General features: G+C 46.4%; 4 protein-coding genes across 7 annotated transcripts; 2 read left to right on the top strand and 2 right to left on the bottom strand.

Annotated features, from left to right (window-relative positions):
- Window positions 1-238: 238 nt before the first annotated feature.
- Lurap1 (leucine rich adaptor protein 1) lies at window positions 239-8847 on the bottom strand. The gene is made up of 2 exons (XM_027402534.2): window positions 8400-8847; window positions 239-1371 (listed from the first exon to the last, which is right to left on the bottom strand). Exons 1-2 carry the CDS (start codon window positions 8820-8822, stop codon window positions 850-852), a joined length of 945 nt encoding a protein of 314 aa, XP_027258335.1. The 5' UTR covers window positions 8823-8847; the 3' UTR covers window positions 239-849.
- A 6180-nt stretch (window positions 8848-15027) lies between these two features.
- Pomgnt1 (protein O-linked mannose N-acetylglucosaminyltransferase 1 (beta 1,2-)) lies at window positions 15028-26191 on the top strand. 4 transcript variants are annotated; one of them, XM_027402531.2, is made up of 22 exons: window positions 15028-15137; window positions 15610-15779; window positions 16367-16481; window positions 16614-16729; window positions 17432-17497; window positions 17586-17699; window positions 18606-18723; window positions 18914-19012; window positions 19165-19292; window positions 19610-19680; window positions 19893-19968; window positions 20113-20196; window positions 20279-20320; window positions 20513-20571; window positions 20841-20913; window positions 20997-21125; window positions 21207-21332; window positions 23897-23961; window positions 24163-24207; window positions 24790-24925; window positions 25328-25437; window positions 25524-26191. In XM_027402531.2, the coding sequence occupies exons 2-22, from the start codon at window positions 15660-15662 to the stop codon at window positions 25609-25611; spliced, it is 1980 nt and encodes a 659-aa protein (XP_027258332.1). In that variant the 5' UTR covers window positions 15028-15137; window positions 15610-15659; the 3' UTR covers window positions 25612-26191. The 4 variants fall into 4 exon arrangements, with proteins under 4 accessions (XP_027258332.1, XP_027258333.1, XP_035295589.1 ...); XM_027402532.2 differs by having other exon boundaries at window positions 15037-15151; XM_035439698.1 differs by lacking the exon at window positions 15028-15137 and adding an exon at window positions 15164-15182.
- Window positions 26192-28296: 2105 nt separating this feature from the next.
- On the bottom strand, window positions 28297-34794 carry Tspan1 (tetraspanin 1). Its single transcript, XM_027402536.2, has 8 exons — window positions 34612-34794; window positions 34161-34225; window positions 31040-31246; window positions 30776-30850; window positions 30562-30660; window positions 30324-30479; window positions 29965-30048; window positions 28297-29552 (listed from the first exon to the last, which is right to left on the bottom strand). The coding sequence occupies exons 2-8, from the start codon at window positions 34215-34217 to the stop codon at window positions 29505-29507; spliced, it is 726 nt and encodes a 241-aa protein (XP_027258337.1). The 5' UTR covers window positions 34218-34225; window positions 34612-34794; the 3' UTR covers window positions 28297-29504.
- A 6910-nt stretch (window positions 34795-41704) lies between these two features.
- P3r3urf (PIK3R3 upstream reading frame) lies at window positions 41705-42522 on the top strand. Its single transcript, XM_027402550.1, has 2 exons — window positions 41705-41936; window positions 42479-42522. The coding sequence occupies exons 1-2, from the start codon at window positions 41705-41707 to the stop codon at window positions 42520-42522; spliced, it is 276 nt and encodes a 91-aa protein (XP_027258351.1).
- The last annotated feature ends 18426 nt before the right edge of the window (window positions 42523-60948 follow it).

Here is a 60948-nt window from a genome sequence, read left to right as displayed (position 1 = left end):
AATGAAAACACCATGTTTGAAAAGCAAGAACTTGAGAAAAGCGGCACAGACATCTGCAGGAAGAGCAATGTGTTCCCTTTCTTAAGAAACAATGGGCCGGGTGTTGGTGGTGCATGCCTGCCTTTAATCCCAGCACTGGGGAGGCAGAGGCAGGCAGATCTCTGTGAGTTCGAGGCCAGCTTGGTCTACAAGGGCTAGTTCCAGGATAGGTTTCAAAGCTACACAGAGAAACCCTGTCTCGAAAAAACAAAAAAATAAAATAAAAAAAAGAAACAATGGCAGGACAACAGGAACTAGAATACCCTCCATACAGACTATCACACACCAACCAGACTGCTATAGAGGAAGCACTCTTCATGTGTCATGAAAGGAAATGACATCACTCAGCAGGCAGGAAAGGGTTGGTCTCCCAACTCAAAAGGCATCTAGGAAGGCCAATCCATGGAGGTTTGCCCCTGAATGCCCCTCCTCAGTGCTCCATTTTGTAAGGGGCATCCCAGGCTCCTGGGCTTTGGATGAGGTAATTATTTCCCCATCTCTTCTTCAGTGATGCCCTAGAGGCTCTACGTTTCATAAAACTTCACCTCGCTAGGGAAGGGTATGGAGATACCCTTACATCAGGAGCTACAGGCTAGGTCTCTAAAGCCAATATCTCTATGGAAATAGCTCTAGGGACCCAATAATTGAGGAATAAATGCAGAGACTCCCCAGAGACCAGAGAGAGAAGCCAGCCAGGTTTCTGTGGTAAGTGATTTCAGTATAGTTTCTGTCTAGTTGGAGGTTGAGGGAAAATTGTTGGAGACTTGGGCCAAAAGTTGAAAGAGCCACAAAGCACAAATAGGAAAGTTTTTACAAGAAGGTCACATCATCCTGGCACTGTCCCCAGTACCAGTGAGCCTCAAAGCCCTGCTTAGCATTGTCATCCTCGGATATCTCAGGTGGTCCACCTTGAAGCCTGTCCCCTGGGAGCTTCCATGTAGCTGTTAAGCTCCCTAGCTTAGTGGATGTCATGTCCACCTCAGTCCTGGACCTGTCTTCACTGGGTATAACCTTTGCCCAGTCAATCTCAGGACAGGAAGACCCAGGGGGTCCTTGTTCATCCAGCTCTCTGGGGGCCACAGTGTCCAAGAAACTGCCAATAGAGACACTGTCCAGCCGGTCAGTTGAGCTGGTATCTGGCAGGCTGTCCCAACTGCCCCGCCTTGAGCGGCCTGGGCTTCCACCTGTCAGGCTATATTGGCTGCTGGTGAGACTGCTGCAGTGGCTGGTCAGTGTCCCCCGCTCCTCCAACAGCCAACGAACTGCCTCAATACCCTCGTTCAAGGTCACCAGCTGCTGCAGGATCTTCACATCAATAGCTCGAAGGTAAGCCTGAAGAAATGAGAAAAGAAATTAGTTCTAGGTTCTAGGCTATGAGTTCCCTGGGTGTTTCCCTAACCTTGTGGTCCAGTAGCTATGCTTCACTTTAAAAAAAAAAAAAAAAAAAAAAAACATGAACAGCCAGGTGGAGGTGGCACACGCCTTTAATCCCATCACTTGGGAGACAGGCAGACAGACCATTATGAGTTTGAGGCCAGACTGGCCTACAGGGTGAGTTCCAGGACAGCCAAGCCAGGCTACCCAAAGAAATGCTGTAACAGACAGACAAAATCATCATTCACTTCACAGCATGGGACAAAGGATTTTCAAATGCTGTTGGGTGTGCATTTTCTATAGTGGTGTCTTAGTAGATGTTAAATATTAAAATATGAGGCTACAGGGCTGCAGATATGGCTCAGTGGGAAGAAGACTTTCGTAGCAGGCACTAAGCCCTGGGTTTGCTAGCACCTGATGAAACAGGTGTGTGATGCACATTTGCAATCCAGGTACTCAGGAGACGAAGCAGGAGGATCAGAAGTCCAAGGTCATTCACAGCTATGTCAGCAGTTCAGGACCAGCCTGGGCTTCATGAGATCCTGTTTCAAAATTAATGAAATAAAATAAAATAACACTGTTTGTGATGGCTTATGCCTATAACTCTAGCATTTAAGAGGCTGAGGAAACACTTGGAAAGCAAAGGCAGGCAGATCTCTGAGTTCAAGGCCAGCCTGTTCTACAGAGTGAGTTCCAGGACATCCAGGGCTATACAGTGAAACCCAGTCTCAAAAAAACAAAACAAAACAAAAATCAAAGAAGTAGACAAAAAAAGAGGCTGAGGTAGGAGGAACAAGAGTTTGAGGCCAGGGACTAGAGAGATGGCTCATCAGTCAAGTGTTTGCTGTTCTTGCAGAGAACTGGAGTTTGGTTCCACTGTCCATATGATGTGGCTCACAACCTCTAATAAACTGCAGCTCAAAAAAATCCAATCCCAGGGGCTGGAGAGATGGCTCAGGGGTTAAGAGCACTGGCTGTTCTTTCAGAGGACCCGAGTTCAATCCCCAGCACCCACATGGCAGCTTACAATTGTCTGTAACTAAAGTTCCAGGGGGATCTGGAATCCACACACAGACGGACACGCAGGCAAAACACCAATGCACATAAAATAAAAATAAATTGTTTAAAAAAAAACCCAATCCCCTCTTCTGACCTTGATAGGCACAAGCATACATATACACATAAATAAAAATAATAAAGATTTTCAAAACTTTAAAGAAGTTTGAGGCGAGTGTGAGATCTCTTTTTAAAAAACTAACAAATCCAGAGTTAGGGTTAATGCAGAATACCTGCTTAGCATGTCCAGTCCCCAGTGCACCCACTCGAGCACGCACGCACACACACACACACACACACACACACACACACACACACACACACACACACACACGCACACACGCACACACGCACACAAGCACATAAATCCAAAATCCATTCTGACTGGACTTCAAACTTGCAATTCAAAGTAAATTGTTGGGGAATACTCTATTACACTGTGAACCCTGAATGTGCATTTGTATTGATTAAATAAAACTAACCTTGGGTCAGGAGACTGAGTTAGCAACTAGTTTACAGAAAGTAATCACGGAGCATCAGAGGGCATCCAGGAGAGAGACAAAGAGAGTCAGGGGAATTAGTTCAGAGGGATTTGGAGTGGCACAGTTCTTTGTAGTTTGGTGAAATAGAAACTCGGGTCAGATGCCAGCAAGGAAAGAGGGTTAGCTAGTTGTGACCTAGCCTCTCTGAGCTAGCAGGTTTTCACCCCAGCCTTTGAATCTTGAGTTTATAAGTTATATTTATAAGTAGAATGATAGAGATTTAGTTAAGGTTACCTTTAATGTCAGTAACAGAACTGGTGCCTGCAGGAACAGAATTCCCACCAGGCTGTGTCCTTAGCGGCCAGACCGCTGCCAGAGAAAGAGGCCAGTCAGTAATTGCAGAGTTGCAGTTGCCGGCTGAAATAGCAGTAGATTAAAGTGCAGCCACTGACTGTGCCGAAGTTAAAACAACAGTAAACTATTAAATCAATCCAGACTCACCAGTATAACTTAGAAGCAAAAAGCTAGCTAGTAAGGTGTTAGTTGGGAAACAGTTTGGGCCAAAAAGAGATGGGAGCTGAGGAATCAAGAGGGTGCTATTGGTTCCCTATTCCCTAAGGGACTGGTGACAAGGCTCAAGGGAAGAAGGTAGAGCTCAGGATCAGAATCCCAATGGCTGGGGATTTGGGGCCTTTAGTCTTCAGGAAGTAGATGAGACCTACAGTGTAATCTCCAGGGGTCCTTCCCAGCTCAAGTGTACTGAGTTAACCCGTCTCAAGCACAAGTCTGAACCTGCCCCTATGCTTTGTAATTCTCAGAGAGAACATACAGGCAGCTGCATTCAAAAGCCTGTTAAGACCCTTGTCCATCTCTCTAGCTTCAAGTCTAGATACTTCTTTGTAAATCAAGATCTTGCCACAACTTTTGTTGTTATTGTCTTTGTTTTGTTTTGTTTTTGAGACAGGTCTCACCGTGTACCCCTGGCTAGCCTGAAACTATGTATGCCAGGCTGGGCTCAAACTCAACAGGGATCTGTTTGCCCTTGCTTCCTGAGTCCTGGGATTAAAGGAGTGTGCCACCATACCCAGTACATTATTTCTTTTAAGTTTAGATTTATTAAGTTTAACTTTTAACCAAATGAATGCATTCATATAGAAATGGGCCTGGTGGCACAAGTTTGTAATCCCACCTACTGGAGAGGTGAAGGCAGGATTGCAAATCCAAGGACATCCTGGACAAGTGTTTGACTAACAGTTGTCTTAAAATAAAAAAATATTTTTAAAAAGGACTTGGAGGGCCAGCAAGATGGCTTAGCGAGTAAGGGCACCTGCCTCTGCCTCTGCCTCCCTGGTGCTAGGATTAAAGGCTTGTGCCACAATGTATGTCATTACTTCTTCTTGAAGAAGACTAGGATTCGGTTCCCAGCACCTACAGGGTATCTCATAACAATCCTTAATTCCAGTTCCAGGGGATATGAAACCCTCTTATGACCTTTACAGGTATCAGTCATACATATGGTCCACACATATACATAAACAGGCAAAACACTCAAACATAAAAAAAGTAATAAATTTACAACTTTTAAAAATTTTTCATGTGACAAACTATAGAGAAATCAACTGCTACAGAGAATTGTGAGTGTCCAGAAGGCCATAACCCAAACCTAGATGAGAGGCATGAGCTAAGACTGGTTAGGCTGGACTTGACTAGTGGGGAGAAGCATTCCAACCAGAGGATGTCCTGTCCTCCAACTCTAAATGGTGAACACCTGACACCACATCACTCCAGGTCAGCTCTTCTGGAAGGCAGGGCCTTGTTCCAGCATTTTTTTTTTCTTGAACTTCTGATCCTGCTGCCTCACTTCTAGAGAGCTGGGATTACAGCCATGCCATGCCACACCCAGTTTTATGTAGTACTCAGGATTCAACTCAGGGCTTTCTGCAAGCGAGGCAAGCAAACACTGTCCATCAGATCACATCCCTAGCCCCCCACCACATTTCTCTTCCTGTACAAGCCCCAGCCTGTCTCCTTCCCTGCCCCAGGTCATCAGCTCCCTGAGAGCAGTTCCTTCCAACTCCAGGTTTTCTGCCTAAGATTGCACAGAGCATCTTTCATTCAGTTCCATGATTCTCAAGAGGCTGAATTGTACTGTGTTGCTTAGGAAACCAACCCGAGTACCAAATTCTTTAATCCTGTGACAGTGGGATTCCCTGACTGTGACAGCATCATTCCCTGAGAATAGAAGCAAAAGGCTTTCTCACCAGAAAAAAAAAAAAAAAAACAAAAAAAAAACACTCATTTCATGCCATCTCTTTGGAAACAGAGCAGAAGATAAATAGAGGCCACCCAATGTTTTCCCCTGGAGGCTCCCATCCATTCCCCATATGTAGATCAGATTCTGCCCAGCCCAGGTGTCCTAGACAGGGCTCCCTCTTTGCTCAACCCAAATCAGGCTCAGGTTAAGCCTGAAGACCAGGAGGAGGGATGGGGGTGAGGGGAGGGAGAGGGAGAAGGGACTTACATGTGAAACAAGCTTGTTCCCTAACTAGAACTAATAAAAAAAACTGTATATATAGACAAACACTTGTCTATATATACACAAACAGGAAGAAAAAAAAAAAAAGCCTGAAGACCAGTTTCTAGATCCCTGGTAACTGACTGTTGGGATTAACTATTGTCACTAAATTAACAGTTGTCTAGTTCCACGATCATGCCCTCATTTCCTCCATCAAAGGACAAAAAAACTCTAAGGGCAAGGAAGAGACAGGACCCTCCTTAAGTCCACAAAATACATCAGGAGACAAAATTTGAACTCATGCCTTTCCCCCATTCCTTGCCTATTGTGCTCCCATAAACTGCTCTGTGGAGGTGGCTGCTCATAGCAACAGCTCTTTGGGTGGACGCTGCCACTGCCATCCCCACACATCTCAGAGTCTGGCTTGTCGCTCAACTTCAGACTAGGGAAACAAAGCAAGAGCAGAAAGCCAAAAACCCGGTTGACCTTGGCCTGGAGGGCCAGCCTCCCCTTCTGCAGGAGGAAAGTAGAGAGGGACAACTGAAGGACAATCCTTAGAGAGTCAGTTCTGCCTTCGAGGACTCCAATCTCCTGCCCTGCCCTTCTGTGTCAGTAAACCAGCAGTTAGAGCAGAGTACAAGAAGAAATCAATGCTATCTTGGCCTGAGGAGGGAGGAAGGAGCCTGACATGGATCTTCTCCTTCTTCTGGTCTCCAAAACACTGTTTGTGGGAAGCTTCAGACCCCAGGTCAGACAGGCCAAAAGTTAAAGAGTTAAAACCAGAAGCTAAATTTACTCCCCTAAAGTTTATAAGGAACAAGAGTCAGAGGTTAGGCCTGCCTCCAGATTTCCTGTATGAGAAGCAAGCCCACAGACATTTGAAACGTATTTCAATGACATGAGATGTCCTTAAAGTGTCTGCCACAAAGCATGTTTTCATGATCAGTGTGGTCAAATAATCTGGGCTCAAATCCTGACTTCACTTTTTGAGTGACTGTGGGCAGCTGCTTAAGTTCCTGTATAACATTAGCTACCTGAGTGTGAAGGGGACAGCATGTAGGAGCAGTGGTACAGCTCAACTGCAGAGCATTCACCTTGTGTGTGCAGAGCCCTAGGTTCAGTACAAGGGAGAAAAAAATGGCACTGGAGAGATAGCTTAACAGTCACGAGCACTTGTTCTTGCAGAGGATCCAGGTTAGGTTCCCAGCACCCACACAGTGGCTCACAACCACCCACAACTCCAGTTGCAAGCAATCTGATGCTCTCTCTAACCCCCGGGCAACAGGCATGCATGTGGTACAGACACATTCACACAGGCAAAATGTTCCCACACAAAGATTCCTAAAATTCTTTGTTTTTTATTTTATTTATTTTTGGTTTTTGGAGGCAGGGTTTTCTCTGTAGCTTTGGAGGCTGTCCTGAAACTTGCTCTGTAGACCAGGCTGGCCTGGAACTCAGAGATCCGCCTGTCTCTGCCTCCCGAGTACTAGGAATAAAGGTGTGTGTCACCAACGCCTGGCTCGGCTTAAAATTCTTAAAAAAGAAAAATATCATGTATCATGCTGGACATTGATACATGCCTTATATTCCCAGTATACTTTAGTTTCCAGCTGGGTATGGTGGCACATGCTCATAGTCCCAGTACTCAAGGGGCTGAGACAAGAGGAATATGTGTTGGGGGGCCAGCCTGAGCTACATAGTGAACCCATATCTCAAAATGCCAAAACAAAACAACTTAATTTGCAAAGGATAAACTAGGTAGGCTCTATGTCTTGAGCAGTTTGTACATGAGGCAAACAAGGCTTCTTTCAGAGGTGAATACAGTCACAGGCCTGCTCTGGAGAATTTGGCATTCAACTACAACCTCCAAGGCCAAACACACACTTGACATTCATATCCTGTCCCCAGGGATCAGATGAATACTCTCTGACCACTCATCCCAGGAGGCTTCTTAGCCTAAAATGAGAGCCCTGGGCTGGCTTGGAGGTCCCATGTCCTTCCTTCCACCCTTCCTGATCTGCTTGACATAATGCAGAGCACACAGTGGGGCCCCAAGAAGACTTATTAACTGGCTCAGTCACTGTGGGCTTCTGGTTCTTAGCCCATGAGTAGCTGGCAATTCCTCAGTTCTCCAGAACTGGCTGCAAAGTGGTGGCAGGTGTAATTCATCTGTTTCACCGGAACCAGGGCCCTGGGGGAGCCGCTGGGGCCCATCTGCCCTTTTTGGCTCAGAATCTAGACCAACAGCTCCAGGGAAGGCTAGGTGATACTGTTTCCTTCCCTTGTCCCCAAGAAGGTACAGGTGAGACCCTGGGAGTCTGAAAGGAGACTGAATTCCAGGTGAAGAGCCAACTGTGTCACTACTGTCTCTGTTAAGGTCTTAGAATATTTAATACCACGATGGTGGGATGCTTAGGGAAAAGGACGTTTTTAGTGTGCCCCTAATGCAGGCAGTTTCAGCAAGTATTAATTACCTCATCAAATCTTTTTTGCCTGATTTGAACACCTTGGGGCCTTAGGAAAGAAACCTTTCCCCAGTTTGTTGGAGGAGTGGGTAAAGAAAACAGTTGCCTTATAATGGGGTATGAGGAAATTGGTGGCCTTGGATGCCGATGGTAAGAATTTGCGCTGAACTAAGTTTTTTGTACCGCTTAGCCCTCGCCTCCCTCCTCCCGATTATTGGGCAGGGGAAAGTTCCAAGAGCTGTGCCTACTGCTCCCAGTTCTCAGGATCTACCAACCCTTCACTCACCCTTGGGAGTGAGAGGTCATGAAGTAATGAGACGTCACTTCTCTCCACTTTCAACCCCGGGTTTATGGATTGATCTAGGAGGGACCCTCCTCGGCAGCCTAACTCCTGGAACCTGCGCCTTTCCCTACAAACGACCTTATGCTGAGGACCCCGTGCCCGTGGCCTGTAGCACCCACGCTCACCAGCTCCATCCTCAGCTCCATGATCTTGTCCCCCAGGCCGTGGCCGGTGCTGGGTGCCGCTGGGAGCAGTAGGTCCCCAGAGGATCCCAGCTCCCACTCGCCTCGAAGCCCGCGGAGCAGCCCTTCGGGGGTCTTCCTGCCCACCTTGCCCTCCACATCTCGCAAGTCAGGCGTCTGGGACTCCGCAGTCCCCTCCATGTGGGCCCAAGCCAAAACAGGGCTGGGCGACCAGACGCGGAGGTCCAGGTCCCTAGGGTCCTCCCTTCTCCGCTGCGAACACGGAGCCGGAGCGAAACCGGTGGGTCCCCGCCTGCGCGGCGCTTGGGGGCAGGAGGAGGGCGCCGTAACGCTCAGAAAAGCCGCGCAGTTGGGTAGAGAAAGATACCGAGTGTTGCGCACACAACTTCTAGCCTCGGATGGCATGCGACTGAATTTGGAACTGAAGACCTCAATGGGTGCTCAGTGCTTTCTCCCTTTGTTGACGCCAGCTAAACGCACAACAGGCAGCTAATACATATTTGCTAAACAAAAAGACAACTTCAGTACGCACTAACACGACTGCAGAGAGTTTGGAAGTCTTTCTGCTAAAAGCTGTGTCTGTTACAGATACTAGAATATAGCTGCTCAGCTCACAGATACCTCCCAGCACCTAGAAATCAGACTGAAGATGTAATAGGAGGTCAATCAATCCCTCTGGCCAGTGAGAAAAAAAAAAACATTAAAATTGAAGGAATCCACAGGGTCTTGATCTTAGGCTTACAAAAGAAGTGCTTCCTCAACCTAAATATGGTTCATCTGAAAACCTTGTGAAGTTAGGGCATTGCCTTTTGTGGGGGGTTGTGGGGTCCCCACAGAGGGTCTCACTGTGTGGTTCTGTCTGGCCTGGAACCTGCTTTGTAAAGTGGGCTGGCTGGCTTTGAAACTCACAGAGATCCACCTGCCACTTCCTCAACAGTACAAGGATTAAAGTCCTTTCAAAAGATTTATTTTCTATTTTAATTACCTGTTCATGTTCAGGTGAGTTGAGGGTTTGTACACATAAGTTCAGGTGCCTGGAGGCCACAGAAGAGCATCAGGTCCCTGGAAGCTGGATTTAACAGTTCTGAGCTGTGCTGGGTACTGAACCCAGGTTCTCTGTGAGAGCAGTGTGTGTCATTATTGCGTGCTGAGCCATCTCCAGCCCTGGGAGTCTGCACTCCTAAGAAGCTACAGGGGTGGCCATGCTTCTGGTCTGTGGACACAGTAACAATATATTTCTAAGCATTTGGACTTAATTCTACTTCCAGTTCACTATTACAGAAAGATTTACAATGAGAAAGTACCTCTTCCCTCTACTCTTTCACACCTCTGGGCTCACTTCCCAAAGGCAACCTACTTTCAGCTTGTTATTGTTCTGTAGTTTGTTTTTGTTTTATTTATTAATTTGCTCTCTCTCTCTCTATCTATCTATCTATCTATATATATATATATATTAATTTACTACATGTATGTGTCTCTGTATGGAAATATTCACATAAGTACAGGTTCCCCCAGAGGTCAGAAGAGGGCCTTGGATCCCCTGGAGTTAGAGTTACTGGCAATTGTGAGCCGTCTGATACAGGTGTTGGGAACTGAACTCAGGTCCTACTGTAAGAGCAATATGTGCTCTATAACTGCCAAGCCATCTCTCCAATCCAACCATCCAAATCTTCTACCACTCATTCTAAATTTATTTTTTATTATTATTCTGGGTTTTTTTCAGTTTTACTTTATGTGCATTAGTGTTTTGTGTTGTTGGGAGTTTTGGGTTTTTTTTGTTTGTTTGTATGTTTTGTTTTTCAAGACAGGTTTTCTCTGTGTAGCTTTGGAGCCTATCCTGGCACTGGCTCTGTAGACCAGGCTGGCCTCGAACTCACAGAGATCTGCCTGCCTCTGCCTCCCGAGTGCTGCGATTAAAGGCATGTGTCACCAACGCCCATCTTGCATTAGTGTTTTGCCATGGGTTTTGCCACTGGAGTTACAGTTATGAGCTACCATGTGGGTGTTCTGGAAGAGCAGTCAGTGCTCTTAACTGCTGAGCCATCTCTCCAGCCCCAGTTTTGGTTTTTCAAGACAGGGTTTCTCTGTGTATTCCTGGCTGTCCTGCAACTCATTTTGTAGACCCGACTGGCCTCAAACTCACATATCTGCCTGACTCTGCTTCCCAAGTGCTGAGATTAAAGGCATTTGTGCCACCATGCCTGGCTAAATTTAAATATTGTATACTGACTTCCTATGAACTTTTTTTTTCCAGTCAGGGTTTCTCAGTGAAACAACCTTGGCTGCCCTGTAATTCTTTCTGAGGACTAGGCTGGCCTCAAACTCACAGAGTTCTGCCTGCCTCTGCCTCCCTAGTGCTGGGACTAAAGGCTTGCGCTGCCACCACCCAGCTGGATGAGTTTTTTCTTGTGGCAAGGTCTCCTGATGGCCTTGAACTCAGTGATCCATCTGCTATGCCTCCCTAGTGCTCAGATTAAAGGCTCAAATATATGGATTATTTTATTATTTTTTTTTAATTTGAGACACAGTCTCATATAGCCCAGGTTGGCTTCAGTTGTGCAGCTGAGGAGGACCTTGAAAATGATCCTGCCTGTGGCTCCCAAGTGATGGATCACAGGTATGCACCGTCATCCCTTACCTCTACTTAGCATTACCTGACCTATGGTTTTTGTGGTAGTTTGAATGTGAATGGCCCCCATAGGCTCATATATTTGAAATCTTGGTTCTCAATTAGTGGAAGTATTTGGGAAGGATTAGGAGGTGTGGCCTTGTTGGAAGTGGTGAGTCACTGTGGGTGGGCCTGGGGGTTTCAAAATGCTCAAGCTGTTCCCAGTTAGTTCTCTCTGCTTTGTGCTTGTAGATGGAGATGGTATTTGAGCTCTCGGCTACTGGTCCAGCACAATGCCTACCTGCTTGCCTGTTGCCATGCCCCACTACCAATGTAAATGCTTTCTCTTATAAGTTGCCATAATCATGGTACTTTATCACAGCAATTGAAAAGTAACTTAAGTTTTTAACCAGAGATTGATAAAATCTCTGCCTTTTTGAAAAATTATTCTCTCGACTTTTGTTTTTTTCTTTTTTCTTTTCAAGACAGAGTTTCTCTTGTGTAGCTATGGCTGTCCTGGATTTCACTCTGTAAACCAGGCTGGTCTTAAGCTCAGACATCTGCTTGCCTCTACCTCCCAAGAGCTGGGATTAAAAACATGTACCAACTATGTCCAGCCTTACACTGGACTTTTCAAGGATAAGGAAGATTGGGGAAGCAAAACTCTGAGTCAAGGAGACTAGCTAGAAAACAAACAACAACAACAACAACAAATTGGCTGGAGAGATGGCTCAGAAGTTAAGAGCACTGACTGCTCTTCCAGAGATCCTGCGTTCAATTCCCAGCAACCACATGGTAGCTCAAAACCATCTGTTATGAGATCTGGTGCCCTCTTCTGGTTTTCAGTTATACAGGAAGCAGAATGTTGTATACATAATAAAATCTTTAAGAAAAAGAACAAAAACTGGAAGTACCTCGACTGGCTTGTTAGACTTTGATCACAACAGGCACAAGTGAAAGAACTAGGCAACTGATTAATTCATTCATTTCAAATGTTACTCAATATTGTTCAAAAAAGCAAATTATTTCAATTATCATAACTGTTGATTTCAACTAACATCACTGGAAAAAGACAAGTCCCATCGATACTGCCTGATGCAATTTACCAAACAAGTGAACCTAAAAGAGATCTGAGAGCAAGTGAAGATGATGCCAGTAGCTGTGGAATTGTGGGTCCAGTGGAGAGATGCAGCAGGCAGTTAGATATAGGAGAGCCTGAAGCTCAGGAGAGAAATGAGGACTACACACATGAGTTTGAGAATCCAGACAATGTAGGCAGAATTTTTTGTTGGGACCGCTGGCTCCCAAATAACCACAGACTTACTATTAATTATAAAATCTTGACCTATAGATTAGGCTTGTATCACTAGCTCTTATAACTTAAATTCATCCATTTTAAAAATTATTTTCTGCCTCATGGCTTTATTACCTTTATTCTGCCTGTATTGCTTTCCTGCTTTCTCTATTTCTGGCTATTGACTCCCGAGATTTGGCCCTTCTTTCCAGCATCCTCATAGCTTTGCTTTCCTGACTATCCTCTTCCTGCCAGGCTATCGGCCAGTCAGCCTTTTATTTGTTTGTTTGTTTACTTGAGACAGAGTTTCTCTGTGTAACAGTTCTGACTGTCCTGGATCTCACTTTGTAGACCATGCTGGCCTTGAACTCACTGAGGCCCACCTGCCTCTGCCTCTCTAGTGCTGGGACTAAAGGTGTGTGCCACCACCGTCCTGCAAGTCAGCCTTTTACTAAACCTATCAGAAGGTGCCTTGACAAAGACAATCTTCACAATGTACAAAAAGGTCATTTCATAACAGGACAATAATAGAGATCATGAGTGGATAAGATCTCCTATGGAGAATAAACTCGAGAACAGAAGAGGGTCAGAGACTAATATAAGAATGTCTGCAGCCGGGCATTGGTGGCGCACCTGTCTTTAATCCCAGCACTCGGGAGGCAGAAGCAGGCGGATCTCTGTGAGTTGCAGGCCAGCCTGGTCTCCAGAGCAAGTGCCAGGATAGGCTCCAAAGCTACACAGAGAAACCTTGAAAAAAAAAAAAAAAAAAAAGAATGTCTGCTGGTTTGCTTTTAAATAAGAAAAACTTCATTATAAAGAATTTGCAAAAAACAAAACAAAAAACCCACAAGCAAAACAAACTTATTTTGTTTCTGAGAGCAGGTTTCACTTTATAATCTTGACTGTCCTGGAACTCACTTGTAGACCAAATTGGCCTTGAATCTATGGTAATACCCCTGCCTCAGCCTCCTAAATGCTGGAGTGCAGAAGAGAACAACCACGGTGAGCTCTTAGCATCTTGCCATGAAAACCAACTTGACTCAAACTGAAGATTCTTCTTCCCTCACCTCTGTAGGAGTGGAGAAACAACATCATGGCAACTGGACAAGCACTCTCACCATGTTGAAAATACCATTCCTCCATTCAGGAGGCAGGTGGAATTTGGAGACCTCAAAAAAAAAAAAAAAAAAAAAAAAAAAAAGTCAAGTGTTGCTGGAGAGCAGAGGCAGGTGTATAAGGAGTCTTTCTCTGTCTTGACAGCCAGCTCCCAAATACAACACAGAGACTTATTATTAACTATTAAAGCTTGGCCTTAGCTTAGTTCCTAACTAGTTCTTATATCTTTTAAATTAACCTATATTTTTAAAACTTATTTTGTTTTGGTTTTGGTTCAGGATTTCTCTGTATAGTAACTTTGGCTGTCCTTGAACTCACGGGGATCCCCTGCCTCTGCCTCCTGAGTGCCTCCCAGAGTGTGCCACCACTGCCTGGCTTAATCTATGTGTTTTGTTTTGTTTTTTAATGTAGGAAGTTTATTGGGGAAAAGAGACGAGAGAGGAGGGAGAAAGAAGAGAGAAAGAGAAATGGAGATAAAGAGAGAAAAGAGAGTAATCTATGTTCTTTTATGTGGCAGTTACCTTAACTCTGAACTGCCCATCCTACTTCCTCTGCATCTGGCTGCCATCTCCACCTGTCTTCCTCTCCCAGAGTCCTCTCTGTCCCCAGAAGTCTAACCTCCTCCTGCCTAGCTAATGGCCATTCAGCTCTTTATTAAACCAATCACAGTGACACAACTTCACACAGTATAAAGGAATATTTTGCTACACAGGTAGATTTATGTGAGCTCAAGTCCAGCCTGATCTACATAGGGAGTTCCAGAACTGCCAAGGCTGTATGGAGAGACCCTGTCTCAGCCTCCTGCCCCCTCAAAAAAAAGGACTAATCAGGAGTTGGAGATGGCTCTATAGTTAAGCACACCGCGGCTCTTCCTGAAGTGCAGTTAGGTTCACAACACTTCCACAGCCAAGCTCAGAACTTCCTTTAACGCCTGCTTCAGGGGTATCAGATCTAAGCTCTGGTCTCCACAAGGACCACCGTCACTACCTGTACATGCACACACATGCACATAATTAAAAATTATTTTTAGGGTTTTTTTTATTAAAGAATCGGATAATCACCGGGACGGTGGTAGTGGCACACACCTTTAATCCCAGCACTCAGGAGGATCAGGAGTTTAAGGCCATCCTGATCTACAGAGTGAGTTCCAGGCCAGCCAGAGCTACACAGACAAACCCTGTCTCGAAAAACAAAATCAAAATCGGTCAATCACAGCACCTGTCAATCATGGTTTATGGAATAGAGGTAACATAAACGCTCAGAAACCTAGTGGAGCAGATTTTTAATCCTCTCCTCAGCATGGAAGCACTTTAGCGGGGCTGGGCCATGCAGGCATCATGCTGCAGCCCTCTGATCCTGGAGTATCCAAGGAACTGGCCCGGCGTCCCGGGAACCCGCTTGCTCCCGGCTCCGCGGAGCGAGGATCTGCGCTCTCGGGAGGCGCATGTGCTGCGACCCTGCTGGATAAGCTGTGCTGGCAAGCTCTCCTCGCACGCACGCTGCAGACGCCAGCCGTGACCGCCGCCCTAAGCGCCGCCCGACGCCCTCTCACCCGCGGCGGCGGCAGCGGAAGCGGCGGGGCGGGCCGGCTGGGCTGGGGCGGGGCGGGGCGCAAGCGGCATGGAGGAGGCGGAGGCCGCGGAGGCCGCGGCGCGCGGGGCCGAGCTGTGCGGGCCCGAGCGGGGCCCGGGGCCCCTGAGCCGTGAGTGCCTGTCGGTGCGGGTCCCAGAGGGCTGACGTGGGCTGGGTGGGTCTTCCGAACCTTCCGGCGTCCCTGAGCCCTGGGAGAAGAGGAGCTGACCCAGATGGGATGGGGTAGGGTGGAGGATTAGGGTTCGATAGGTCGCTATTAACTGGTCCACCCTGGGACTGGAAAGGACTGGGATTTGCACCTTGTAGGGACTGATGAATCGTGAGAGTTGAGTTTTGGCCTTCCCCTCTGAGGCCCTGAGCCTGGTCTTAGTTCCTCCAGCCCTAGGGAATTTTCAGGTGATCCAATTCCTCTAAAGATTTTCTGGTCTGACCCAGAGAAGTTGAGCCACGTTGCTTAGGTCACACAGCTAGCTCAGCAGTTTGCTGAGAGAAGTGTTGCTAAGAAGTCCTCATCTCTCCGGAAGGCATTATTAGGCTTTGGGCAAAGCATCTTACTCCATGTGACTCTATGGTCCCCTCAGATTCCTGAAGTCATGGACTGGCCGGGACAGGGGTGACTCCCTAATCCAGTATGGATGACTGGAAGCCTAGTCCCCTCATCAAGCCCTTTGGGGCTAGAAAGAAACGGAGCTGGTATCTTACTTGGAAGTATAAACTGACAAACCAGCGGGCCCTGCGGAGATTCTGTCAGGTAAATGAGGTGCCACATGTCGGGAAAGCTGGCCTCCTAACTTTACCCTAGCATAGACTGTGAACTAACTACCTTGGCCACCAGGAAGAGACATCAGATTCCCGGAGGGGAAATCTCTTGTGTGTCCTGTCCTTCTCAGGCAGTGGTAAGACCCAGGATTCTAGAATCAGAACCCAAGTCTGACCTCCTAGGTATCTAACAAAAACCAAAGTCTGTCAGGAAGGCTTTGCCCCTGACACACAATTCTCAGTCAGTGTGACCTAGGTTCTGTGTCTTCTGATTCCCCACTGCGGTTCTTGGGTCCTAAATCCATCTCTAGGAACTAGTTATGGAGGGGACCAAGGAAGCCAAGGACTCAAATGGAAAAATACAAGAGATCTGGGTAAGAAGGGCCTGATGGAGATAGACCTGTCAGGGGAGGTCTCCACGAGATGGCTACAAACCTGTGTCCTGATTGAAAACCAGAAGGAGGAGAGACAGGTCCCAGGCTCTTTCTCCCTGTGTCCCCTACAGCCAGGGTCAAACTTTCATACAGCCTCTACGACCTGGAGGAGATGTGCCTCAGTCATCCCCGTCTTTCCACTCAGACAGGGGCCGTGCTTTTCCTGCTGGTGACTGTCATTGTCAATATCAAGTTGATCCTAGACACTCGGAGAGCAATCAATGAAGCCAATGAAGACCCAGAACCAGAGCAAGACTATGGTGGGGATCTAAGATGGGATGGGGGTGGGGGTCCCGGGATCTCATGGCAGAGGGGCCTGCAGATCCTGTCACAGGGTGGAGACTCTGCTAGTGAGACATTATCCATGCCTGTCACAACAACCCCCTCTCCAGATGAGGCCCTAGGACGCTTGGAGTCGCCTCGTCGAAGAGGCAGCAGTCGACGTGTTCTGGATGTGGAAGTGTACTCAAGCAGAAGCAAAGTGTATGTGGCCGTGGATGGCACCACAGTGAGTGAACCAACACCTGCAGTCCATTCAGGACTGGGAACTGAAGCCCTGTTCATATGACTAATGGTTTCTACTTGTTAGGATTAAGTGAAAGGTATAGGAAATGTCTTGTGGCAAAGTCTCAAGTGATCAGGAGCATTAGCAGGCCACTGACTTCCTGATTTACTTATTACATAACCATTTTGTAGTACCTTTAGCTTCAGCCTTGGCCCAGGCACTGGGGTCCTGGAGGTAACTTGCTCTTCCTAGAGAGGCTTACTAGTAGAGGATTATGGGAGCTTCAGAGTTAAGCAGGCAGGCGGTGATGACACATGCCTTTAGTCCCAGCACTCAGGAGGCAGAGGCAGGCAGATCTCTGTGAGTTCGAGACAAGCCTGGTCTACAAGAGCTAGTTCAGGACAGCCTCCAAAGCCACAGAGAAACCATGTCTCGAAACCCCTCCCCCCAAAAAAAAAACCCAAACCAAAAAAAAAAACATAGTTAAGCAGAGACAGCCCAGAGTTCTAGGTGCTGTGAAAATGTTAAAAGGTAGATTGTAGAGAAATGTGGTCTTTTTCTGATGAGGGTACCATGGGAGCTTTCTGGGAGAGACGGCCTTCAGTCTGAGTTAGAACTATAAACAGGGACAATGCAGGCAGGCTGGTTTGTTTCATGCTTGTAGGACAGGGTGAATAGCTAGATTTTGTTTCTGTCACTGTGTAGGTGCTAGAGGATGAGGCCCGAGAGCAGGGACGAGGCATCCATGTCATTGTCCTCAACCAGGCCACGGTAAGCTTAAGGATGGGAGACCCAGAGGGCTGAAGCTGGACTCTTCGTTACTGGTAACACTATCTCATAAGAGGTTTGCTCCTGCCAGGGTCATGTGATGGCAAAGCGTGTATTTGACACGTACTCCCCTCATGAAGATGAGGCCATGGTGCTGTTCCTCAACATGGTGGCACCCGGCCGTGTGTTGATCTGCACCGTTAAGGTCAGTGAGTCTCCCTGGTTCTGTTCTCCATGCCCCTAGCTCTGATTTTGCTCAAGGGAGTTGGAAGAACTTCTGGAGAAGGGCAACTCAAGTTCCAGTCTGAGCCTTGGTTGTTGTTTTGTTTTGTGTTTTGAGGGGGGGAGGTTGTTGTTGTTTGTCTTTTAATCAGTTCATCAGTTACTGAGCACCTGCTGTATGCCAGGTACTGTACTGGTTGCTGGAGATATAATAGGAAGCAAGACAGAATTCCTACCTTCCTGGAGCTCATATCCCAGTGGTAGCAATAAAACAGCCAACCCAGCCTACAATGTCAAGAAATGAAAAGAGAAGGAGAAAATAAAGGGGCAGAATGTCATGGCCACATTTTAGGAAGGGGACACCTCTATTGGGAAGTAGTATGTGCGCAGAGAATGGGAGGAAGAGAGAAATAAGCCAAGTAGTTGTCTGGAGGAAGAACACCCTAGGTAGAAACTTCTAGAATAATCTACGGAAAAGACCCTGAAGTGGGGAGATGCCTGGCAAGCTTGCAGGACAGCGGGGATGCCATTGGAGCTGGAAAAGAAAAAGGGAAATGAAGACAGTGTTGAGGAAAGAGTGTGGGAAGGTGACAGGGGCACAGGCGCTGGCTAAAGGGTTTAGTATCTGAGTGACCTTAAATGAGTCTCAACATTGTTGGTTGTGAGCCTAGCCTTTAGCCATCTCTCCAGCCCAGAGTCTCAGACTCTTAAGCCTTCAATACTTTTTTGTCTGTGAAGACAGTAACCAAAGAGTATTGTTGGAGTCACTTGATGAGCCAACTTAAGTCAAAGGTTTCTGTGTAGTGCTTGAGACATAGCTAGTACTGCAGAAGACCAGGTCTCCTGGACCTGCACAAGTCATGGTGACTGTCTTTTTTCGGCCCTCCAGGATGAGGGCTCCTTCCACCTCAAAGATACAGCGAAGGCTCTCCTGAGGAGCCTGGGAAGCCAGGCAGGCCCTGCCCTTGGCTGGAGGGACACTTGGGCCTTCGTGGGACAAAAAGGAGGTTCGTGCACCAAAGGCAGTCCACTCTGTGGTATCAAGGGAGGAGAAGAAGAATAAGAGATGCAGTGGTGTGGCATGGGGATATATAGGAGTCAGTCGTAATACTTTTGGTCAAAGTGGGCAAGGAGTTGGGAAGAAGCCTCATACTCAAGTCTGGACCTTCATTTTTCCTCATTCCTGCCTTTGGCCAGGTCCTGTTCTTGGCGAGAAACATTCTAAGTCTCCTGCTCTCTCCTCCTGGGGTGACCCGGTCCTGCTGAAGACAGATGTACCATTGAGCTCTGCTGAAGGTGGGGTCAGTGGGGACTGGGCTCTGGGGCAATGCTTGAGCAGAGAATGGGTATTTGGATCCTTTGTGAGGTTATTTTTCCTTGTGTGCCTGGGGCTTCCTTAACCTACCTGGCCTGACACCTTCATCCTGTTAATTTCCTCCCTCCCTTAGAGGCCGAGTGTCACTGGGCAGACACGGAACTGAACCGCCGCCGCAGGCGCTTCTGCAGCAAAGTTGAGGGCTATGGGAGTGTTTGCAGCTGCAAGGACCCAACACCTATTGAGTTCAGCCCTGACCCAGTAAGTAAGGTCTAAGCAGCAAGGCTTGGACTCCTTCACAACTTAGCAAAGGGCCTTAGGAGCAATTCACAGCTTAGGTTTTCTTTACCTTGACCTGATAGGAGCTCAGGACATATGTGTACTGAACTCTGAAGTCAGGTTGGGGGTGGGTCAGGCCATGTTACCAGAGTAAGTTGGACTGAGTGAGGGACAAGGAAGGCCCTTGACCCTTCCCTGTCTGCTCCCGAGGCTCTTCACTGCACTGAGAATTCGTCCCTAAATGGAGATCCCAGTTGGAAGGGGGAATAAAGGGAAGCTAAAAGCTATTTCTCACACAGCTTCCAGACAATAAGGTCCTCAATGTGCCTGTGGCTGTCATTGCAGGGAACCGGCCCAATTACTTGTACAGGTGAGCGGGAAGTGGGCTGTACCCAGCACTGAACAAGGGTGCTCAGGAAGTGGGTGGGTGCTTAGTTTGCCTTCCTGTACAAGGAACTCTTACAGGAGGCAGAAAGGTAGCAGGTGCCAGGTAGACACGGGACACATGAGCCCATTTATAAACATGGGAGTTGTGAGTTGAGAGGACCAAGAAGCCCTAATCTACTTTCCTGGGCTCCCCAGGATGCTGCGCTCTCTGCTGTCAGCCCAAGGGGTATCTCCACAGATGATAACTGTCTTCATTGATGGCTACTATGAGGTGAGTAGGGTTGGGGCCTCAGGCAGAGCAGGACACAAAGCTGTGGGTACTGAGGGCTGTGAAATATGGGAGGCTTGACATGTTGGGACCTGTAACCATTGTTGGGAAGGTAACACACATGATGAATGGTGTCTATGCCCCCAGGAGCCAATGGATGTGGTGGCGCTGTTTGGTCTGAGGGGCATCCAGCACACTCCTATTAGCATCAAGAATGCCCGTGTGTCTCAGGTATGCCTTGGCAAGGGTATAAGGGACAGATACCTGGTCCCATTCCCTGCCTCAAATCTTATGTGCCCAATTCCCTACCCAGCACTACAAGGCCAGCCTCACTGCCACTTTCAACCTGTTTCCGGTGAGTACCACGGATACCTCGGATCTGTGAAGAGAAATTATGTTATGGAGAAAACTCTTCCCTTACCTGGCCTTGTACTTCTGATCTGAAAAATGGGGGAGCAAGCAGTGGTTGAACATGAGGGTTGGAGATAGAAAGCCATGAGATGAGAGCAGTCTCCTTGGAACCATGATCTCCCTCCTATCCCTGTAGGAGGCCAAGTTTGCTGTGGTTCTGGAAGAGGACCTGGACATTGCTGTGGATTTTTTCAGGTGACAGGGGTAGCCCACCATTGAAGTGCTTATAAGCCTCATGGGACTTCTGTACTTGACTGGGTCTCCAGGGAAGGATGTGGTAAGGTGCCTTAGAGAGCTTTGAATGAGCTCAAAAGTTGGGGGAGAGCTTGCATAGCTAGGTGGGCATATGCTGGACTTATATAGAAAATATCAGTGGAGACCGTGAGACTACCAGTCTGCACTTCCAATCTCATGGTGTATCGGGGTTTGCCTCTCTCTGAACTCTTGAACTCTGGCTGTCTCAGTTTCCTAAGCCAGTCCATCCACCTGCTGGAGGAAGATGACAGTGTGTATTGCATCTCTGCTTGGAATGACCAGGTAGGCTGGATGGCCAGGGGTTAGTCAGCATGCAAGTCTGTCAAAACTTGAAGCTAATGCTCTATGACACCTCCCATCCTTAGGGTTATGAACACACAGCTGAGGATCCAGCACTACTGTACCGTGTGGAGACCATGCCTGGGTTGGGATGGGTGCTCAGGAAATCTTTATACAAGGAGGAGCTTGAGCCCAAGTGGCCCACACCAGAAAAGGTAGCCAGCAGGATAGGATGAATGGGCTGGAGTACCCATCAACTCCAAACCTGTAGCCTTCATAACATTCTGTGTCCCCAGCTATGGGACTGGGACATGTGGATGCGGATGCCGGAACAGCGCCAAGGCCGAGAGTGCATCATCCCAGATGTTTCCCGATCATATCACTTTGGCATCGTGGGCCTCAACATGAATGGCTACTTCCATGTGAGTGGAGTATTAGGAAGTAGGGTACTATATGACTTAGTGGTCAAGGTCATGGGTTCTGGAGCCTAGTCTCCTCACTAGCCATGTCAGTGTAAGTTCTGTTTTTGCCAGTTTCTCTATTTGGAAGATGAAAATAAAAAATACCACCGCTTGGTGGCTGGAAAGATGGCTCAGCTGTTAAGAGCACTGGCTGCTCTTCTAAAAAATTCCCAGCATCCACATGGTAGCTAACAACCATCTCTAACTCCAGTCCTAGAGGATCAGACACCCTCCTCTGTGGGCACTGCACATACATAATGGTGAACAGTCATACAGGCAAACGAAACATCCATACACATTAAAAAATATTTTTTTAAATGCTACCTCCCAGCCGGGTGTTGGTGGCGCACGCCTTTAATCCCAGCACTTGGGAGGCAGAGGCAGGCAGCCTGGTCCACAAAGCCAGTTCCAGGACAGGCTCCAAAGCTACAGAGAAACCCTGTCTTGGAAAACCAAAAATAAATAAATGCTGCCTTCCAAGGGCCAAACATAGATCACAAGCTTTGTGATCCCAGCACTTGAGAGGCTGAGGCAGGAAGGGTGTTAATTTGAGGCCATCTAGACAACATAATGAAGACCCTCAGAAAATAAAAACAACAGCAAAATTACCAGCTGGGCCTGATCTCAGTTTGTATGCTTGCCATGAGTTTGAAGCTACAGTGTAATACCCCTTTCCCTCCCCACAAGAAAAGGTAAGCAAACAAAAAAGCAACAACAGTAACCCAGAAAGAACTACTCTTGTTATAAGGTTTGATCTGAAATTAAAAAAAAATTAGTCCGGTGGTGGTGGTGGTGGTGGTGGTGGTGGTGGTGGTGGTGGGTGGTGGTGGTGGTGGTGGTGGCGGCGGCTCACACCTTTAATCCCAGGACTCTTGAGGCAGAGGCAGGTGGATCTCTGTGCGTTTGAGGCCAGCCTGGTCTACAGAGTGAATTCCAGCACAACCAAGGCTACACAGAGAAACCCTGTCTCAAAAAACAAAACAAAACAAAAAATTGTGTCTTTAGTGCTTTACCTATGTGTAGTAAGTGCACTGTGTGCCTAGTGCCTGAGGAAATCAGAAGGCAGCATTGGAGTCCCTGGAACTGGATGGTTATGAGCCACCATGTAGGAGCTGGGTACTAGAACTTTGGTCCTTTGCAAAAATATTAAATGCTCTTAACCACTGAGTCATCTCTAGCCCCTGAATTAAAAAAAAAATTGTATATGAGTGTTTTACCTGTTGTATATATATAAAATCATGTTCATACCTGATAGTTGAGGAATCTAGAAGAGGGCACTAGATCTCCTGGGACTGGAGTTATAGATGGTTGTAAACCACCATCTGGGTGCTTCTATAAGAGAGTGGCACATACGCCTAACCACTGAGCCATCTCTCCAGCCTCATTAAGAAGTTTGTGAGTTCATACATGTAAAATGCATATGTTAAAAACTGTAAGCTTTGTATTAGAGTGGCTGGTATTATACATTACTACTGTTCTTATCACTGGACTGTGGGTGCAGAAAGTCTATATCTGTTTTAAGCTCTGGGCTTTCTGTCCTTGCAAGCATTGGCACACGTTTCAGCCCAAGACTAGCCAGGATGTCCCTAGTCCCTCTCTTCCACCTGGCTGTATCTAGAGGTCCACATCTTGTTATAATAAGAGTGCATTTGAAACAGTCCAGCTGAAAGGGGTGTATTTAGTCTGGAACCTCCTAGAGGACAGCAAGACACTCCCCCCCCCCCAGAGGAAGCTAATAAAAGAGTCTTATTTCCCAAGGAAGAGCAAGTGCTTCCTCGGGTCATTCGTAGAGCCTGAATTAGCAGTTTCCATCTTGGCTATTGCTATATCCAAAAGAAATTCTCTCTCTCTATCTCTCACACACACATCTGTCTCTCTATCTCTGTCTCTCCTCTTTGTCTCCTCTCTGTCTCTCTTGCTCTGTGTGTGTGTGTGTGTGTGTGTCTCCACCATCCCTCTTGTTTTTTAATAAATCATTTTTAAATTTTTTTAAGATTTATTTGTTTGTTATATATACAGTATTCTGTTTGTGTGTCTCCCTGAAGGCCAGAAGAGGGCATCAGATTCATTATAGATGGTTGTGAGCAAGCATATGTTTGCTGGGAATTGATCTCAGGATTTCTGGAAGAACAACCAATGCTCTCAACTTCTGAGCCATCTCTCCAGCCCTTGATTTTTTTTTTTTAGACAGGCTGTCTCCAAACTGTGTAGCTGAGACTGGTCTTAAACTTCTGACTTTCCAGCCTCCACCTTCTTTATTTCTAAGGCTCTGTAGCAAGCCTGAGAAAAACCAGTGGGAATGGAGTAGTTCATGGGTCAGTAGCATGAGCCAAGGGTCCAGCCTTAATTAAAGCTAGTAAGAGCTTGTCAAAGATGATGCAAAGAAAATGGAGACTGGAGGAAATCAGAGCCCTTTCCAGGCTCAGTACTTCATTTTTGGGGTCTTGTAGTTCTGTAGTGGGTCAGTGAGCAAGTGTGGAGTAGAATAAAGAAAGCCTTGACTTTTATCCTTATTGCTGTTTCAGGAGGCCTACTTCAAGAAGCACAAGTTCAACACGGTTCCAGGTGTCCAGCTCAGGAATGTAGACAGGTAGAGACTGGCAGCGGGTCAAGGGGGTGGATATCTGAAAGCTTGATGGCCAGCCCTTGCTAGTTCTTTCCTGTCCAGGGCCTTGGGTATTTACCTCAACCCTGCTGTACCTTTTCCCTATGTGACCTTTTGCCCGGCCCATTCCTTTCCATGGCCCTAAGGGCCTCACCTTCCCTTGACTCATTTCTCCCTCCCTTTCAGTCTGAAGAAAGAAGCTTATGAAGTGGAAATTCACAGGCTGCTCAAGTACGTAGGACAATTGGGATGCCTGGCAGGGGTGTGATAATTTATGGGCACTATAAAAAAATGAAAACTAGAGTTCTCTAGTGCAAACTTTATTAGGGATTTCAAAATGGACAGGCAGTGGTGGCACACACTTTTAATCCCAGCACTCGGGAGGCAGAGGCAGGAGGATTTCTTAGTTTGAGGCCAGACTGGTCTACAGGCGAGTTCCAGGACAGCCAGGGCTACACCGAGAGACCCTGTCTTGAAAAAACAACAACAAAAAAGAATTTCAAGATGGGGCTGGAGAGATGGCTCAGAGGTTAAGAGCATTGGCTGCTCTTCCAGAGGTCCTGAGTTCAATTCCAGCAACCACATGGTGGCTCACAACCATCTGTTATGAGATCCGGTGCCCTCTTCTGGTGTGCAGATATACATGGAAGCAGAATGTTGTATACATAATTTAAAAAATCTTTAAAAAAAGAAAAAAAAAAGAATTTCAAGATGGTAGCAACAGAGCATTAAGTCAAGCCTCGGACCCTGTGTGCCACACCTAGAAAGTGTGCCCTGTCTTGATCTTACCTTTCCATTCTACCCCCAATGCAGTGAAGCTGTAGTTTTGGATCACAGCAAGGACCCTTGTGAAGACTCCTTTCTGCCAGACACAGAGGGCCATACCTATGTAGCCTTCATCCGAATGGAGAAAGATGATGACTTTACCACCTGGACTCAGCTTGCCAAGGTGCCCCAGGGCTTCACCTACCTCAGGAGTACCCTCACCAACATGCATTGTCCCAACTAGCAGAGAGTCTTTGTAGAGTTTTCAACCTCAGAACCTTCTCATGCTTTCAAGAACCTTCCTGGCCAGGTGTGGTTGTATGGTGGGCTCACCTTTAATACAAGCACTTGGGGAGGCAAAGGCAGGTGGATCTCTTAGATTTAAGGCCAGCCTGGTTCATAGAGCAAGTTCCAGGATAGCCAGGGCTACACAGAGAAACCCTGTTTCAAAAAAACACACACAGGACCACTCTTCTAATCCCTTGCTCAAATCCATACTGCAGAGGATTGAGGCAGCTGCTAGACCTTCAGTGGGCCGTCTGCACAGCTTCCTGACACATCTCTTTCCCCACTTTATCCCTGCCAGTGCCTCCATATTTGGGACCTGGATGTTCGTGGCAACCACCAGGGCTTGTGGAGATTATTTCGGAAGAAGAACCACTTTTTGGTGGTCGGGGTCCCAGCCTCCCCTTACTCGTGAGTCACCTCTTCTGCTGTAGGAAATGTCCTCCTGGGGTTGAAGCGTGTCCTCTTCTCTGTGTCATTCTTCTGTTAAATTTCAGAGTGAAGAAGCCACCATCAGTCACCCCTATTTTCCTGGAGCCACCCCCAAAGGAAGAAGGAGCCCCAGGGGCCGCTGAACAAACATGAAGCCTCCTCCAGGACCCTGCAGGGCTGGGTACTGTGTACCCCCAGGCAGGCTAGCCCGTCGCCCTATCCTGTAGGATTTTGTAGATGCTGGTAGGGGTTAGGGCTGGTTTGTTTTTAACATGAGATTTAATTACTAACTCTGAGGGGAAGGGTCCCCTGATCCAACACCCCTGTTCCTGAGGTTAAGGTCTATTTATTACTTCCTTGTTGGAGAAGGGCAGGAGAGCACCCAGGACCTCTTTTGGATCTCTGGGCAGCCGATCCTGCCCTTTTTACACCCCATCCTCCCAGGCCTGACTCAGAATCTAACCTATTTATTGACCGTCCTGAAGGCCTTGGGAATAGGCCCGAACTGCGGCCTTTATTCCCCTCTGGACCAGGACACTGCCCTGAGGGTGGGACTGGCTCATACTCAGGAAACTGCTGTGCCCAACTGATGACAGGCCCAGTTGGGCCCATGTGCTGACAGATTCACTCAGAGACCCTTAGACACTGGACCAGGCCTCCTCTCAGCCTTCTCTTTGTCCAGATTTCCAAAGCTGGATAAAGGTGGTCATTGATTAAAAAAGGAGAAAACCTCTGGGGGTGTGTTTTGTGGTAGTTTTGTGGGGAGCACAGTGTGGCGGTGAAGGGATGAACCATCTGGATGGATGGTGAGGTTTTTTTGTTTCTGTTTTTGTTTTTTTCTGTCTGCCATAGTTTTATCTTATTGTAGAAGCCATTTGGCCACCAGGGGATGCCCAAGCCTAAGCTTCAAGTCTTTTGTTTTTGTTTGTTTTAAGCAGGCTCCACCCTGGCACCAGCTGACTTTATCCCTTCCCCATCCACAAGCGGCCATCTCACACCCCTTCCTCACTGTTCACCATCGGCCTGGTCCCTTCTTTGTTGGTCTGGGCCCAGCACCTGTCCCTGAAAGTGCAGTAGCTAGAAGAGACCACAAGGAATACTTAGGGTTGGATGAGGGAATGGGAGAGCAGGTAAATAATGGAGACAGGAAGTGACTGGGCCAAAAGCCGTAGCAGCCCCAGAGGTGTGGGAGATGATTTTGTAGGAGAATGCTGGGTAAGCAGATAGAGGAGCAAGGGTTTCCGTGACCTTCTGGATTGGTTGTTTGCAGAATTCCATATAGGGATGTTTTTCTGGAGGAAAGGCCTGTGTTTTTCATCAGATTCTCAAGAGGCTAGTAACTCAAAAGAGCATAGGAAAGTCTGAGTTAATCACAAGAAAACGGACAGTATGGTCCATTGGGAATCAGATAGCTCAAGGCAGGGGAACATGACCTTTAAAAATAAGTCTCTGAAGGATTAAGATCAGGACCTGAGTAGACTGTATTGTAAGAAAGGTTATAAATCTTGCCAAGGAGTCAGGAACTTACTGAAATTCCTGTCCTTTATCTGTTTGCTGTCCCGGCCTCTCTTACTCGTGCCTAGAGCTTAGCCCTGTAATGGCGTCAGTGAGGTGGCTTTGACATTGCTCACCACCCTGGCTACTTCAGTGTTTGCTGGAGCTAGTGTTTTAGGTGGCAAAGCAAGCACAGGAGTAACAATTAGTCCATGGTGAAGCCCTCCCTGGGCAAATAAACCCCCCTTCACCCCCATCCCTGCTTTCACACAGGCACCTATGGGAGGAATACAATGGTTGTGTGTGAGGCACAGGATGCTGGCAAAGGGTTGACGCCAATTAATTTCTCTCCCTACCTAGAACTCTAGTAGATTATCAGTCTGGCCAAGTTTCTGCTGTTTTTTGGACCCAGCAAATGGGTGAGCGTTGTGGGCTGCTCTGGAAAAGCCCATAGAGACAGATGGGTGGTAGGGGGGTGTCAAAGGGAAGGGAGGAGGGGAGCCAGTTAGTCAAACTGGGCTTTGCTTGGTAGGAGCTACTATCCTGTGGCAGCAGCCTTCTTAGTGCTGCCACGTGAAGTTCAGAGACATTCAGTTTTGTTTGTTGATTTGGGAGACAGGGTTTCTGTCCTGGAACTTCTCTGTAGACCAGTCTGCCCTTGAACTCAAAGATCTGCCTGCCCCTGCCTTGGACTCCCGCTGTACCAAGCAAGGTCTACCCAGTTGCAGGAGTCAGTCTGGTTGAAGTCTTGGCCTCAGCTTTTCAACTGATAATCTGTGGTACTCTGGCAACTAAAAACTAAGTAAAGACTAGGAAGTACATCAAGCGGTAGTGTGTTTCCTGGCACACATGAGGCTGGGTGTGACTCCCGGGTTTTATGTGATCCCATATTAAAAAAAAAACAAGTGTGGTGACACCTATCTGTAAACCCAGCACTTAGGAGATAGAGGCAGAAAGTCAGTGTTATTCTCAGCTGTATAGAAAGTTCAAAGTCAGGAGCTGGAGAGATGGCTCAGAGGTTTAAAGCACTGGCTGCTCTTCCAGAAGTCCTGAGTTCAATTCCCAGCAACTACATGGTTGCTCACAACCATCTATAATGAGGTCTGGTGCCCTCTTCTGGTGTGCAGGCATACATGCAGATGAAACACTATGTATTAAATAAGTCTTAAAAAAAAAAATTCAAAGCCAGTCTGGATTACATGAGACCACCACCCCCCCACACACACACACATATACCCCATCTTAAAACAAGAACAGCAACAACAAAAGTAAGATCTTGGCTATGTATGATGGTGCACAACTTTAATGCCAGCATTCAGGAGGCAGAGGCAGGCAGATCTCTGAGTTGCAGGCCAACCTGGTCTACAAAGTGAGTTCTAGAACAACCAGAACTACATAGACCTTGTTTCAAAAAAAGAAAAGAAAAGAAAAAAAAAACAGCTAGGTGAAGGAGCCAGAGCTGTTGGTGTTCATTGCTGTAAGGAGCCTCGATATAATACACTTTCAGCTTGTACATTAAGTATGTTACCATGACCAACCAGGCCACACCCTACAACTACCCATTTCCTGTTCAAGATGGTGGGAACAAAGCCAATATGCCCAGCCACCCTCAGGGCACAAATCCGGATTAGCTGAAGAACATGTAAATATTCCCATTGATGGGAGAGACCCTCTCCCCTGTTGCCCTTCAATAAAAATGTGTAAATCAACTCCCCCCAAAAATACATATCGTTAGAGAAATGGATAGGCCAACACCAAAGAAAAGATTTGAGAGTCTCCAAAGTAGGGCACACAGCTTAGAGCTACTTATCAGGGTTCCTGGAGGGCTTCTTGGAGCCTGAAGAGTGACTCCACCCCTGCAGCCCTGACAACAATTCTGTTCTCCCCTCCTTGGCACAAGCTTGTTACTTTCACAGCTTTCCAGCCCAGTGCCTTTACCAAGAGGGAGAACTTTCAGGACAAAGTCCTCAATACATACAGGCAGGCCACCCCAGCTCCCCCTTCCTCAGGGTCCTGTTGGTCATTCTTACTCTCCCTCCCAGGCCTGAAGCCCTCTTTCCACCCTGCTGTGTCTCCAGCCTCATAAAAATCAGTGCGACTTAGGCGAGCTGAACCCATCTCTCCAAGCACACACAGTCCAAAGTGAAATATTTTCATTGGTTTATATGTTCCAAAATGCCTTCTACACATCCTTTCTATGGCTTTGCTGGACTTGATTATGCCCAGGCTGTAAGTGCCATCATCCACCAGTGGAGTACTGGGATCATCAAGAGCGACCTTTATACTAAGGTAGTGGCAAGGGTTGAAGAAAAGACTCGAGATGGGCAGAAGTGGCTGCTTCAGAGACTAGAAGAGATGTCCCTCCAGCCCCACCAGTAGAACAGGGCAGACACAGCCTGAAAGAGGTGGTTGTGTTTAGCCCAAAGTCCAGAGCAGCAAAGGTAAATCCATTCCAGCCCAAACGACATTGCTAGATTCACTGCTGCTCAGCTGTGCCAAGCGCCTCTTCCTGTTTCCATGTGGCAGCAGCAAGTGGGAAGGAAGAAGCAGTCTTATTCCAGATTGCAGTATAGATACATGGACACAATCATGGCTGCCAGCTGGTGGGGAGGAACAGGGAGACATGAAAGGACATGATGAGATCCTCGAGGTTGGTTTCCGGCCCACCCTGAACAGCTTCATGAAGCACTGCTTTCTCAATAGTAGAGGACATGTTTGGCATCCATAGGCCTCTGGGTTCAGTCCTCAGCTCCAGAATGAAAACACAAGAAATCTCCTCGCTGGGCTGTGGTGGCGCACGCCTTTAATCCCAGCACTCAGGAGGCAGAGGCAGGCAGATTTCTGGGAGTTCGAGGCCAGCCTGGTCTACAGAGCAAGTTCAGGACAACCTCCAAACCCTGTCTCGAAAAACAAAAAAGAAATCCTTCTCCTCTAGAGAAGCCTCACAGATGGGCTAATCTGTACAGGTCTAGTGAAGACTGATACCCAGGTCCAGTCTCCTCACTGGCTTACCTCCAGGGCTGCAATTCCAACTGCCACACCACCCGCAGTGACTGCATTGGTTCTGATGCTATGAAGAAGCTGTTTGAAACAACCCTTGGGGGAGGAGAGGAAGTATTTATAGCTGGCAGTGCCCTACCTCCGACCCATTTACTACTACTATAAGTTCATTAAAGCAGTCCCACCCATAACAGGCAGTAATGGTACACGCCTTTAATCCCAGCACTCAAGAGGCAGAGGCAGGTGGCTGTCTTGAGTTTGAGGCCAGCCTGATCTACAGAGAGAGTTCCAGGATAACCAAGGCCACCCAGGGAAACCGTGACTTGAAAAATAAAAAAAAAGTAATCCCATCCTTCCATGACAGCCCATACCTGTACTTCTAACTGTTTGGCCTTTTCCTCATTGCATGGTTTCTCAAGTATCCCACTGGTAGAGTTGAAACAACAGTAAGGAGGGAAGAAGCTAGTTTCTTTCAAGTAACTTGAGTTGTTAAAATCTGTATAGCCGTTGAAACCACAGCACTTCAACTGCAGACAAAATGGGATTGTTGATTGATGGGGCCTTGCTTTTTTTTCCTCTCCACTCTCAAATCCTTCCAGCCCACCTTACCCCTTCCATGGTAGAGTTCCACACGTTGGTGAATTCAGTCTGGTTACCATAGTCATCTCTGATGGCAGGCACCACCAGCAATGTCAGGAATTGTTCGGCCTGGATGGGTTGGACCATTGTTAAGAGACTGTTAGGAAAGAGCCATTCACAGGCCACCACCTACTTCGTGGGGCTTTGATCAGTTTTTCTCCCTTAGCCCATCCCTGTGCCTCACCATTGTGGTGTACACCAAAGCAACCACAGCAGCTGCAATCTCAGCAATGAAGATGATGAGGAGGATGACAAAGAACTGAGTGGGAAACAAGGAAATACGTTTTAGGGAGACTTGCCTTCCTTGCCCTACCCACTCCCACAAAAGAGGCAGGGGGTCCCCATGGTGAGCTCCCGGAATCCAGAGTAGGTTTTTGGGATCCCCACAGGCTGATGTCAGGGATGAAGGGACCCTTGGTTGTGGCCTAGGGAGCTGGGTCTGACACACCATCATGAGCGCACACTTGTTCTCAGAGTGAGCTCCGTAGCAGCCCAGGAAACCAAGAATAAAGACCACAGCACCAGCCGCGATGAGGAAGTAGCCCACGTTGACAAACTGCAAGGCACTTGATGATTGTGACCCAAAGATCTTCAGGAAGGATGTCCCATCGACCGACACCCAGATTCCCACAGCCAACAGGGCAGCACCACACAGCTAGGAACAGAAGTCAGGCTTTGAAACAGTGCTAGCAAATTGTTCCCTTTCACACCATCAAGTCTGGAAACTTTCCCTTTCCTTGACTAGGGAATTTAACAAACTATTGTGCATGGAGCGAAACATTAACTAGCACTAAAAAGATTGGAACTGGGGCACATAACAAATTCACCAGTCTGTTCACCTGGGAAGATAAAAATGAGATCAGGGGTTCTAGAAACATCCACAGGCTCAGAGGAGACACAAAGTTTTCCTTTTTCTGGAACCAGGGTCCTGCCACATAGGTAAGAATGAAAATGGGCCCAGTCTTTCATTCTTGGGTTGTGGGTGCTTAGAGTAACTCTGTTCTCTGATACTTGGAAGCTGGCAGGTGGTAGTGTTGAGCTGGCTGTTACTATAGTAACAGCAGGGTGAGGCTTCCACCTGCTTGCAACTTTGAAAGAAGGTGGAGGGGGGTTGAGGGGTTCACCCACCCAAAGGCCATATTTGAGTCCCCTCCAGGGCAGAATCAGCTGCCAGACTCACTCCTTTTTCATCTGACAAGCAGAAACTGAGAAAACAGAGGTTGAACACAAATACAGCTTCTCTTCAAGACACTGACTTTGAAACCTCAGGTTTCTTGAGGCTCTGAGGGCGGGTCAGTGGAGGCCCTGACCCCACAGTTCCTAGCAAACCTTTGCTGACCCTAGGGCTTTGGTGGATCAGCACTGGGCACTATATGCCCAGCTCCCATTGTCCAGCTAAGGAACTGAGTCTGGGATGGGGGTAAAGATTGTATGTATCTATGTATGTATGTATGTATGTGTATTGTGAGTGTATCCCAGGATGTTTGCTTAAGGACAAGAGAGCTGGGCTTCTAGCCTACAGGGTCAAATTTCAAGGAGCCTGGCTTTCCTACCTTGTTCTGCCCAGTCTGGCAGGGCCTGGGCAACAGAGGACAGATACCAAACTGCATTTGCCTTTAACCCTATCAGGACAAAGTCCTGGCTCTCCCAATTGTTGAAATCCTAGTACTTCCTTCAGTTATATGAATAAAACCTAATTCATGGAAACCAAAGGGAGTCCAACGTACAGACTGCATTGGAATCAAAGAGACTACCTACCCTATGCCCTCTTCCTTCCTTCCTTCCTTTTTGTTTTGTTTTTGTTTTTGTTTTTTTGTTTTGTTTTGTTTTTCAAGACAGGGTTTCTCTGTGTATCGTTGGAACCTATCCTGGCACTCATTCTGGAGACCAGGCTGGCCTTGAACGCGCAGAGATCCGCCTGCCTCTGCCTCCCGATTAAAGGCATGCGCCACCAACGCCTGGCTCTTTCTTTCTTTCTTTCTTTCTTTCTTTCTTTCTTTCTTTCTTTCTTTCTCTTTCTTTCTTTCTTTCTATCTTCCTCCCTCCCTCCCCCTCTTTCTTTCCTTCTTCTTTCCTGTCTCTGGTTTTCAGAGACAAGTTTTCTCTGTATAACAGCCCTGGCTGTCCTAGAACTTGCTCTGTAGATTAGACTGGCCTTTAACTCATAGAGATCCGCCTGCCTCTGCCTCCCAAGGACTGGGATTAAAGGTGTGTGCCACCAACGCCCGACTCCTGTGCGCAATTTCTTTAAACTGTCTCCCCTTTCACTTCGTCCTCTCTGGGGCCACCCGCCCCGACAACTTCTTGTTTCCCTCCCTCCCTTCCTGCTGCTCCAAGTCTCCTCCACCGTAGCCATTTTTCTGCTCATCTCTAATACTTCCAGTTTCCAAAAACTCACTCTCTTTTAGATCAGGGTTCTAAAATATTCCCCGGGGCTGGGGAGGGGGTGGAAAATAGATTTTCCCATATTGTTGCCAGGGTTCCACCCCACCCCTGTAACTCCATTGGCTGCTCACAGGCACGTGACTTTCAAATATCCAAGCACCTCCACAGAGTACACACGAGCCTGCGGGATGACCCCTTCCTTCTCCCCGCATTGCTCAAGCCATTCCTGAGACTTCTTCTTTGTTCTGCCACCCCTCTGCAATGAACCCCTTGTTTACTGTAGCCCTTTCTTCTTATCTCTGTCTTTATCTCCAGGGCTTGGACCTCATGGCTCAGCTTCTCAAACAAGCCCTATATAATCTGTTCCTGGTTTTCTAAATATCAAATTTCATTACCTCCGGGCCTTCCTACGCACTTTACAGCTCCTCCACCCAATGCAAATTCCCAGCTTCAGCCACTTCCTCCAAGAAGGGTTTTCCTACTAGGCTAGATTCAAACCCCGCCAGGGGCTCCCTGAGCCTTGGTGGTAAATCTGAAAGTACCTCTTTGCAATTATCAGTGTATATAGCAATTATCAGCCTATTTGACAATTATCAGCCCCTTTGGTTTACTGGTTCTCAAGGGCAGTAAATGGCCTTGCTTGCCTTCTACCCTAGCATGTAGCATAGAGTGTTAGTCAATGAAAATGTTTTCCTTTTTGTTTGTGGCCTCATGCTTGCTAAGCAAATGCTGTACCACTGAGCAACAATCCCTTAAATGTCAGCCCACTCAGTGAATGTTTATTGAACACATAGGGTTGCTAGAGTCAACTCTAAGATGCATGGATTTTCCACATCCGCTAGTCACTTTTGCACTATAAACTTAAGCAAACCCTCTGTCCTCTCTGAACCTTGAATACCTGTTAAAAAGGGGGGAAATCCCTTGTGCTAGCCAATCCCGACCTACACTAATCCCTCCGGGAAGGGAGGTGAGAGCCTTAAGCTTCTCCATCCTTAACCTCCCCATCTTCACCCAAACTCCCGTGTGGCAGCCAGGCTATTAGTGGGGTCAGGAGTCACCAATAAAGGAGAATTTGGAGGGCAGAGTCTGGGTACATAGTCTTCCATTTCCCCAGCCTGGGCTCTGTTCAGATTGTGACCCGCTTACGTAGGGAACCCCCAGAAGCCCACAATCTCTATACTTACAAAGATGAGTAGGTTGAAGAGGATCATCATGACCTTAATGAATCTGAAGCACTTCATGGTGGGTCCTGGGAAACAGACATGAACAAGTTAGAGCCTCACGTCCCACCTGCCCCAGGCTGGCCCTGCTTTCAAGAGTCTAACATCCTGTGATTTCTCACAAATTTCTCACCCCGTGTCTGGACTCAGACATGGCAGAACTTTCCCAGTTCCCATCCTGACACCATGCCCACCTGTACTACCCAGGTATACCAGAACTTAATTCTCTGCTCTTAATCTTTCACACAGGTGTTACAAACCTGACTCCCACATGCAGGACACTTGCCTTTCCTAGTCCTCTTCCCAGGTCAATCTTATACTCTTCCAGTACCCACCCCCTGGCTTTTTCCAGCACCCCAAACCTGTTTCCACATTGGTATCCATTCATAGGTTAATCTTTGCCCTATACATTCACCTGCTCAGGGCTCTTGGCAATAGGTTCTAAACAGAATCTGCTGCGCTCCTGAAAGAACAGAACAGCTCCAGGAAGCTGCCACTTAAGGTGCTGGCAGAAAGATGAGAAATCGCCTAGTCCTCACACAACACTGCTCACCTGCAGGTGGGGCAGGTGCTTTAAAAGCCTTCTGTTGCCCGCCCACCCGCCAGCCTGCTGGCCCCACCCATGGTGGATCAGCCTCCTTTGCCCCTGCTGCCCCCTACTGCCCAGAGATAGGTTCCCAACACCAAAAGCAGTAAGCAAATCTCCACTTGGAAATGTCCCTATAGGCTCTACCTCTCTGGGTCTCAGGAAAGGGGTTTAGAGGGCAGCAGAGTCAGGAGTAGAACAAATGTCTTTCCAGAACTTCTGTGTGTGCCCTGCTTCACGATAGTGTAATATGATTTTTCCCCCTCAGTGTTCATTGGCACCCATATCTGCTCAGGCTGCCACTCTCATGTTTACACACAAAACTCACAGTCATATATATAACATGGTACTCCTGAATGTGCACACACATTCGTGCACGTGTGTACACACACGCGCGCACACACACACACACACACACACACACACACACACATGAACATACTAGTGGACACACACATACACACATTTATTGGAGCACACATACATACACATATGCACATACATAAACATGTACTCTATCTCTCTGTCTCTGTTGTGTCTCTCTCTCTCTCTCTCTCTCTCTCACACACACACACACACACACACACACACACACATACACACACACACACACATACACTTTCAAGGAAATGGTCACAGTCTCACAGTCTGGCAACCTCTGTTCTCTCCTCAGAACAGGAAATGGCTCTTTGTCCTCTTCCCTCCATAAAACCTCAAGTTCCCCATCCTTCTCTTCCCTTCATCTTTTTTAAAAATATCCTTTTGTGTGCATTTGTGAGCCTGGTTCTCTTGAAGGTCAGAAGAGGACATCAGATCTGGAACTGGAGTTATAGGAGGCTTTGAACCACCATGTGGGAGCTGGAAATCAAACAAGGGTCCTTTGCAACCTCTCAACCTCTAAGCCATCTCTCCAACTCCTTCCCTTCATCTTTTTGCCCCTCACCTTTTTCTCTTTTCGCCTCCCCCCCTCCATGTTTTGGACCTCTGTGCATAGCCCTGGCCATTCTGCCAGCAGGTGGCACTGTGTGCCTACAAAGGAGACATTCCCACTCCAAGGTTCTGTAAACCTTTCTTTCTTGGGCTCCTGCTCTGATTTCCCCGGGCCACTATTTCTGATTAAGAGGGTCTTCACAAGTTCTTGCTCTCCAATTATTCAGGTCAGGGGCTCAGATTCTGGTTCTGTCATTTCTTAGCTGTATGACTATGGGCCTTGAAATTTTTTATTTGTTTGTATTTAGTTTTTTCGAGAGGGTCTCACTTTTTAGCTCTGACTATCTTGGAACTATGTAGACCAGGCTAGCCTCAACTCTCAGAGATCCGCCTTCCTTTGGCCCCCAACTGCTGGGATTAAAGGTGTGGACCACCACCACCCAGTTTGGGTTTTTTTTATTGTTGTTGTTGTTGTTTTTTGAGACAGTCCTGGCTGTCCTGGAACTTGCTTTGTAGAGCAGGCTGGTCTTGAACTTACTGACATCCACCTGCCTCTGCCTCTGCCTCTGCCTCTGCCTCTGCCTCCTGAGTGCTGGGAAAGGGATGTGCCACCACCACCTGGCTGTTTATTTACTTTTTAACTTAAATTTTATTTAATATTCTTGAGTGTTTTGTGTGCATGTACATCTGTGTACCATATGCAGAGGCTAGAAGGTGATTCAGATCCCCTAGAACTGGCATTATAGATAGTTATGAATCCCTATGTGGTTGCTAGGAGTCATACCTGGGTCCTCTGGAAGAGCAGCAAGTGCTCTTAGTCACTGAGTCATCTCTCCAGCCCCTACTGGTTTATTTTACATTTTTTGTGACAGTGTTTATATAACTCTGGCTGTCCTGGAGCTTCTGGTGTGGACCAGGCTGGATTTGAACTCGGAAACCTGCCTATTTTTGCCTCCAGTGCTGAGATCATAGGTGTGAGCTACCAAGTCTGGCTTTATTTATCTTGAGAAGTCTCACTTTACAGACCAGATTGGCCTCAAACTTGATGCAATCCTCTTGCTTCAACCTTCCAAGTGCTAGGATTGCAGGTGTGAACCACCACACCCAGCCACCTTGAATTCTTGGTCTTCCTGACTCAGCCTCCAGAGTGCTAGGTTTATAGGCATGCACACCCACCCCATTCTGCTATTTGGCTATTTCTGAGATTTGTTTTTTTCAGTCTTTGTTTCCTAGTCTGTGTAAGAGAACAGCTATGGGGTTTTAGAATAAGTTTTTCTTCCTGCTTTGGGACACAGAATAACAAGCACCAAGAGGGTCAGAACAGAACAGAGAGCACTGCTAGAGGGATTGTGGGATGTGGAGGTGGTGGTAAGTGTGTGTGTGTGTGTGTGTGTGTGTGTGTGTGTGTGTGTGTGTGTGTGTGTGTGCTGGGGACTGGGCCCAAGACTTTGCACATGATAGACAAATGCTCTACCACTTGAGCTGCATTCCCTGACTCGAGGAAATAGATTTATTTTTATTACTTTGTTTTTTGTTTTCTTTGGGGGGGGGGTTCTTTGTGGCTTTGGAGTTTGGAGGCTGTCCTGGAACTAGCTCTTGTAGACCAGGCTGGTCTCGAACTCACAGAGATCTACCTGCCTCTGCCTCCAGAGTGCTGGGATTAATGGCTTGAGCCACCACCACCCGACTGTATTTTGTTTTCTTGAGAAAGGGTGTCACTATGTAATCCTGGCTTACCTAAGACTCACTATGTAGTCCCAGCTGTCCTTGAACTTGCAGTGATCATCCTTCTACCTCCACTTCCCAAATTGGGGGTATTTCTATTTTCTACCACAGCCAAGGAAGTGGATATTTTATTTATTTATTTATTTATTTGTTTGTTTGTTTGTTTGTTTGTTTAGTGTGTGTTTGTGGTGTGTGTGTGTTCACATGTGTGGTGCCTGCAAAGACTAGAAGACAACAGCCTTAAATTCCCTGGAGCTGGAGTTATAGATGGTTGGATGTACCCTGTGTGGGTGCAGGGAACTAAAGGCTCTTCTGCAGAAGCAGTGAGCATTCTTAACTGCTAGTTACCTCTCCAGCTTGGAAGTGGAGCTTTTAGTTTGTTACCTTTGTGAGGAGGCCGCTGTAGAGACAGAAAGAAGGGGGTAATAATATCCCAGATAATAAGCCAGTGGGTCATACTTGTATTACCAGCTACTCTGGAGGTTGAGGCAAGAGGTTCATTTGATCCTATAAGTTTAAAAGCCTTCTGGGCAAAAGATAGTGAGATCCCATGGCAAAATTTAAGCAAATGGGATGAGTTTGGTGGTTCATGCCTCTTATCCCAGCACTCAGGAGGCAAAGGCTTGTGGATTTCTATGAGTTCCAGGCCAGCTAGAACTACACCAGACTATACTAATAAAACAAGCCTTAAATGTGCAATGAAAACATACCTTAAACATGCAATGTGGTTTTTTTTCTGTATAACAATCCTATAAATTAGACTTTCTGTTTTGTTTGTTTGTTCTAGGTTGTTTTTGTCTGTTTATTTGGTTGGTTTGGATTTTTGTTGTTGTACATCTCAAGTAGCTCAACCTGGCCACTGACTCTATAAAGCTAAAGATGACCTTGAAATTCTGATTCTCTTAGACTCCATCATTCACATGCTAGGATTATAGGTCTAGGCTGCCACACCCATTTTAGACTTTAGGTTTCTCTGTGGCTTTGGAGGTTTTCCTGGAACTACCTCTTGTAGACCAGGCTGGTCTCTCACAGAGATCCACTTGCCTCTGCCTCTCGAGTGCTGGGACTAAAGGTGTGCTCCACCAACGTCTGGCTTAGACTTTCTTTTTTAATTCCCATTTAAAATATGAGGAAAAACAGAAGCCCAGAAATCTTAAATTCTTGTTGGGATCACATAAATTGTGAGCAGTAAAGCTAGAGCTCAGCCTAGCCTATCTTAAACATTAACCAAGTCTCTTAGGAGACAGGCAGAGTGACTTCCATAAAGAGCCTGGAGGAGGCTTTGGCCCAGAGCCTGAATAAGGGCAGAGGGGCTCTGCTCACAGGGACAGAGGCTAAAAGTTAAGAACAGCAACCTGGGGGGGGGGGCACTGGAGAGATGGCTCAGAGGTTAAGAGCACTGACTGCTTTTCCAAAGGTCCTGAGTTCAATTCCCAGCAACCGCATGGTGGCTCACAACTATCCGTTATGAGATCTGGTGCCCTCTTCTGATGTGCAGATATATATGGAAGCAGAATGTTGTATACATAATAAATAAATAAAAATCTTAAAAAAAAAAAAGAACAGCAACCTGGAACCTGAAGTTCCTGAAGGTGACAGAGGAGAGAGAGTCTGAGTTAAGGGTGGAGAAATGGGCAAATTTGAAGTTCTTTACCTTAGCTCAGGGCAGGGTAGACCTAACTTTCCTGTCTGCTTCCTACAAGAATGGGTGAAGCCAGAATAGCATCTTCTACCCACTTTTCCACAGGGCTTTCTTTTTCATCTCAGGAGGAACTCTGGGAGTTCACATTCTTCCATGTCCCTGGTTGTTATCAAATATCCCAAATGAACAAATAAATGAGCATAGAATAGCAAAAGGTGAATGACCTGGGCTTTGGATCTCGGCAGTTACCGGATTTGAACCCGGACTACCTCTAATTCTATGACTACACCTCATCGAGGTGGTTGGTTTCCTTATATAGTCAATCTTCATTGTTCAGATTCCACGTCTGTGAATCCCCCTAGTCACCGCATTCACTTGTAACCACAAGACCGAGTCTTGGGTCACTTTTGCATTTATTCACAGAGGATGTACACAGAGGTAAAAGCTCTAAGTGCCAAACACACATTTCCAGCTGAGGTGTATTGACTAGGAGGATTCTCTGCCTGAGCTTGGAAACATGTTTCAGCTCTTATAAACTAATGTTTGCCCAGCAGCCTAATTACTGCTGGCATTTTTTTATTCAAATGTTTTAGGTTTTCTTTTTGTGTATGTATGTGTGTGTGTGTGTGTGTGTGTGTGTTGTTGATGATGATGATGATGATTATGTCATTAATCATGTTGCTGGCCCAAGTGGCCCCAGTGGTGATAAAGTACTATTATCTCGTATTCCTAAGCACAAGAACGTGGTGAAATACTTTAGAGGACATGTATGTGTTAGATGCCCGACCTCCTGTTTTGGGGAGCGGGAGTTTGAGAGACAGGGTTTCTCTGTGTAGCCCTGCATGTCCAGGAACTTGCTTTGTGACCAGACTGGCCTCACGCTCAGAGACCTGCCTGCTATGTCTCCCAGGATCAAAGGCTTACACCACCATGTTAGATAACCTTAATTCAGACAGTTATATCGCTGTTGCTTATGAGTTGAGTGTTGAAGATTCTACACTACATATTAAAGAGATGACTCACTGGAGGATAATTGCTCATTGCTTCTAGCTCTTGGGAGGCTGAGGCAGGAGTATTGCTGTAGGTTCGGGCCAGTCTGGGCTACAAAGCAAGACCTTGTCTTAAAAACAAAGCAACAAGCTAGGCGGTGGTGGTACACACCTTTAATCCCAGCAATAGGGAGGCAGAGGCAGGCGGATCTCTGTGAGTTTGAGGCCTGATCTACAGAGTGAGTTCCAGGACAGGATCCAAAAGCTATAGAGAAACCCTGTAGGGCTGGAGAGATGGTTCAGCAGTTAAAAGCACTGACTGTTCTTCCAGGGGTCCTGAGTTCAATTCCCAGCAACTACGTGGGGACTCACAACCACCTTAAATGAGATCTGGCGCCTTCTGCTGGCATGCAGGCAGAAGAGTATATAAAATAAATAAATAAAGTCTTTTTAAAAAGGGCTGGAGAGATGGCTCAGAGGTTAGGAGCACTGACTGCTCTTCCAGAGGTCCTGAGTTCGGTTCTCAGCAACCACATGGTGGCTCATAGCCATCCGTTATGGGATCTGGTGCCCTCTTCTGGTGTGCAGATATACAGGGAAGCAGAATGTTGTATACATAATAAATAAATAAAATCTTTTAAAAAAATGTTAAAAAAAAAAAAGAAATCCTGTCTTGAAAATCCAAGGGGGCTAGAGAGATGGCTCAGCAGCTAAGAGCACCGGCTGCTCTTCCAGAGGACCTGGGTTCAATTCCCAGCACCCACATGGCAGCTCACAGCTGTCTGTAACTCTAGTTACAGGGGACCTGACACCCTCACACAGAGACAAATGCAGGCAAAACACCAATGCATATAAAATAAATAAATAATTTTTAAAAGAAAAAAAAAGAAGTAATGAGTGATTCAGTATTATTGTTTGTTTATTTGAGGTGTGGTCTCACTATGTAGTCATAGGCTGACCTGGAACTCTTTAGTTATTGGTTCTCAACCTTCCTAATGCTGTGACTCTTTAATACAGTTCCTCATGTTGTGGTGGCCCCCAACTATAAAATTAGTTTTGTTGCTTCTTCATAACTGTAATTTTGTTACTGTTATGAATCATAAAGTAAATATCTGATATGCAGGATATCTGATATTCCACCTCCAAAGGGGTCTTCACCAACAAACTGAAAACTGCTGCTCTGTGTAGACGTGCTTGGCCTCAGACTCACAGAGGTCCCCTCCTGTGCCACGATACCCACCTTCAGCATTTGCTAATTCAGTGTTTATGATGACTTTGTAAAACCGGAAGAGTGAGCATTAACTTCTATAAATAAGATTAATGATAGAATCTCCTCATAGGGCTGTGGTAGGATTCAGTGAAATCGTGTTTGTGAAGTACTAAGTTTAGTGTCTGGCACACAGTAGGTGTGACACCCCCACACACACACCAGAGTTCCTTTCCCCAAGGGACCAAGCTGTGGTTGTCTGGCTCTTGGGCTAGGCTCCAAGAAGGGGATTGTGAGGAAGTCTGATCTCTGTATGGGTGGGGGTGGGACAAACCTGTAACAAAGAGGACCACCCTCAGGCAGGCTCCATATGTCATAGAGAACTCAGTTGTCCTGGTCAGCAGAGCCCCTTAGAAGCTCTTTGCAGTCATGGGGCCCTCTCAGCTCGTCCGTGCTCCTCGGCCTCGGGGCATGAGTTCTCCCTACCGAAGGCCAGGTATGGGTGGGCACCGGCGCCGGTGTCCCAGGATGTTCAAGTATAGCCGAAGAACATACCGGCAGAAGCCCCGAAGTCCAGCTGCCACCAGTCTTGCCACTATGGCCACAAACATCAGTAACACCAACACTACCACCACTAGTGTGTGGATCCTCTCACCTCAAGGTCAGTGGGCTCCGGAATGTGTGACTCGGGGTGGGGATTTGAAAAATAGAAGTAGTCTCTGTTCTGCTTAGGGGCTCTAAAGGACAATTTGTGAAATTCCATCCCAAGGGTACGGTGGGGTCTTGAAGGCACACATCACCAAATGCTAAGAGCCTTAATGAAAAATGACATGGCTGTGACAGAAATGAGGGAGATGGCTGAGAGGTGAAGTTTTCACACATGCCTGTTTTGTGTGCATGCATGCATGTGTAGGTCTAAGGACAACCTTGGATGTCATGTTCCTTTTTTGGAGACAGGTCTCTCACCAACCTGGACTTTGTCAAGTAGGCCAGGCTGGCTGACCATTGGACAGGAGGGAATCCATGTGTCTCTGCCTCCCCGGTGCTGGGATGATCAGCATGTGTCACCCTGCCCAGCCTTTTTAAATGGATTCTGGGGTGGCCCAGAAGACTAGGGCTTCACTGAGTTATCTCCCCCAGTTTCCACAAATGCCCCCCCCTTTTTTCCTTTTTAATATTCTTCCTTCTCTTTTCTCTCTCCAGTTCTCAGACACCTCTGTCAACCTGGGGGCTTTCTGATCCTCTAGAAATGCCCAGATACTTGGCTTGCACTGGACCTGCTCCTCCAGAGGGCTGTTGGTGAACACCAAATACAATCATTCTGCTTAAGTTGTCTGACTCCATTCTGAGGTCTTCCAACTATGTAGGACATGAGGATAGGGTCAGGCTGGAGAGCTTTATTGACAGCTCATGTAGACCACAGTTAGACAGTGGAAGGACAGGACAAGGTCAGCCAGACAAACCCATCTTTGTCCTCAGCATTTTGATCTGCCCTGTGAGGTAAGGAGCTCTCCTGCCTTACACTCCCATGGGCACAAGGAGTCTTGGGAAGAACAAGAAGGCACAGAAAAGAGAGAGACTGGATGAAAGACAGAACCCCACAAGAGCTCTAGTATGAGGTACACTGGTGCCGGTCAGTGTGTATGTGTGGCTGCTCCTATGTGTGACAGGAGAATGGGAGCATTAAGGCACATGTGACTAGATAGGCCTCTGTGACTGAATTTGCTTCTGCTGTCAGCTGTGAGAGTCAAGTAGTGCTTGTGAGGCAAACCAAAGCAGCTTTGGCTCAGCTGAGAATGAAGGTCAGGAGGGGGAGGGGGCAGCCTGCAGGAGAGAGGGGGTGCTGAATGGTTAGTGTAGGAGGACATGTCACCTTCAGCCCCCAGCCACTCTCTGAGGTCAGCGTTTTCCAGGACTGCCAGCTGAGCTGGGCCACTTGGGGGTGGGGTAAGACTGAGTTTGAGTCCAGGAACAGGGGAGGGTGTTGCGCTCTGTCTGGCCTGGGGATTTTCCATTTGGATTTCTGAGTGCGTGCCCATGTGTCATAGGGTTTAACTAGGTTTCTGTGAGTTGTGTTTCTGTGGGATTGTGTCTAGTGGTAGCAATACTGTGAGTGTCTTTGTCTCTAATGAGTTGATTTGTGCATGGGCTAGTGTGAGGATTAGGGGGTGGGAGTAATCCCTAAGACCTTTGGTGACCTATCCTCTGAGGTTTAATAAGTCTAGCTAACATCATTTTCCTCTTATGAGAGGAAAATGAGTTAAGTACATCTACTATAAGCCTGCCAGAGCATGGGATCCTGAAGGGAGGGCTAGGGAAGATAATTCACAGTCACACTGGGTTGAGAGAGTGCTGGGCTCCTTGGTATGAAAACAAGCTGGACATTAATTGCACCTAGAAGGTAGCTGGACTGGTGTCCAAGGCCCATAAAGGGTCTGTACATACAAACACATGACATAGTCTACTTACAAATGTAGACTTGTAAATAATAAGTGGACTCACAGATATACACCATAATTAGCAAATGCGTGTATTCAGGCCCATGCTATAAACAGAGATCAGCACTAACAACAATGCAATAGATACCCACCCATCCCCTTGCAGGAGGCATGCCCATATACAGACACAAACATACATACAACCAGACACAAGAACACAAACATATAAACTTAGATACATGAAATCATACACATACAAAATCAGACACACACACCTAGACACACTCACCAGACTTCCCTGCCCTTGCAGCCCTGAGGCCCAAACGCCTCCTTCACCAATATCACTGTGTGCAGTGTGTGTATACATGCCTTTGCTTATGTCTCTGTGTATCTGGGACTTTGAATGTGACTATGTGTTTCTATGTATGTGTATGGGGGGGTGATAAGCAGAGGGAACTCGATGACATCATCTCTTCTAGCTATTTTTAGCTCCATCTGCAATGACTTCTTCTCCATTACCCCTCCTCCTCCAGGTTCCCAATTCTCCTCCCCCTCTGGGCTCTCAGAGGAAGCAACAGCCAGAGGTACCCCACTCCTTCAGTTTAGGTGCCCCCCCCATGACTGGGTGGAATTCACTCTCTTTTGCTCCACCAGAATTCTTTGGAGGCTGAGAACACAGGGATGATTCCCAGAGTAGATGAGGGGGCTTGAGCTATAGGGCAACGGGGAGCAGGGGCCTGGGTTAGGTGAATTGACCTGACTGGTCTGCAGCTCTGACTCATTAGTGCCTGCTGTGTTTAAGGGAGGTGCTGGTTCTGGAGACAGTGAAGACAATGAGAGGTCTTCCTCAACAGGACACTGAACACTGGGAACCTGGCAGCCTCAAGGATGACGTCTGTTTCTTTCACTTTCTCTTCTCTTCCATCTCCCATAGGTTAGATAGCATAAGGAAGCCAGAGGGAGCGCGCGCGCGCGCGCACACACACACACACACACACACACACACACACACACACACACACACACACACACACACACACACACACACACACACACACACACACACACACACACACACACACACACACACACACACACACACACACACACACACACACACACACACACACACACACACACACACACACACACACACACACACACACACACACACACACACACACACTTACCTTGCACCCTTCATTCCAACGATTCTACAGCGCTTCCTTCTCACACCCTAGCTGTGCCCCCAATCCCACACCAACCCACCAAGCAAACCAGGGGCCCTCTGCTAGTCACATCCACTTTTAGACCCCTCCCCCTGAGTTGCTCTGTGGGAAGGTCGCTGTTCTCCATCTGGAGATGGGAAGACTGAAGCCCAGAGGGGGGTAGCACAGGCCCACACCTTATGGTGCTGGGGGAAGCAGCTCGGGGGAGATGGTAAGCAGCAGGAGGAGGAGGAAGTGGTGGCACTCTGGGACAGCTGGCACAGGTGCAGAAGGCACAACCCAGGCCGGGAATCAGGTGAGGGGGAGGAGAACGGTAGCCTGAGGAGTCCATGCCAGGAGGAGGGCTTCCTGCTTTAGCCAGCCTTGGGCAGCCACCGGAAAATCGGGTTTGGCAGCTTCAGCCCTGTGCTGCGCTGAACTGTTCTGCCGGAAGGGCTGGAGGAGGGGGTCCAGATTGCTCCTGGGAGGTGGCCTGGGGCACGTCATCCTCTTCAGAAACAATGAAGTTCAGGGAACATTTTGAGATCTTTTGGAATGTAAGAAGAACAGTTCTAGCCTGGAAGCACCCCTCTTTCGCCCTAAACCCTTCTGTGATGCTTTACCAGTCCTGGTTCCTTTCTTTCTTGGCCAGAGAGTCCCTAAAGGAAGGGGCTTTTTGAGATCAGGTTCCCTGTAAGTTTTTCTGGGAGTCTGACTCAGGCAGGGGACAAAAAGTCAAAGAATAGGGTCTGGCTGAACCAGATGATCCCTGGGGCAGGAGGCTGGAGTTCCCTTGTCACTAACGGGTCAATCACCGGAAGCCCAGCTCCAGGCCCACAATACAATACTGGTCACCCCACCCTTACCAGTGCCCTTACCCACACCCCCACTTCCGGCTTCTGTTCCTTCCTCATCTCTGGGGAAGGCTACAGAACTCCCCAGGGAATCTCTGTGTTCCCTTGCCTGGCTCCTTGCCCTGGCTGAGCCCCCCCTCCCCTGTTACCCATTCAGCAACACCAGTCTCTCGCTAAACTCTTACCCTGGACTCTGGGACAAGCCAGGGAGGAAGGACTCTGAAGGAGATTGCTTCTCCTCAGGTTCTGGACCTTAGATAAAGGGCTTGAGGGACATAGGGTGGGTGGTCTGCGTGCTGGGGTTTAGCTTTGGATTTCCCTGTGGCCGAAGGAAGAATGGAAATCCCTCTCTTTCCCTATCCATCTCCTTCTTCTGCCTTTAGTGGAACCCACAGAAGAAACCCCAGCGTTGAAACCCAACTTGGAGAAAATAAACACAAAGACTCGGGCCAAGCAGGCACTGGTTGTTGTTACCATATCAACCACAAAATTTGTGAAACATACACAAAATCATGAAATTTTGGATTCATAGAGTCCACAGTCATAGGATCTTGGCATCAAAGAGTTTTACTATAAAAATTTTAGAAGATGAGGAATCTAGAATGGTGGCATCTACTGAATCCCCCCCCCTCCCCCCCCCCCCCCCCCCCCCCGCCACACACACACACACACGCAACACTCTCTCTAGAATGTGCTTAGATCAGAAGTTTGAGACGTCAGGGAAGTCCTATATTCAGGTGGATGCCTAAGTCAGATTTTCTGCTGCAGATCAAAAAGCAGCTCATGCATGTGCTCAGTGGGAGAGGCAGGCAGCCTACTGTGCATGAGGTTAGACTGACATAATAACTGCCATAAACTGGATAGACATAGACTTTATCCATGAAGAAGAGTTCCCGAGCACAGGGGAAGTGAGTTGCAGGTGGAGATAGAGTGGCTATAAAAATAATGAAACAACCTAAAAAAAGAATCCATGGTTGGGTGTGGTGGCACACAGCTGTAGTCCCAGGATTTAGGAGGCTTGACGGGAAAATCAATCACTTGAACTCATGAGTCTTATACCAGCCTGAGCACCATAGCAAGACCCTCATCTCAAAAAAGGGAAAAGAAGAAAGAAAAAGGAGTGGGGGTATCAACAAGAAGCTTTAACACAGCAGCCCGGCCCTAGTACCTCCAGCTTCTCTATGACTGGGTTTAGCTACAGCCAAAGACATTTCTGAAGGTTAGCAGGGTGCAGTGGATCAGGAGGAGTTCAAGGCCAGCCTCAGCTATATAACGAATGTGAGGATAGCCTGGACTATATGAGTCCCTGTCTCAAAAAAACAAAAACAAAAACAAAAAATACCCAACAACAACAAAAAAAAAACCCAAAAACAAAAATGAAGTTGGGTGTTGGTGGTGCCTGCCTTTAATCCCAGCACTCGGGAGGCAGAGGCAGGCAGAGCTCTGTGAGTTTGAGGCTAGTCTGGTCTACAGAGCTACACAGAGAAACCCTGTCTCGGAAAAAAAAAATCAAAACAAAAACCCCCCAAAACAAAAGAAAACAAAAACACGCCTGGCATGGTGGCATACTCCTCCAATCCCAGCACTCAAGAGGCAGAGCTTGAGGCCAACCTGGTCTATATAACAAGTTCTAAGCCTGCCAGGGCTATATAGTGAGACCCTGTCTCAAAACAAAACAAATCCACCAAAACAGAATCAAAAACATTTTGTAAGGTTACAGGGGAGTCCTTACTATATTGCAGGTCAATAACCCCAAAGCAGGCTATTTCTTATGGTTTCTGGGAGATGCAGACTTTATTCAAAGATGCTGATCCTTGATTTACATCAATGCCACATGTATTCCAGGTAGTGGGGTTCAGAGTCCCCACAGCAAGGTCCTGAGAGAGAGTCTTGTTGAAGGCATCTATCTGAGATGGTACTTAGAAGAGCTGGGCATCTGAAGGAAGAGGGAACGAACCAGAAGCCTGGAATATATATATATATATATATATATATATATATATATATATATATATATATATATCTCAAGTTGCCCAATGTTTGACCCTCAGAACCACAAAAATAATAAAATAAATTGAAGTTAAACAAAGGAGACTTTTGTTTGTTTGTTTTTTGAGGCAAGTTCTCACTATGTAATCCTTATTGGCCTAGATCTTACTCTGTAGACCAGACTGACCTCAGATTCACAGAGATCTGCCTTCCTCTGCCTCCCCAGTGCTGGGATTAAAGGCTGCTGCTTCTGCAACCACTAGGCTCACAACCAGCTAATCTTGAGGGGAACGTTGTACAGAGACCTTTGCAGAGCTCTGGGGCTGGTTATTAGTTAGCAGTAGACATATTTACCTAGTGTTTCTGGGAAGCTACTATAAACTCAAAAACCCAGGAGTAGCAGTTCCAAAGACAGGCAGACGCTAGGCCTTGCTGGGCATGGGAAATGGGGCAAATGGCATCCAGCTGCCTGTCTGTGGATTCAGCTCAATGTCTCTACTCTGACCTTTATCACACTTATATTTCACGCCCTGCCCTTGCTTACCTGGCGATCTACATACTTACACCTGCTGTGTGATTTTTGGCAGAGCTTGTCACCTTTCTGGGTCTCAAACCTTCTTTGTGCTATGTGAAGTCTATTTGGCTCCATAGGGCATCATTTACTATTATTATTGTTATTTATTGTTGTTGTTATTATTACTTGCTTACTTATTTGTTTTCAAGGGTCTTACTATGTAGCCCAGGCTGTCCCAGAACTCACTATGCAGACTAGGCTGGCCTCGAACTCACAGAGGTCTGCCTGTCTCGGCCTCCCAAGTGCTGGGATTAAAGGAGTGCACTACTATGGCCCAGCTGCATTAATATTATTTATTCCTGATTTTGTTTGGAGAATGTCTGCCTCAGATGTCTCTGCATTAAGCAGCTTCCTGGGAGAATGAAGGCAAACGGTAACAGACAGTGCTTACATTTGACATTCTTACGTCGATGTGTGTTTTCATAAATCTTATAAAATGTCCACAGCTGTCACTCTGGTGTTTTGTTTGGTTTGGTTCTACAGATTGAACCCAGAGCCTCTTGAACATGCTAAGTATGCACTTTACAGGGAGCCACCCCTCCCCCGTCAAGTCCTTGTTGCTCTGTTAATAGATTAATGGGCTGAAGCTCAAGGAGAGTAAATTGCATGTCTAAGATTACCTGCCTAGGGTGTAACAGAACTGGAATTGCAAGTCAGATTCTATCTGAATCTGAGGAGCTTGGCTTCAGATTAGCATTAATTCCGTGGGGCTTCAGTAGGTAGTGAGAGCCCATGGATGGGAGTCTCAGGGGGCAGTGGCCCAAGTGTCCAGCTTGACAGGTGAAAAGTCTCATTCTGAGTATGTGATAGGTACTCAGGTCCTTGTGTTGGGGGAGGGGGAATGGACTGTTTATTGGAGATGGCTGGAGACTGGAGTAGAAAACATGGTGGCTCTGAGTTTGTCCTCTGGTATTCATAAGACAGTGTACGTGTCAAAAGGGGACTGTAAATGAGTCTTGGAGGCTTTCTGAGTAGTCTGGTTCTCAGTAGCCTGGGGCCATGGGACTTTCCCATTGGAATAGTATCATGTTGTATTGATGCTAGATCTGCCACTTTGAGCTTCCTGGTAACCCTTGCACAATTGCCTTATTAGCTAATTCAAATTTGATGGGAGGATTTCAGATCTATTCCTGATACCTGCCCTAGGGCTGGAGGCAGCCCTGGGGGTTATCTCATGCAGATCCCTCTAAGAGTGAGGGAGGAATCCAAGGTCTACAGAGGGAATAGGACTTGACAAAGGTCACTCAACAGCCATGGTTATCTCCATCACCTGCCAGGCACTCCACAGGGATGAATTCTGGTCTTGACCCTGGCCTTTTTTTTTTTCTATGAAACAGGTCTCACTATGTAATCATGGCTGTCCTGAAATTTGCTACAGGTTGGTCTCGAATGCAAATCCTCCTACCTTACTCTCCTAAAGTGCTAGGATTACAGGTGTGTGCCACCAAGCCCAGAGTAAAGGCTTAAAGGAGAGGCTTAAAGAACTGGCAAAAGTTTAGCTGATGCAGCATGGGAAAGGAGTTTTCTAAGAAACAGCAAGAGTAGAGTGGAATTCCGAGATGACATGAAGAGCGCCAAGGCTAAGAGAATTAGAGTACGCACGGTCTGTGCTTTATGAACACAGTAGTAGTCACTAAGATGCAGGCACCTCTGTCCCCATGTGAGGACTCTGAGAAGACCACACAGCTAACTGATTTTTAATTGAGTGCTGTACTAACACACACATATAGACACAGACACACATAGACACAGACATTCTCTCTCTCTCTCTCTCTCTGCTATCTCTCTCCTCCCCTGTCTCAAAAGAGGCCAAGGTAACTAGAGCCCACCACAACCCAAGTTTCAAGGCCAGTGGGCACATCTCTGCCAGCCCTGGGGAGGGATGGAGGCACCTTCAGCTCAACTTTGGAGGTTTGTGAGATCCCTGAGCCCTTCCCTTGTTGCAGTGATGCAAATCCGTTCCGGATTTATTAAAGGCATTCTTTCTGTGAAGCAGGCAAATAGGCGCCAGTGCCTCACTGGGAGTGCTTCTCTGGGCCCTGACCTAAGGGCGGGCAAGGCAGGAGATAGGGAGTTCCCTCTCTGCTAGGAATCCTGCAGCTCCAGTCAGGAGCTCCAGTCAGTTTTGGGATAGGATAGAAGGTGGGAATTCCTTGTCAGGATAATTAATGTAGGTGAGCTGGGCCAGGAGAAGAAAACCGATGTCTAGCAAACCCTTCAGACTCAGCCAAATAAGAATGACAGACACAATGAGCAGGCAGCACACTGGCCTAGAGGTCTGTGACAGGTTTTTGGTGGAAAATTTGAAAGTTTGGGGTTGGTGATGGGGTGGAGGATTCTGGAATCCTCAGACCACTGAGGGGCTACTCCAAACACAGGTTTGGCTACTAAGAACCAACCGGACCCATCCCTGGCCTTGAGGACTTCCTCATCTCTCTCACACGGTACCTGCTGGGAGCAGGAAGGAGGGAATGCATGGAGCTTAGTTTTCAGGAAACAGAACTGCCGGAACTGTGCAGCAGTCTGTGGTGAAGAGTGCTTATATGTAGAGGCATGGAGACACGAATTGTTGACAGCATTCCAGACCCAGCTTTGTAACCAAGGAAAGTCAAGGTGAGCAGTGGTGTCCCCTGGACTCACAGCTACTTTGGAGGTTGAGGCTGAGATTATTTGAGCCCAGGAGTTTAAAGGTCAGCCTGGGCAACATAGTGAAACTTTTGCAAGCAGAGACGGAGAAGAAAGACAGGGCAAGAGAGATGGCTCAGCAGTTAAGAGCACTGACAGCTCTTCCAGAGGAGCCAGGTTCAATTCCCAGCACCCACAGGGCAGCTCACAATCACCTGTAACTCCAGTTGCAGGAGGTCCTGTGCCCTCTTCTGACCTTTGTTGGCACACAGACATCCGTACAAGCAAAACACTCATACATAGAAAATATAACAATACAGTTCTTTCATTAACAAAAAATTAATTTACTAAATTAACAAAAACTAAATCAACTTAGCTTTCATCTCTACTCTAGCTACTAGTACCATTTAGCCTTGGACATTTTTGCAACTCTGACAAACCTCATTTTTCTTTTCATAAAATAAAAACAGTAAGGAAAAAAACAATAGGAACAGGTAGACACAAGATTTGTTGTGAGGGAGAAAGGAGTTTAAGAACAGTGTTTAGACCAGGCATGGCAGTGCACGCCTTTAATCCTAGCACTTGGGAGGCAGAGGCGGGCAGATCTCTTATGAGTTTGAGGCCAGACTGGTCTACAAAGCTAGTTCCACGACAGCTAGGGTTGTTACACAGAGAAACCCTGTATCAACACACCAAACAAACAAACAAAATCAGTATTTGGGCTGAGTGGTGGTGGTGCATGCCTTTAATACCAGCACTTGGGAAGCAGAAGCAGGAGTATCTTAGAGAGCTCTAGGCCAGCAAGATCTACAGAGGGAGTTCCAGAACAGCCAGGAATGTTACATAAGGAAATCATCCCTCAGAGAAAACAAACAAACAAGTAAAACAAAACAGTATTTGGCCACGTGGTGGTGGTGTATGACTTTAATCCCAGCAGAGGCAGGCGATCTCTGTGAGTTCAAGGCAAGCCTGGTCTATAAAACAAGTTCTAGGACAGGTAGGGCTACACAGAGACACACTTCCTCAAAAAAAAAAAAAAAGTGGGGATGAAAATAAATGGATAGATCTGAGGCACAGGATAGACGAGACAAGTGCCAGGTCTTAGTGATGGATTGAATGGAAGACATAAGTGAAAAGAAGATATGTTAGTCAGCTTTTCTGTTACAGTGACAAAATATCCAAGGTCATCAACTTAAAAGGAGGAAAGATTTGGTCCACACTTTTAAAGTTTTCAGTCCATGGTGGTTGGTCCTGCTGCTTTGTATTTATGGTGGTTCAGCATGTCATGCAGGGCTATTTACCTAAAGGTTGCCAGAAGCAAGTGAGAAAAAGGAAATCAGGCACTGAAATCCTAATAACCTCCTTTGAAAGCATGCCTCCAGTGATGTTACAGTTCCATCCCTCCCAATAGTGTCAGAGGCTGGGTACCAGGCCTTCAACATGCGGACATTTGGGGACCTTCAAGATCAAAACTCTATCGGGGAAGGGTGAGAACGTTGTACTTATTTCCAGCTTGGGTCTTCAGTGGTACTATTTTTCTGAGATAGGGAGTAGGAAGGGTGACATATTTGGTGGGAAGCTGAATTAGGTTTTGAACACATGTGTGGCCATACAGGTGGGCAGATCTTTAATAATCAGGGTCTTTTAATCCTACCTGGCAATTACTGTATCCAGAGATGGGATGAGAATCTTAGTTATTGCTGATTGGCTGTTTCCTGGCTTTAGCAGATTGGAAGCTTTTGGCTGAAAGGGAATGCTGTCTGTGGTGGAGGCTGATGTCACCATGGGGCAGGGCCAGGTAGGTGTGTCTCCATGTATTGTTTTGGAGTGCCAGACTGTTTCTTTGGCTGCGGTCATATTATATTAGCTCAAGGACTGGGCTGTTAGGAAAGGATGACAATACTCTATGCCATCTTATAGCTGGGAAGACTGAGGCTGAGACTTTTAAGTACACAGCTGAGCTGTGGATAAAGATCTGTGTGTGATGTATTCACACAGTATTAGCTGACATCTGCTATAAGAAGACAGGAAAAGTACCAGGACCAACGATCCTAGATAGAGCAATGTAGTCTGGAGAGTTAGTGAGGACCAGAAAAGCAAATGGGGAAAGCTTCCTGGAGATGAGGCCCTCCATATAACCCTAGAAGCATAACCTCATTCTTGGACTCCTGGCCAGCAGTAATTGGCAAACAGCCACTGCCTGCAGCAAGGAAAATCTAGTCATCTAAGGGGCCTGTCGACAGGATGTGCCCACAGAGCCTCCATAAGGGCAGGCTGGGCTTCCTTCAGACAGGCCACAGACCAGTTTTGGGCACTGGTCATCCTAGGATTTGGTTGCACTGTTGCAACACTGCCCGTTGAAAGCTAGCACCTGCTCATTTTCTTTTCTTTTCTTTTTCCTTTTTTTTTTTTTTTTTTTTTTTTTTTTTTTTTTTTGAGACTGGGCCTCCCCCCTGGCTTTGGAGGCTGTCCTGGAACTAGCTCTTGTATACCAGGCTGGTCACAAACTCACAGAGATCCACCTGCCTCTGCCTCCCAAGTGCTGGGACTAAAGGTGTGCGCCACCACCACCCGGCCCTCTCATCTTCATATCAGAGTCAGCACAAGATTATGTTCATTTCCTAGGTTTTATTTTACTTTAAAGCGGTGTGTGTGTGTGTGTGTGTGTGTGTGTGTGTGTGTGTGTGTGTGTGTGTGGTGTGTGTGCACTTGCAGTTTGACCCCTGGGAATCATATTAGTAAAAATAAAGAGAACCAGCTCCTGTTAAGTATATCTGACTTCTACATGTCTGCCTTAGCACTCAAGCAAACCCTCCTCTGAAAATTAATTAATTAATTAATTAATGTTAAAAGAAAAAAGAATCGTGGTAAAGTGACAGAGTCTGTCTAAGAAAGACTGGCACCCTGGGCTTGTTGGCGCACACCTTTAATTCCAACACTTGGAGGCAGAGGCAATCAGATCTCGGTTCAAGGCCAGCCTGAGCTAGTTCCAGGACAGACATAGTGAGACTCGGTCTAAAAAAATTCAAAGGAAGGGCTGTGCGTGTTTGTGTGAATGCACCAATGCTTGTGAAGAAGCCAAAGCCGGCTGTCCTTCTATATAATTTTCTGCCTTATTACCTTGACATAAAGTCTCTCAGTGAACCTGGAGCTAGACTAGGAGCAAAAGATAGAGCTACCTCTGCTCCTCTCTTCCCCACAGTGCTGGGGTTACAGGGGATCATACAACCATACCTGACTGTTCATGTAGCTTCTGGGGTTTGAACTCAGGTCCTCACACTGTGTACCCATTTCTCTAGCTCTGGGAAAAGGGTTTAATTATTTATTTTATTTTGGTTTTTCAAGACAGGGTTTCTTTGTAGCCTGTACTGGAACTCATTCTGTGGACCAGACTGGCCTGGAACTCACAGAGTTCTACCTGCCCCTGCCTCCTGAGTGCTGGGATTAAAGGCATGTCCCACTACTGCGTTGAAAAAGGTTTTTAAGACATAAAAAGATACCCGAGAGGCAGAGGCAGGCAGATCTCTGTGAGTTTGAGGCCAGCCTGGTCTCCAGAGTGAGTGCCAGGATAGGCTCCTAAGCTACACAGAGAAACCCTGTCCAAAAAAAAAAAAAAACAAACAAACAAAAAAACATAAAAAGATGCCGGGCAGTGGTGGCATCTTAACTTTAAAATGGAATTCAGAAAATGTATTGTGTTGGGGGAGAGGTTATACTTTTATTTCCACAGGAGATGAAACATTGTGGATTCCTTCAAAAATCAATAGAGACTAGATTTGAAAGGGGGAGATGCCCTGAAAATCTTGGCTACAGACATAAATAAACCTAGAAAAACTACAAAACAGGTGGTATACATGCTGATCCCTCTACATGGGAACAGCTCTGAGACTGGATGAGACATGATAAATCTTGTTGGTTACAGAATCCTTATGACTTATTATTACATGACATCCTTTCATATAACATGGATAGAGGTTTTTTTATATAGTCCAAACAAACTCATAAAGTCGAAAGATGTCTTTTACCTGCTTAACCATAAAACAATAAATCTTCTTTGGCTGCCTTGTGTACTATGCACAGTCCATACTTGTGTTAATGAAGATTCGTATGTTACCTTTGAAAGTTTGTGTGTTTTCAGAGCAAGGAATCAGACACCAATGAAAATGGGTGGCCCAGGTGGTTCAGCCTCTTAGAGTGCCTCTGTTGCTGTTTCCTCAGAGTTCTGTGTTCAGAACAACTTCAAGGCTGCTGGCTGAGATGATCCAGTCTCATAGACTATTCTATCCAGAACTTCAGATAAGCCTTGCACCTTGCCATCACATAGAGACTGGACAACAAATGTTATATAGCTAGTTTTCTTAGGACTTGACCATCGTCTCAATTTTCTCAGGGTCCCCAGGGGAATGCTCACATTCCCAAGAGGTGGGGTGGGTGGTTTTTGGTCATTCAGTGGGTTATGGATGTTTGTCATCATGTAGTGGGGATATGGGAATATAGGATAAAAAGACAACTGGTCAGTCGGGTGTTGGTGGCCCACTCCTTTAATCCCAGCACTTGGGATGCAGAAGCAAGTGGATCTCTGTGAGTTCAGGGCCAGACTGTCTAAAGTGCAAGTTCCAGGATAGGCTTCAAAGCTATACAGAGAAGTTCTGTCTCGAAAAAACAACAACAATAACAACAAAAAAGACAACTATTCACCTCAAATATTGTACACTGATATGGATTTTTGTATATTGATACAAATTTAAGGTTATTTTTGTGAGCTACAATGTGTTTGCTGGTAATTGAACTCAGGACCTTTGAAGAGCTGGTTGACACTGTAAAATAATCTGTTTACCTCAAAAAAGAAATCAAAGATCATCCAAAATTTGATAATTTGGGGGAGTGCTGAATCTGTTAAGCTATTTGTTCTTTTCAAAGAAGAAATCCTTTCCAGATTCCCCAAGCTTTAGGACTTTTGAGTCAAATTGGCTAAATCTGAAGCACCTACCAAGAGGCCCCACATGGGTGGCCACTCAGTCACTTCCTGTGAGTTTTTCTTTTCTCTTTATTTCAATGAAATTGCTTTAATTTTTTCTTTATTACATCATTTGTTGATTGTGTATGTTTCTAAACTGACACACTTGTGTCACAGTACCATGTGGATGGCAAAAGACAATTTGCAAAAGTTGTTTTTCTCTAGCCACCATGTGGGTCCTGGGTATCAAACTCAGGTGGTCAAGCCTAGTACCTTTACCTGCTGAGCCACCTCATTGGTCCCTTGTGTAGTTTTCTGATTGAGAGACAGAAGGGGAGTCTTGTGGGCAGATTTCAGGATGGAAGGAGTTGCTGGGAGGAGGCCCTGGAGTTTGTTATTATAATAGCCTGGCAGAGGTTTTTTTTTTTTTCTGTTTGTTTGTATGTTTGTTTTTTTCAGCTGCACACATTTTCATTCACATTAGCTAGCTAACTGACAGTTTGTCTAAGTGGAGATGAGGGATGGTGGAAGACAGCAAGCTCATGCCTTATCCCTGTTTCCAGTAGCTGCAGTACTAGAGCCAGAGTGTATGTGTGTTTGGACAAGAGCTAATGAATGAACAGGAGCTTATTGATAGGCTCTTGGGCCCTTGTGCATGATGGTCAGCTGATCTATCTACAACAGTGTGATAAATGCCCCATTCAGTCCAAGGACAGTCACAGCTCAGAAAGACCCAGTCAAACCCTGTTACTGATCTGAAGACAGGTGTGTGGGGTTAATCGCTTCTTTACAGATGTCTTCTCTGGAGGGCAGTCTCTATTCCAGGAGACACAATGAGATTTTTTTCATGGTCAGAAATGTCACACATGGTTCCTTTTTCTACAGAGAAAACCTTTACATTGAAATAGAGCAAGCAATAAATTCTTGTTAGTGCCTTTTTTTTGTTTTGTTTGTTTGTTTTGTTTTTTAAGACAGGGTTTCTCTGTGTAATAGTCCAGCCTGTCCTGAAACTTTCTTTGTAGACCAGGCTGACCTCAAAGTCACATAGATTTGCCTGCTTCTACCTCCCAAGTGCTGGGATTAAAGGCTCATGCTACCACTGCCCAGCTGCTATTGCCTATTTTTTTTTAAGATTTTATTTATTTATTATGTATACAACATTCTGCTTCCATGTATATCTGCACACCAGAAGAGGGCACCAGATCTCATAACGGATGGCTTGTGAGCCACCATGTGGTTGCTGGGAATTGAACTCAGGACCTCTGGAAGAGCAGTCAGTGCTCTTAACCTCTGAGCCATCTCTCCAGCCCCGCTATTGCCTATTTTTAAAATAATAATAATAAAAGCCAGAAGGCTCATGCTTATAATCCCAGTACTTCAGAGGCTGAGGCAGGAGGATCAACAGAAGTTCAGTCAGTAAATTTCAGGTCAACCTTGTCTCAAAACAAAACAAAACAAAAAACAAGGACTGGGGATATGCTTAGTGGTGAAGAGCACTTGTTTTTGAGAGAAGACCAGGGTTTGATTTTCAACACCCACATGGTGATTCAGAAATACCCATACTACAGGGATTAGACACCCTCTTCTGACCTCTGCACACATGGTACACACACATACATGGAGGCAAAACACTCACACATGAAATAAATGAATGCATAAAATGAATTTTAAAAAAAAGCAAAACAAAAAATCAATGGACCATTATTCGCTTGAGACAACTTCTGGGGTTTCTGTACTATCCCACTGTTCTTTGTTCCATCCTTTCTCAAATTCCACACTTAGAATTGCTATAGCTGTGATGAAACACCATGACCAAAGGCAACTTGGAGAGGAAAGGGTTTATTTGGCTTACACTCCCACATCACAGTTTGTCATTGAAGGAAGTCAGGATAGGAATTCAATCTGAGCAGGGACTTGGAGGCAGGAGCTGATGTAGAGGCTGTGGAGGAGTGATGGTTACCAGCTTGCTCCTCCTGGATTGCTCAGCCTGCTCCCCACAGAGACAAGGTTTCTCTGTGTAATAGTCCTAGCCATCCTGGAACTCACTAGACCAGGTTGGCCTCAAACTCACAGGGATCTGCCTGCCTCTGCTTCTGACTTCTGAGTGCTGGGATTAAAGCATGTGCCACCACCGCCCAGCTGTACCTGCTTTCTTATAGAACCCAGAACCACCAGGCTAGTGATGGCACCACCCACATCAATCACTAATTAAGGAAATATTGATGGATGTGGTGGCACACGACTTTTAATTCCAGCACTTGGGATTCAGAGGCAGGTGGACCTCTCTCCTCTCTGAGTTCGAGGCCTGCCTGCTCTACAGAATGAGTTCCACGACAGACAGAGCTACATAGCAAGACCCTGTCTTAAGAAAAACAATAAAAACAACAGCAACAACAACCACCAACATGAAAATGCACTAGAGGCTTGCCTACATCCCAAGAATATGGAGGCATTTTCTCAACTGAAGCTCTCTCTTCTCAGATGATTTTTAGCTTATGTCAAGTTGACATAAAACCAGCCAGCACACTATCTAAATCTCTCACCTTAAAGAAAATATCCAAGAGATCTTGTGTGTGTGTGTGTGTGGCAGGGAGCAGTGCATTAGTTAAGTACTCTGGTATGGTGAACACCTTATCAAGAGTATGAAGTGGGGTCAGTGAAATGGATTAGTTGACAAAGACACTTGCCAAGCAAGCTTGGTGTCCTAAATCAGCCCCCAGAACCCATGTTGGGATGGAAGGAGAAAATCAACTTCACAGGGTTCTCTTGTGGCCTCCACACACACCCCACCATCATGTATACACACATACACACTAAAAAAGAAATACATTGCTTACGTGAAAGCAAAATCTTTACTGAAAATACAAATTAGTAAAAAGGTAAAGTATCTTAGCCAGGCTTGGTGGCACATGCTTTTAATCCCAGAACTCTGGAGGCAGAGGCAGGTGGATCTCTGGATTCAAGGCCAACCTGGTTTACAGGGCAAGGACAGCTAGAGCTACACAGAGAAACCCTGTATTGAAGAAGAAGAAGAAGAAGAAGAAGAAGAAGAAGGAGGAGGAGGAGGAGGAGGAGGAGGAGGAGGAGGAGGAAGAAGAAGAAGGAAGAAGAAGAAGAAGAAGAAGAAGAAGAAGAAGAAGAAGAAGAAGAAGAAGAAGAAGAAGAAGAAGAAGAAGAAGAAGAAGAAGAAGAAGAAGAAGAAGAAGAAGAAGAAGAAGAAGAAGAAGAAGAAGAAGAAGAAGAAGAAGAAGAAGAAGAAGAAGAAGAAGAAGAAGAAGAAGAAGAAGAAGAAGAAGAAGAAGAAGAAGAAGAAGAAGAAGAAGAAGAAGAAGAAGAAGAAGAAGAAGAAGAAGAAGAAGAAGAAGTAGTAGTAGTGGAGGCAGGAAGATCAGAAATTCAAGGTCATCCTTGGACACCCAGTTTGGGCTACATGAAAATTAGTCTCAAAAACAAGCAAACAAGGTCTACTACTAAGATAGGACACCTGGTAACAGCACTTATCTCCAAGTCTGATGACCTGAGTTTGACCCCTGGGACATATATGGTAGAAGGAAAGAAACCTAGTCCTACAAATTGTCCTTTAACCGCCACATGCCTCAGCCTCCTGATCACTGTGGTAACAAAGCTCTAAGTATCACTTTTCCTATGCTCTCCAAGGGGACTTTCTGCCCTTCGTTTAGTACTCACAAAAATGTCTCCAGCACATGACTTTTTCTGTGTCTTTAATGTACTTTGCATGTATAGCTATCCCAGTAATCTAATCAAAGACCACTGACTATGAGGCTAATAATAAAATGTCACACTGTGGTAACTGAGGAGCTTGTAGTCTACAAGGAAAGACAGGCATGGGATAAGATAATTGTGTAGTGGTCAAAATACATTCTCTGTGAGTGAACTGGAGGGCAGTACAGCCATCCCCCATTCTTCCTTCCTTCTTAACTCCCATGTTCAGTTCTATGGAACAAAACAAAAAAACAAAACAAGGAATGGAGAAGTCTGGATAACCAAGATCTTGAGAAACTAACACAATAGGAATGAGAGAAAAAGTTAGGTAGTATCGGGACAGCAGTTATATTTATACTCACCTGAAAGAGGCACTTTCCAGTTCCACCAGGACAGAAGGAATTATTGCTCCTGGAAGCTAACATCATTTACTGCATGTGGTCACTATTGGAGATGGGAAAAGCTCCTTGGAGCTTTTGCCACAGAAGATGAAAAGTTGTAGAGCTGCAAGATAACCAATTACTGAAGGACTTATTCTTGACTTGAGACTCCCTGGAGAGTTAATTCCTACAAGTAGGGAAGGATTTGCTCATGTTGGAATAATTTTGGTTTAAAAAATGTTATTAAACAGTGTAAGTAGTTACAGAGAAATGGGTCAAAGATATGTAGGCTATACATTGGAAGTTCTATCCAGGATTTTTAAAAACTTATGTTAATTGTGGATATGTGTGTCTTGAAGTATGTACACATGAGTACAGGTGCCTGTGGAGGCCAGAAGAGTATGTTGGCTCCTCTGGAACTGGAGTTATTGGCCATTTTGAGCTGCTTGATGGCACATATTCTTAAGGGGTGAGTCATCTCTCAGCTCCTATCTGGGGTTATTAAAAGGTTGTTAAGATTACATTTGGTCCACAAACTCCTTACTACTTCTAGAAAGAAAGCAAATCAATATTGAAGACAATAACCAAGATAATATTGGGTAATTTGCATATGCATGTAGATGTAGACTTTTGGTAGTCTTTATGAACTATAGGATTCATAAAAAACTGAAGACACTGTGAAAACTTGGGCTATATCTTTGAACAGATAAAGAGAACGTAGCAAGGTCTTTAGGAGGGAAGAAAGTGTAGCCTCGCTTGAGTTCACTAAGCATGGTAACTAGTCTACAGTCCAAGGAAGTATGACCGGGAACAAAGATGTCAACCTTGGATGTTGTTAAGAGTTTCTGCTAGTTGTAATGATGCTTTGTGTCTCATTGTTCATTAGATAGATGCCTTTGAACTCTTTGAAGTGGTCAGTTGTGGC

The sequence above is a fragment of the Cricetulus griseus genome, chromosome 2, assembly GCF_003668045.3.
Source record: "Cricetulus griseus strain 17A/GY chromosome 2, alternate assembly CriGri-PICRH-1.0, whole genome shotgun sequence".
In the NCBI taxonomy this organism is placed as follows: domain Eukaryota; kingdom Metazoa; phylum Chordata; class Mammalia; order Rodentia; family Cricetidae; genus Cricetulus; species Cricetulus griseus.
The sequence above is the reverse complement of the archived record's forward strand: the minus strand, read 5'-3'. Positions and strand labels throughout refer to the sequence as shown.

Excerpts from the sequence above, each read along its gene's own strand:
- Pomgnt1 (XM_027402531.2), top strand. The coding sequence starts at position 15,660 with ATGGATGACTGGAAGCCTAGTCCCCTCATCAAGCCCTTTGGGGCTAGA. Across the intron at positions 16,730-17,431 it reads TGGCCGTGGATGGCACCACA|GTGCTAGAGGATGAGGCCCG; the intron begins GTGAGTGAACCA and ends GTCACTGTGTAG. Across the intron at positions 17,498-17,585 it reads TTGTCCTCAACCAGGCCACG|GGTCATGTGATGGCAAAGCG; the intron begins GTAAGCTTAAGG and ends TGCTCCTGCCAG.
- Tspan1 (XM_027402536.2), bottom strand. The coding sequence starts at position 34,217 with ATGAAGTGCTTCAGATTCATTAAGGTCATGATGATCCTCTTCAACCTA. Across the intron at positions 30,661-30,775 it reads CTTTGGTGTACACCACAATG|GCCGAACAATTCCTGACATT; the intron begins GTGAGGCACAGG and ends CAACCCATCCAG. Across the intron at positions 30,049-30,323 it reads CCAAACAGTTAGAAGTACAG|GGTTGTTTCAAACAGCTTCT; the intron begins GTATGGGCTGTC and ends TCCTCCCCCAAG.
- Lurap1 (XM_027402534.2), bottom strand. The coding sequence starts at position 8,822 with ATGCCATCCGAGGCTAGAAGTTGTGTGCGCAACACTCGGTATCTTTCT. Across the intron at positions 1,372-8,399 it reads TGGAGCTGAGGATGGAGCTG|GCTTACCTTCGAGCTATTGA; the intron begins GTGAGCGTGGGT and ends TCATTTCTTCAG.
- P3r3urf (XM_027402550.1), top strand. The coding sequence starts at position 41,705 with ATGGGGCCCTCTCAGCTCGTCCGTGCTCCTCGGCCTCGGGGCATGAGT. Across the intron at positions 41,937-42,478 it reads GTGGATCCTCTCACCTCAAG|TTCTCAGACACCTCTGTCAA; the intron begins GTCAGTGGGCTC and ends TTCTCTCTCCAG.